Source organism: Pleurodeles waltl, chromosome 1_1 (assembly GCF_031143425.1).
Source record: "Pleurodeles waltl isolate 20211129_DDA chromosome 1_1, aPleWal1.hap1.20221129, whole genome shotgun sequence".
Classification (NCBI taxonomy): domain Eukaryota; kingdom Metazoa; phylum Chordata; class Amphibia; order Caudata; family Salamandridae; genus Pleurodeles; species Pleurodeles waltl.
Window position 1 is genome coordinate 496,312,437 of NC_090436.1, and position 72,089 is coordinate 496,384,525.

The 72,089-nt window shown below is 45.7% G+C and overlaps 2 non-coding genes across 2 annotated transcripts; both read right to left on the reverse strand.

The window, feature by feature from the left end:
- Positions 1 to 33,858: 33,858 nt before the first annotated feature.
- LOC138292300 (small nucleolar RNA SNORD65) lies at positions 33,859 to 33,925 on the reverse strand. The gene has a single exon (XR_011202642.1). It is a non-coding gene; the product is annotated as a small nucleolar RNA SNORD65 (small nucleolar RNA).
- Positions 33,926 to 38,614: 4,689 nt separating this feature from the next.
- LOC138292169 (small nucleolar RNA SNORA16B/SNORA16A family) lies at positions 38,615 to 38,755 on the reverse strand. Its single transcript, XR_011202604.1, has one exon. It is a non-coding gene; the product is annotated as a small nucleolar RNA SNORA16B/SNORA16A family (small nucleolar RNA).
- Positions 38,756 to 72,089: the final 33,334 nt, after the last annotated feature.

The window sequence follows — 72,089 nt, forward strand, 5'->3', positions numbered from 1 at the left end:
GGGGTATTAAGGTATGGTTATAGCTTCTGTGTGTGGCATTTCGTGTGATGGGTGGGTGTCCGTGTACCCAAGTGCAGGCATTCCCTTGTGGGGGCTTTTGTGAGGGTGGCTTGTGGGGGTGATGTGTGTGTGCAGTGGGCATGCTTTGGTGATGGGTGTCCATGATTTGTGGTCGCATGCAGGGCTTGGTGTTGGGATGGGTGGGTTGTGATGGTGAGCCTTTTGCAAGGAGTTGGTGTGATGGGGGTGGGGGTGAGGGTGGGGGTAATTGCTGGCATGCAGGTGGGGTGGGGGTGGGAAGTAGTAGTTAAGATTTGACTTACCAGAGTCCATTCCTCCAGATACTCCTGCGAGGCCCTCAGGATGCAGGATGTGCAAGACTTCCTCCTCCCATGCTGTAAATTCTGGGGGAGTAGGTGGGGGTCTGCCGCCAGTCTTCTGCACCGCAATGTTGTGCCTTGATACCATGGAACGCACCTTCTCCCGTAGGTCGTTCCATCGCTTCCTGATGTCATCCCGATTGCGTGGATGCTGTCGCACCGCGTTGACCCTGTCCACTATCCTTAGCCATAGCTCCATCTTCCTAGCTATTGTGGTGTGCTGCACCTGTGCCCCGAATAGCTGGGGCTCTACACGGACTATTTCCTCCACCATGACCCTGAGTTCTGCGTCAGAGTACCTGGGGTGTCTTTGGGGTGCCATGGGGTGGTGTGGATGAGGTGAAGGGTGGTGTATGTGTTGTGGGGTATAATGTGTGTGGTGGTGTATGGTGTTTTGTGCGTGGTAATTGTGTGGGTGATGTTGTGATTTGCCTCTGTGTGATGGTCTACTGTAAGAAGTGCTGTCTCTCTCTGTCCTTGATTCGCTATTGTTGTCGTAGGGGTTTGTGGGTGATGTAGGTGAGTGTTTTATTTTGTATTGGGAGTGTGGGAGTGGTATGTATATGTATCTCAGGTGTGTGTGTTTCAAATTGAAAAATGTGGGGATGTTTTGTAAAGGTGTGTGTATTTTGAGCGCGGCGGTGTGTACCGCCAATAGAATACCGCGGTTGAAAGACCGCCGCGTGGATTCGTGGGTCGTAATGGCATGGGCGTATTTCTGTTGGCGTGACAGTGGAGGTTTGGTCATCGCCATTTTTTCGCTGACCTTTGGTGTGGCGGACTTTTGTGGATGTCGGGTTTTTGGAGGTTTTCAAGTTGCGGGTCAGAATGACGTGGCGGTTTACCGCGGCCGCGGCGGTGTTATGGCGGTCTTCTGACCGGCGGTAAGCGCCTTTTACCGCCAAGGTCAGAATGACCCCCATAGGGCCTTTTTATGGGTTTGGCGGACAGAAAATTCCTCCTGCCAAACTCCCGATAGGGTGGCCGCCACCAATGCGGTGATCTCTCTGCCAGAGCTATTATGGGTTTCCTGCTAGGTCGGCTGGCCGCTGGCATTGCGGTAAACAGGCTACAGCATTATCTCCGGCTTATAATCGAGCCAGCGGTAGTGCTGTCACCTGCAGGCTGCAGCTGGTCAGAGGGGGCCCTGCACTGCCCATGCCAAGTGCATGGGCAGTGCAGGGGCCCCCCTCTGGCCCCTTGCACCTGTCCTCCACCAGCCTTTTCGTGGCTGTGTTACCCCCATGAAACGCTGGGGAAGAACAAGGTTGTTATCCCCAGGACAGCACTGCTTGAAGCACTTCCCTGGTGGATTAGGACCTCTGCCACCTCCAGACCACCAGGATCCAAGATCCTGGCAGAGCTGGCGGTCCGACTCAGAGAGCACTGACATGAACAGGTCCAGAGGCAGAACCTTACAGGGTCTACATGAGTTTTCACCAAGGGGCTGAATGATGAATCATGACAGAAACAATGCCAATAACAAAGGCCACGACGTGTTCAGTTCAGGGTCGTCATACCTTCCAATAAGTAGCTTCTAACCAGAAGAAGCAGGGCATAGTGAATGACCAAGACCTCAAACATTTGATGCATGACACCATTCAGCCATTACTGAGGAATATAGAGACTGATGTTTTGAAAGGATTGAGTCTTTAAATGACCCTTTGGGAAGGGGTTATGTGTATAAAGGTCTTTAAACCTTAAATTTAAAAACCTTTTCCCAACATTCTCATTACCTATTCCTAATTCCCTTCTGGTAGAAGTTAACAAGACCATAAAATGACATCTCAGAACGGAGGACTACATTTCCTAAATAGGAACCACATAATATTTGGCACATCAAGTGTCATACGTTTCTGAACTATTGGTTGCTACAGAAAATGGACTGATGTGGACCAGAATCGATATCAACCTGATATCAGATGAAGAAGAACTAGATTTAGTTTACTGGGGCACTTCTAAGACCTCAGGTGAATATAACCCCATTATGGAAAAAAAGGCCCGTGCACAGCAAAATACTTGCAGGTTCATAAAGATAGGCCCTTATGTATACCTAAATAATACACTTAGGGGGCAATGCAAAATTGTAATAAATGTATTAAGACAATGGAAGATGTAGTATATGAAGAACAATTGAAACCCTCTGCAGTGCTCAGGGCAGAATTTAATTTACAACATGCCCACATCTTGAGATATAATTAATTGAATCATTGCATCTGGGCAAAATGTGGGAGCCCTTTGTACAACGTTTCCACATCTCCAACCAAAAAACAACTTAAAGTTAGGAATCATTTTGAACAGGTGGTCCCAGAAATGTATGGTCCCCTAATAGAGTCGGGCATCTCAAAACCAACGGCCTGAACTTCTTTGAAATAAAAAGACAAAAGACTTTTGCACTATTTTTCAATAGGCCAAAATTCTGATGGCACAGGACAAAGGACTAAGAGAGGCAAAACTTAAATGTAGGGATTTTAAAATTCTGCACTAATGGAACTGGTTCTCAAAAAGGCTACCATTAGCACAATTGTTCCCAGAAATGCTGGTGATGCATCTTATGGAAGTGCTCTAATCTCTCACAGTACAGGGAATCAATATGGACAGAACTTTTTACACATGGCTCCTTTCACCATATTATATGATTTGTGATATAGGGCATAGGAACACAGTCAAGATGGTGACTGGCCACTACACTCTCAGTAGCTAAATTATGCCTTTTAAGGCTATAGAAATCCACGACGACACCCACACATGCTGACTGCTTTAAAGAGATGATAACCATGGCTGAATGTGAAAAAAAAGGATATATGCACTTAATGATCAGACAGCAGTCTTTAATTTGTTCTGCGGACATTTTCTGAAACAAAGTAAGACACAAAACCAACAGGGATATAATAGGTATATAGTCAACAGGGAAACCACAGACACTAAGATAAACTGCTTTTAAGAGAATGTGAAAACAGTGATAGAGACGAACTCCTGACCCCAAGACCAGAACACGCTCGCATTTACTTTATGCTAGTGGGCCCAATAGAGGAAAGCAGGGCTTCTTTAAACACAAAGCATCCTCAAACACACAGAGACAATGGATGGAAAACTAGATGGTGGTAGAGTTATGTGACCTCTTTCTAGTTATCCTAGTACTGATGTGTTGTGATATAGAATAGTAAACATGGGGTATTTTTGTCTTATTTGACTAAGATACTCTAGGAGTTCCATGATGATAGGTACAGGAAAACATTGTGTTGTACTATATTATGTGAAAACGATTTCAAAATTAATAAATTACAAATTATAATGCACAAAACACACACAAGAATACTTACTCATGAGTGTCAATACAATGTTATTGGCAAAGTAACTGGCAAAAGCAACTCTGGGCAGATGCACAACATTTTAATATTATTATTAATCACACCACAGATGTCCACTACAGCCTGTTCCCAATAAGTGATACCCTGCTGGTTTCACCCTCCAGCATCACATTATCATTGTACTCCGTATAAAGAGAACAAAGGTGTTTTTCCACAAAATTGCAGTGCTTAACCATCATTTATTAGATACAAATGTCCACTGCTCGGAACCACACTGTAAGATGTCACAGAAACCCCTGATTGAATGGTTAGTCTTTCCTGCATTCTGCACTAATACTCCATTCATCTTAACTACCAATCTGGACACTCACTGAAATACCCCGATAATATTAATTTTGTTACAATTTGTATAGCCACTTATAGTGTTCTGTATCCTCTCCTAGGCAAAGAGAAATATGAACTGCAAAATACAACTGGCCTACGTGTTATATGCTAAGTATTCAGCATTAGTAAATTAGATCGAGTCACTCATGAGGGATCCAGCAGGACAGGACAGAGGGAGCTCAAGTTGGAAAGTGGTCCCTCATGTAGTTCAGTGCAAGTATTCAAGATGAAGCTGAAGGATACACTCAAAATAGTTATCAGCAAAAGATGTGAGAAGAATACTCCAAAGGGCTGAGCCAAGGCATGACTGAAAGTTTCAAGACAATAGCCGAAAGAAGCTTGTCAAAAACAGTCAAAGGTTGTAAAAGGAGGCTCCAAAACCAGTGCTTAATTTGAGCAGGTGGCTGGAGGTGAGGCACACCGACATTTCTTTCTTGGCACCAGCACTTATATTTCCTCATTAGGCTTTGACCCAGAACAAGAGGGAGAAACACGCAAAAGGGGGCTAGAAGGAGGAAGAGAACGCTGGGAAAAGAGTGACAAAGGTGGAACACAAGGACAAACAGAAACATGCAGGAGTAAGGTTGGTGGTCAGGGAGTGTCTGGTCATGGATTAAAAATGCATGGGGTGTGAAAAATGGTATTGCTGGTTGACTGTGATGTGAGCCCTGGTAAAGCAGCAACTACAGTTCTTGTCTGGGTAAGTTGAAGGCACAAGCAAACCCCAAATTAATCTGTGCTCACAGTCTGGTAGCTTCGCACAGAACAGTCAGGCTTAACTTCAAGGCAATGTGTAAAGTATTTGTACAACACTTCAAACAGCAAAACAGTTTAAACACCACAGAAAAAGGATCCCACACCAGGAAAATCAATGTGAATTTAATAAAAAATACAAGAAGCAAATGAAAAACGATCCAATATGTAGAACTTGAGCTATGAGTTTAAAATATTTTAAAATAGCACTTATAAGGAAGAAGCACCAACTGGGGATATCCGGTCGTGCCATACCGGGCCAAAGTCAAAAGTTCAGGCCAACCTTGATGGAGAAAGACCTGGCTACAGGGGACCAAGTGGACCTGTTGAACCAAAGTACCTTAAATGCTGGTTGTGGAGCCTTGTGTCTGTTCTGAACCATGCTGTAGAGTTGATGCCTTAGTTTTCTCCATGTGTCAGTTCCAAGATGCAGCCAAGTTAGGATGCAAGTTTCTACTGCTCCGATGTTTAGGATGCAGGTACTGGGCAGTGCTTGCGATGCAAACACCGGTGTTGAGGATGCTTGTGCAAGTGATGAGTGGATTGAAATGAGTGCAAAGGCTGTGATGCAGAGTTTTGGCATCATCATTGAGGTTGCCATTGATGGGGATGCGAGGACCTTGCACCGGGAAAAGCATCACAGTGGCGGTTTTGAAGGTGGTTCTGTTGCACTCCACAGTAGTGATGTGTTGATTCTGCTCCCACAGCAGAGAATGTGTTGGTTCCGTTGGATCAAATACCTTAGGTTCACTTTCAAGGGTTCAGTAGTGGTGTGGGACCACTAACTTGGCAGGGCAGACTCACTTATGGCAGAGTCCAGGTGCAGTAGCAGGGTGGTTGGAAGTCTTTTATGTCCATGAGACTTCAGATAGAGAGGCTGGCCATCTAGCCTTGGAGTCACTTTGAGTTCTGGGTTGGAGAGATTCAAGTCCAGTTCTTCTCACTCCCAGGCAAGTGGGCAGCAAGCAGAGGTCGGCACAGAAAAGCAGAAGTCCACCAAACAGCAGTCCAGTGGACTGTCAGGCCTTCAGCAGCACAGAAGACCTTCCTGGAAGAGTATCCACAGGTCCAGAAGTGTACTGAAGTCGTGGTGTTAGAGTTCCAGTACGTATACCCAGTTAGGCATTTGAAGTGGAGGAGACTTTAAATACATGCCTTTGAAGTGCATAGAGTCCTTGACCTTCCTGCCGTGGCTCTAGACTCACTACAAGAGGACAGACAGCCCTCAGTGTGTTAGACAGGACACAGCATATTCAGGTGTAATTTAGGCTGTGCCCAACTCCCATATTCCATCCTGCCCAGCAAGGTTCATCAAGGCCCATCAGGTCACACCTAAGGTCATCCTCTGTATGTGCCCGTCTAGGAGGAATACACAAAGTTCAGTTGATCATCCCACCCCAGATATGTGATGAGAAGTAGGCAGTAGGCACCAAAAGGCTAAACTAAACAAGTGGCAAATTCCTAAAAGTGGCATTTTCAGAATTGCAATTTAAAATCTAACTTCACCATGAGTTAAGATTTTAAGTTGTGATCTAGGGAAACCAAACTTAAGACGGTTATCTCTTCCCATTTATAAATTACACGTTTAATGTGTAATAAGGTAACTCCAATGTTTTCCAATGGGAGAGATAGGACTTACAGTGGTGCATAATGAATTTAACATTTTTCACTTTCAGGACAGGTAAAACATAAAAGTGCGTGGACAATTAGTTAGATATTCTGCACCTTGCCTTTGGGGCTGTCTAGGGCTACCTTAGAGCTGACTTAGATGCATTAAAAAGGAAGGTTTGGACCTGGCAGAAGGTTGACTTTGCCAAGTTGCCATACCATCTAAGACTACATATACATGCACTGCAGTAGCAGGCTTGAGATATGTTTAACGGAATACTTAACTGGGTGGCACAATCAGTACTACAGGCCTGCTAGTGGCATGTAATTTACTTGCCCTGGGCACATGTAGTGCACTCTACTAGGGACTTTTATTTAACTTAAATATGTCAAATGGGGCTAAGCCAATGTTATCACGTTTGAGGAAAAGAACACAAGCACTTTACCACTTGTTAGAAATGGGGTCTTTGGTTGACAGTCAGGTTACCCCCTCTCCAAGCAAGAACACTCACTCTAGTCAGGGTAAAAGAGAATCACCCTCAGCTAACCCCCGCTCACCCCCTTGGTAGATTGGCACGAGCAGGCAGGCTTAACTTCAGAGTGCTAGGTGTAAAGTGTTTGTACCAACACACACAGTAACTTAATGAAAACACTACACAATGACAAAACATAGGTTTAGAAAAAGAGAATCTTTATCTAAACAAAACAAGACCAAAATGACAAAAATCCAACATACACAAGTCAAGTTATTAATTAAAAAGCAAAAAGAGTCTTCATGTCCTTTTAAACACAACGCTAACGCTGTTAGCGTGAAAACGTACCTGGGTCGCGTCAAAATAACCCGCATGGGCAAGTGTGCATAAAACAAGGTAAGCGATGCGTCGACTTCTCACCCGCAAGCGAGGGTGTGCGTCGTTATTCTTTCTCCGGTCTGAACGGCGTGCGTCGTTTCTTTCCCCACAGGAGAGAGATGTGTCGATCCGGACAAAGCACCTCGGGTCCGAGCAGGCTTGCGTTGTTTTTCCGTGCCCAGAGATGTTGCATTGTTGCAGCCTCCGTCAGCAATGCCGAGTGTCATTTCTCCAGCCACGTGCATCGATTTCACAGCCGCGCTGCAAGCGCTGCATCGATTTCGGCCACGGAGCTCGTGGCGCGTCATTTTTTTAGCCGCTCTTGGAGGTTGCGTAGGAAATTTCCCCGCACGGTGATCTGCGCGTGGATTTCCAACCTTGGTCCATCAACTTCACCTGTCAAGGCTCCAGGAACAGGAATCTCAGCAGAAGCTCCAGGTGCTGGCAGAGAGAAGTCTTAGCTGACCCTGAGACTTCAACAACAGGAGGCAAGCTCAATTTCAAGCTCTTGGAGAGTTCTTCACAAGCAGGAAGGCAAACGAAGTCCAGTCTTTGTCCTCTTGCACAGGCAGAAGCAGCAACTGCAGGATAGCTCCATAAAGCACAGTCACAGGTAGGGCAGCTCTTCTTCCTCAGCTCTTCAGCTCATCTCCAGGCAGAGGTTCCTCTTGGTTTCCAGAAGTGATCTAAAGTCTGTGGTTTTGGGTGCCCTTCTTATACCCATTTTGCCCTTTGAAGTAGGCTTACATCAAAGAAAAGTCTCTCTTGTTTGTGAAATCCTGCCATGCCCAGGCCAGGCCCCAGACACACACCAGGGGGTTGGAGTCTGCATTGTGTGAGAGCAGGCACAGCCCTTTCAGGTGTGAGTGACCACTCCTGCCCTCCCTCCTAGCACAGATGGCTCATCATGATATGCAGGCTACACCCCAGCTCCCTTTGTGTCACTGTCTAGAGAGGTGCAAACAGCCCAACTGTCAAACTGACCCAGACAGGGAATCCACAAACAGGCAGAGTCACAGAATGGTTTAAGTACGTAAATGCTCACTTTCTGAAAGTGGCATTTTCAAACACACAATCTCAAAATCAACTTTACTAAAAGATGTATTTTTAAATTGTGAGCTCAGAGACCCCAAACTCCACATGTCTATCAGCTCCCAAAGGGAATCTACACTTTAATCATATTTAAAGGCAGCCCCCATGTTAACCTATTAGAGGGATAGGCCTTGCAACAGTGAAAAACAAATTTGGCAGTATTTCACTGTCAGGACATATAAAACACATTAGTATATGTCCTACCTTAAATATACACTGCACCCTGCCCATGGGGCTAACTAGGGCCTGCCTTAGGGGTCTCTTACATGTAGGAAAATGGAAGGTTTAGGCATGGCAAATGGGTACACTCGCCAAGTCGAATTTGCAGTTTAGAACTGCACACACAGACACTGCAGTGGCAGGTCTGAACCATGTTTACATAGCTACTAATGTGGGTGGCACAACCAGTGCTGCAGGCCCACTAGTAGCATTTGATTTACAGGCCCTGGGCACCTCTAGTGCACTGTACTAGGGACTTACCAGTAAATCAAATATGTCAATCATGGATGAAGCAATTGCATACACATTTTGTATAGGAGCACTTGCACTTTAGCACTGGTTAGCAGGTTTAAAGTGCCCAGAGTAACAAAAAACCACAAAAACAGAGTCCAGCACACATCAAAAACCTGGGAAACAGAGGCAAAAATTTAGGGGAGACCATGCCAAGGATGAAAAGTCTAACACCACTGGATAGAAGTGTTGAAGTGTGCAAAATACTAAGGCCAGCAAAAACGATGTCAGCAAAAACAGGAGGTCTTACGGAAAACGACGCCGAGGATGCCAGGTCTAAAACAGGGCAATATAACAATTAAGCCTTGAAATATGGCACCACAACCTTCTGCAGCATGAGTGTCAACTTGTTTGGGCACCGGCAATTATTATTTTACAATTTAAGTACTACCCAAACCTACTTCATGCACTTAGAAATAAAGAAACAATGGCATTAAGCGAGCCATGTGTACACTACTGGGCTGAGCCAAAAGTTATTGAAAAAGTCTCAAGCCTAGGGCAAAAGAGACTGATCAAAGAAAGCTAGTGCTTTGAACTTGATGCACCCAAAGCCAACCCCCACTACCCAGGCCCAATTCATAAAGCTAAATATATATGTTTAAATTTACTATTGGGTACATCTAATCCTGCATAGCAGAACACCCGTCACAGTTTTTAGTCACAATTTCCGAGTTTAAAATTGCTCTTAGGTGCAGGCTTACATAGCTATACTCCCTAGTACACTATCCAAGAACAATATTTATGACTGTAAAGTTATTACTTGTAATTTTTCACAAAAAGGCAGGTTTCTGCACACCAGGTGGAGATCTCCCTGTAGTTAAGAATAGGAAGACCTTTTACACTTTATTCAACTTTAAAAAATATGCAAGAAATAGTTTATAAAATAATATTAAGAGTAAATGATAGTACATATATATTTTAAATCCAGAATTAATCAAATTAAGTGTGACATTACATTAACATAGATGAGAATTGAATAATTATTATTTTAAATAGTGTTTTTAGTATGTTTATTTAATTAACAATACCACTGAAGAATACATCTAAAAATCCAACATGCACCTGTACATTTTTTATTTTATTTATAATGTAATAATATTTATTAAAAATGTTTTCATTTTTTAAAATATTGCTAACTATTTTGTATAAACACATATATATGTGTGTGTGTGTATACTTTTTTTAAATTACCCAAAAAGGAATTTATTTTCAAGTTATAATGTTTTTATTCATGTAAGATATTTCTTGTGGGGGAGTTTTTTTTAAAACTTTCTGGCTCTATTGTTTTATATGGGTGTGTGTTGCAGAACCCTTGAGTGTTCATGTGTGGTGCTAGACTTAATCTAAAACTGGGTTGAAGCACATTTACAACTGTTTTGGTACCTTTATGGCTATGGTAACTTTAGAAGTGCAGTTTGAGAAAGGCAACTGACTTACTCTTGCATGAAAAGGTGTTTTGTTTTTCCATTTGCCTTCTTTAACCCCTTCCTACTACTTCTTAAACTGCTATATAGGTGTAAGTATTCGTCATTTTCCAGCCAATCCCTCTGTTCCATCCACATTTACTACTAAAACCTAGACCTTTTGTGTAGAGGTCTCTGCACTTGTGTTGGAGATTTCCATATACAATAAATTAGAATGGTTCAGCTCTCTGCAAGTAGGTTTGTGAATTGCATTGTGTAGAACTATGCTAGTTCTACAAAAAGTTCAACACTATGCGCTAGTTTGTGAATCATGCCCTGTGTATATTGTTAGCAATAAACAGCAAATAGCATTAAGTGATAGATGAATACTCCACTGGGCTGAGCCAAGACATGACTCAAGAAGTCTCAAACCAAATGACTGAGAGGCTTTTCTAAGAAAGCCATTAGGAGGAAAGGTGGACCCAAAGGACACTCGATATATATTGTCAGCAATAGGTCTGTTTGATAAGTGTTCTGTGAAAACCCATACCTAAAACACCTTAGAGACACATGATGTGTAACTTATTTTTACAAAGGTGAGGCTTAGCTGTATGTGTTCAGTGGGTGCACAACCTGTCCCAATGCAGGCCTCTTGGAAATTATGTCACAATCAAGAAGCAATAGCCAGGCCACTCTAAGGCAGAACAAAGGCCCACATTAAAACCCTGGCGGTAAATGCCGTCTACTGCCATGCTGACAGCCGCCAACATACCATGACCGCGGCGGTATTCAGCTACGGGTACTATGACCCACACTAAGAAATCCGCCACTATACAGACATCCACACAAGTCCGCCAGCCCAAAGGTCAGTGATAAACTGGCGATAGCAAAACCCACACAGTTATGCCAACAGGAATACGCCCACTGTATCAAGACCCACGAATCACCGCAGCGGTCTTTCAATCGTTGTAAACCATTGGCGGTACACACCGCCGCGCTCAAAATACACAAACACTTACAAGACACCACAACATTGGACAATTCAAACTAAACACACCTGACACACATACACACACCACACTCACACACCCAATCCAAAAGAAATGTAACACCAATCCATGGACCCCCATCACAGCCCTGCATGGACATCCATCACCAATGCATGCCCATTACAGAGAATCACCTAGCCCACAAAATCAACACGCACACAAGGCAAATCTGACAGGGCAATCACAACCATACAGGGAAACACACCCATGCACAAGATGGCACACACAGATACAGTAACACTGCATTTTCATCCCCACAAGACCTCTACTCAACGTCACCGGGAAGGAGTTGCCAGCTACATCCATCCCCCCCCCAAAGGAGGCCCACAGTGATGACAGCAGGTCTGCACGCTTGGATCACGATGACCAACCTGGCCCATTGGTTGGACAGTCGGTTACCCTGCCACAGCCACGTACCACCACAGAGCCTCCCCCCTCAGGAAACACTTGCACAGCACCCACCCAGCGGGCCCATGCCACTGTCCCCAGCAAGTCAATCAGCAGTGTGTCCACCACTACAGGGACCCCAGGCAACCCCACAAACCCAAGAAAATCAGGGACCTGGGGTCAGTGGCAGTGGGCACTCGGTTCAGGGGACAGAGGCACAACAACAGGGAAAGTGGGAGGACTACTGTGTGATCTGGGGAGGACAGACCCAGGGAACCCACTCTCCACGAGGCCCTCACCAACATCCTGGGAGCATACCACCATTCCCAGGAGACCATGGGCCAGATACTGGCCAAATTGCAGGAGACCCAGCGGCTGCAGGAGGGACAGTACCTGGGATCAGGGAGGACCTCAAAAACATCTACACCATCCTGGTCACCATTGCAGGGGTGCTGGCTGACATGGGCAAGACCATAAGGGAGGCAGTGGCACACCAACGGGCCCCTGACACTAGCCACCCCGATGAACAGCCCTCCACCTCTGCCGGCGCTAGTGGACAGGAGGCCCTGCCACAGGACCAACAGGCCACCAGCACCCCACCTCCTGCAGAAGGAGAACCCCCCCACAAACGGTCCCTGCGATCCAGGAAGAAGCCCGAGAACATTGCCAAGACCCCCGCCAGGAAATAGGACTCTCCTGAATGTCACCCTTGTGTCCCACTCTGTCACCCTGTCCACCTTGAACTGCCATTAATCCCCTTCCTATGCACCATTGGACAATGCACCTGTGATACCAAGAGACTGGACTCTACCCTGGACTTTCCTTCACCATCACCCCAGACCATTGCACATACCCTCTACTTATGAGCACTTAAATAAACACCCTTGGAACAAATACAAATCTGGAGTCTATCAAATGATTCAAATATGTATTAGTCCAACATTATCAAAGCATTGCAAGTCATATGTACAGTTAAATATACTTTGGAATTACCTTTGGTGGGCAGCAGTACACATAGCAGGAGGCACAGTGGGGCACAGATATCTGAAAATAGAGATGCCAAAGGGTACAGTAAGTGGCCATAGACATAGGGAAACAGGCTGCCATGTACAATGTCCAACAGAAGACTGAAAAGTTAAGTGAAGTTACAATGTCTTACCTGTAAGTACTGCTGAATTATATTACTTCTTTTGCCAACATCTTCTTCCTCTGCCTCCTCTTCCTCACTGTCCACAGGCTCCACCGCTGGCACAAGACTATCTCCAGGCTCATCTCCCTGCAGAAAAGGCACCTGGTGTTTCAAGACCAGATTGTGCAACATGTAACATGCAACGATGATCTGGCACACCTTTTGGGTTAGTAGTACACGGATCCACCTGTCAGATGGACGCACCGGAACCTGGCCTTCAGGAGGCCAAAGGTCCTTTCAATGATCCTCCTTGTATGCCCATGTGCCTCATTGTAACATTCCTTTGCCCTTGTCCTGGCATTCCTCACTGGGGTCAGTAGCCATGAGAGGTTGGGGTAACCAGGGTCACCTGCAAATATTGAGGGATACCTGTTAGACACACACTAACCCTTAGGGACAACCCCATACCCAGACACCTACTTATACTGGGTGGGGACCTTGGGCTCACCTATTAGCCACACCCAGTGCCTCTGGAGTTGGCCCATCACATATGAGATGCTGCTATTCCTCAAGAGAAAGGCATCATGCACAGAGCCAGGATATTTGGCATTCACGTGGCAGATGTACTGGTCCACCAAACACACCATCTGCACATTCATAGAGTGATATATTTTTCTTTTCCTGAAAACTCGTTCATTTCTCCGGGGGGGGGGGGACAAATGCCACATGTGTACCATCAAAGGCACCAATGATGTTGGGGATATATCCCAGGGCATAAAAGTCAGCTTTCACTATGGTGAAATCCTCCACCTGGGGGAATACGACGTAGCTTCACATGTGTTTCAGCAGGGCTGACAACACTCTGGTCAACACGTTGGAGAACATTGGCTGAGACATCCTTGATGCCATGGTCACTGTAGTTTGGAAGGAACCACTTGCCAGGAAATGGAGCACTGACAGGACCTGCATTAGAGGGGAGATACCTGTGGGCTGGTGGATAGCTGACATCAGGTCTGGCTCCAATTGGGCACACATTTCTTGGATAGTGGCCCGATCAAGTCTGTATGTAATGATAATATGTCTGTCTTCCATTGTCACAAGGTCCACCAGGGGACTGTACACCGGAGGATGTCGCCATCTCTTATTCAGCCTCAGCGATTGATGCCTATGGAAGAAAACTGTGAGCAGAGGGTCATATTCGCACATCTATTGCACTAATGATGATTTTGTTTCTTCACAGAACCAGTATGTGAATCCGACAGTCAGTTGCTGTGCCAGTGTCTGCTGTGACGCAGTTAGGTGCCATGCCTTGTGCCCCCCTGAAATGGCGGCTGACCTGTGAGGAGGGACAAGTGGAAATTAGGTAATTCCGCTGGCGTTGTGCGCCGTCGCGGTAGGTGGTTGAAGACCTCCGCGCAAGTTCGCGTTGGTTATAATTGGGCCCTATCAGTTCCAGGAGCTAATGGCGATGTACAACGGCGGTGATGGTAGGCACTGCCGCGGACGTAACCGCCATTTTATATCTCTTTACTCACTTGCTACCTGACCTTAACAGGAGAGGACCTACACTGCAAGTGCTGCTGTGACCTGTGTCTGGAAGCGACAATGGCTCATGTGTCTGGGGAAGGGGCCCTGCCTTCACTGCGGAGGAGTTGGAGAAACTGGTGGATGGGGTCCTACCCCAGTACACGTTACTCTACGGTCCTCCAGACAAACAAGTGAGTACACTGTGAGCATGATGCGTGGGCCATGAATGTATGGAGTGCTGTGTGCGTAAGCCACATGTAGGGAGGTCTGAGGGGTCCTGGGCAAAGTGCTGCATGAATTGTGGTCAATGCATGCTCGTAAGGGGATGGGAGGGATATGGTGGGCCATGAGTATGACAGTCCGGATGGTATGACTAATCCTTTTTTCTGCTGTCTTTTCCCTGCAGGTCAGCGCCCATCAGAAAAAGGGTATTTGGCGTGCGATCGCAAAGGAGGTGCGGACCCTGGGGGTCTTTGACAGGCGGAGCACCCACTGCCGCACAAGGTGGGAGGACCGGAGCCGCTGGGCAAAGAAGACAGCGGAGGCCCAGCTGGGGCTGGCCTCCCAACGAGGAAGAGGTGCCCATCACACCATGACCCCCCTGATGTTCTGCATCCTGGCGGTGGCCTATCCGGAGTTGGATGGGCGCTTGAAGGCATCACAGCAGCCAAAAGGGGGTGAGAACAGATTCCGAATCCTGACTTTGCGCACTTTAAGAGTCACCTGGGTGGGGGATGTGGGCTATGGGTACCCCTAGGCCAGGGCAAAGATGGCAGGATAGGTCCCTTGTTGGGCAGGCTCAGAATCACTCTGACCCTAATAGTGTTAGCGGGGATCTACTACTGGTCCTGTGGGTTTAAGGTGTGCAGCTAATGGCTGTAGGCATTCTACCCCATGGGCTGGTGACTATCTTAGTAACTGGAAGTGCATGGCCTAGTGCATAGGGCTGCTCCCTGTGTGTTGTGTACGCCAACGGTAGTTGTGTTGCTGGCATTGACCAAGTGTATCCTCTGTCTCTCCACCCCCTTTTTGTTTTGTCACCCTGTCCCTGTGTGTATTAGCATCATCTGGCAGAGGAGCAGAGGCACCGGCGATGGAGGGAGCTGCATTCCACATGGCCTGGAGGCCGAATCTACCGACGGTGAGGGCACTAGTGGGATGGAGGGCGAGGGAAGCACCACGATGGGTACAGGAGGGGAGACCACAGACCGAGACTCCTTCTCCGATGGAAGCTCCCTGGCGGTGACGGACACCTCTGTGCCCACCCAAAGAACAGGTACAGCTGCCACCCGCCCTACCAGCAACGCCCTCCCAGAAGCCCCTCAGCGTGTTTCCGTGCCTGCTCACCCAGGAGGGTGGCATCTCCTTCGCCCCAGGCACCACAGGCCCTGCCCCCGTCAGCCCTGCTGCCCTCAGTGAGGAGGCTATTGACCTCCTGAGATTCCTCACTGTTGGGCAGTCAACCATACTGAATACAATCCAGGGTGTTGCGAGGCATTTGCAACAAACAAATGGATACCTGAAGGGCATTCACTCTGGCGTGGCGGCCCAACAGAGGGCATTTAAGGCTCTGGCCAACTCCCTGATGGCAGCCCTTGTACCTGTCTCTAGCCTTCCCCCTCCAACTTCCTCTACGCAGATCCAATCCCCTCAACCCCAGCCTATCCCAAGCACACCTTCAGACCAGCATTCACCCAAATCAACACACAAAAGTGGCTCAGGAAAACACAGGCACCACACTTCATCACACAGGCACTCACACAAGCATCATCCCCATGCAGGCACACCAACATCTACTGCCTCCACTGTGTCCCCCTCCGCCTCCTCATCCACCTCTCTCCCAGTAGCGTCTCCATTCACACCTGCATGCACTGCATCATCATCCACTACCTCCATCACCAGCACGCCCATCACAACACGGGCAGTCACCACCCCCACATCCATGCACAGGTCCCCTGTGTCCTTTCCCCGTGTGTCTTTAACCCCTCCTCCCAAAGTACACAAATGCAAGAACCCACCCACCCAACAGCTAGCCACCTCACCACAGAATCCAGCCCATACACCTGCACCCAAAAACAGCAGACAGACACCTCCTGCAACCACTCCCTCTTCCTCCACTTCCAAACCCTCTCCCTCTTCCCGCCCCAGTGTGTCTAAAAAGCTTTTTCTGGCAAACATTGACCTCTTCCCTACCCCTCTCCCCCCATCCTTCCACTCGGGCCGGGGTGTCCAGAAGCCAGGCCTGCACATCAGCCACAAAGTCGATGACCGCTGTGGTACCTGCAACTCACAGATGCTCAAAGGGGGCACCTGTCATCCCAGCCAGTGTGCCACCAACCCCTGCAAAGGACAAAACCATTCCGCCACCTGCAAATGTGAAGAGGGGGACAGCATGCAAGGTGAAGAGGGGGACAGCATGCAGCAAGGACAAGGAGCTCGAACCACCCAGCAAGGCCTCTTCAAAAACTCCAGCTGCAAGAGCCAAGGTCACACCACCATCTGCCAAGGTGAGGAAGAGGCAGAAAACACCAGGCAAGGCACTTCAGCCGTCAGAGGATGCAGGTGAAGGCCTGGTGGCTACCAGCACAACCGCAGGCCTCGCCACCTGCACCACAGCCAGCACCACTACTGTCAGCAGCAGCAGCCCTAGTGGGCAGCCATCCGAGGCTGCAGGAGAAGGGCTGGAGCCTCCCTCCACCACTGGCAGCACCGCCACCTGCACCGCCACTAGTACCGCTGCAGGTCCCGTCGCAAGCACCGCCACCTGCACTGCTGACAGTAGGACCACTACCAGCAGCAGCAGCCCCAGTGGGCAGCCGTCCGACACTGCAGGAGAAGGGCTGGAGCCTCCAACCACCACTGGCAGCACCCCCACCAGCACTGGCACTACCAACAGTTTGCAGCCTTAGCTGCCGCAGGATGGAGTCTAGCCCTGCTTCCATGGACTATCATGCAACCTGTTCCCTGCAAATCTCATGCCTTAGACACCCAGGTAAGGGACTGTGAACTGCCACACCCCAAATGTTGCATCACTGGGCACAAGGCCCCCTCCAGAACCAGACGCCATCCACTCACCCCCTCCTTGGCAGGATGAAGCACACTGGGCACAAGGCCCCTTCCAGAACCAGTGGAGATATGCATCCACTCGCCCTATCCTTGGCAGAATGAAGCAGATTGGGCACAAGGCCCCCTCCAGAACCAGTGGAGAAATGCATCCACTCACCCTATTCTTGGCAGGATGAAGCAGACTGGGCACAAGGCCCCTTTTCAGAACCAGTGGAGATATGCATCCACTCACCCTATCCTTGGCAGGATGAAGCAGACTGGGCACAAAGCCCCCTCCAGAACAAGTGGAGATATACATCTACTTACCCTATCCTTGGCAGGATGAAGCACACTGGGCACAAAGCCCCCTCCAGTACCAGTGGAAGAAGCAATCCACTTGAGCGATTGTGACTTTGCACTCCCCAGGACCAAGCAGTGGGCAAACCACCCACTTGAGAGACTTGTGACACTGTGGATTTGCACTCCCCAGGACCAAGCAGTGGGCAAACCACCCACTTGAGAGACTTGTGAGACTGTGGCTTTGCACTCCCCAGGACAAAGCAGGTGGCAAACCACCCACTTGAGAGACTTGTGATACTGTGGCTTTGCTCTTCCCAGGAGCAAGCAGTGGGCAAACCACCCACTTGAGAGACTTGTGAGACTGTGGCCTTGCTCTCCCCAGGACCAAGCAATGGGGATGGAGCCCCCTCGAGGAGCAGTGGCGTTATTCCATCTTTTGGCTTTTGATGGTGCCGCCACGGAAAAGCTGGCGGATTGGCGGGTTGTGGTGGGGTGGGCGGTACATTGTCTTCCACCTGTTTGTTGGTGGTTACCACTGCGGTGTTTGTTGCTACCGCCGTGGCGGTCGGAGTGTTAAAGTGGCTGTCTGTGTTGGCAGTTTCCGCTGTGGTCCTGATCCCATTTTCTTTACCGCCGGCCTGTTGGCGGTATTACCGCCGCTTTAACGCCGACCGCCTGGGTTGTAATGAGGGCCAAAGTGTACTCTGCAATAATCAGATATCTTCACATTTGTGATGGGCAGACAGGTTGGTGTGCACATCATCCTTGCATAAATGAACATGTCACCTGGACACCCATAAACAATTTGACAAAAAAGGAGGCAAACATACCAAGACCTCTGCAGAAGTTTCTGTTGCATTTTGTAAATAAAAACTACATTATTCAGAAGACTTGCAGATATCACCTGCTGACTTCATGCCTGAGTCCCAAATTACTTTGATAAAAAATCAAATCTGCACCATCATAATTACTGTTAGCAGTGGTTTCTTCTTACCTGCTCTTCACTCCCCAAAGTGCAGGCAGGTACACAGGGATCCAGTGTGCATGTTGAACACTACATCATCTTCAACGATTTTGTTTTATTGATATGCCAGCTACACGGGTCCACTGTTCTGGGATGCCTCCCAACATATTATGGAGATTCAGTAAAGTGGATTTGGGGCAGAGACAGCTGCTCCAACTCCTCTAGCACAGCTATAAACTGTTACTCGTGGCTTCTGTTTCTCAAAGAGAAATGTCAGTGATAATCTGTCTGCTCTTTTTTTCTGGATGGTGTTCTTTCTTAACCCAGCAGTCCCACCTGGCTTGCTCCTTCCACTCTAAGCAGATAGCTTCTGACTGTTGAACGTTTCCCAGGAGCTTCGATCATCATGTGCCTGGCAGATGTTTCTTTCACTCTTCAGGGCTATCCGGCTGTCCAAATGTTTTGGCAGGGATATTGCTTCTGTTTAATATGATCTTTTCTGTTCTTAGTTCTTTGTACCATAAAAGCATCTTTCTTTCTTATCATCCTTACAAACTCATATAGGGATCAGTGCTGGCGATCTGCAGATACAAGATAGATCTCTATATTTAGTTGAGCGCATGTAGCAGCTCACAAGGTACATTTTGTGTACTAATAAACACCATATTAGGGATGTGGAATTCCTATCGCCCGACGCCCGGGACATCTTGTTTCGGGTCAAGGGCAACTTGTTTTCATGTTTATTTTGTCCTTGGAAAAAGTAGGCCTAAACCTCTGCAGCACAAACCCTTTGGCTGCCAGTTTACAGAGAGGGGAAATGTCTGCAGGTGAGGTAATGTGTGTCCATATGTTAATAATGTTCGAACTTGTATTTATGGTTCATTAATTCAAAGCCTTCATTATTAGGGTGAGTGTTGTAAATAAATGTTTTAAGGTCACACTGCATTACTGACAGTGATGCCAGTGGAAAAAAAGAAAAAACGTACACACGTTATGAAGCTAAGTATAATGCTCCAAGAATGCTCTCTTATTAGATGCAGATGTGTGCAGAAGCTTGTAAGCAAGAGTGAGGATTATTTGCCTTTGAAATAAAACATTCAGAAAAAAAATGCAACTAGGGAAAAATGGTTTCACTACTATGAAATTTTAGGTGCTATTTCTTTGAACGGTCATTTAGTAAAATGCGTTGATACATGCTAGCATTTTCAAAAAAAATATTCCTAATGAAAAATCAGTGTAACCATTTTCAACAAGATTATGGGAAGCATTAAAACAAACAAGCACAGGCAAAGCCAACCGATCCGACATTTTTTTGAGTCTTTTAGTTTCATTATTGCGTGTCTTGTTTTGACATGCCTTCTATAACACTTTTATATGGGAGCTGCCAGGCCCTCACCATTGTAACAAACACTGTAAAAAAAAAAAAATGTTTTTGGTCTCTAAAAGCACATGTTGCCACCAGTGGTATAACAAAGGTCCTGCAGCCCCGTTCAGGGGTCCCTTCAGCACAGCACCTGCCCTGAGTTAGTCTGGAGAGGGGGCCCCTCCATGTTCTTTGCAAAGGGGCCCCATCCAGTTTCATTACACCACTGATAGCCACTGTAGTTCCTGACACTGAAGAAAACTACTTTGTTTGCCAATATGCTCCTTGTGGAAGAGCAGAATGCGATCACTCACAGTAAAGCCAGCAGATAGAGAGAAATAGAAGTTCAATAAAAACAAAATTTCTTTGTTAACACCAGACCTAATTAGGGACCCAATTCTTAAAGAAAGTCACAGAAGTGCACCCAAGGTATATGTCTTTGAGTTAGTGGCGTTCATGAATTCACAAGAAGTATACCAGGAAATTGTACCCCTATAAAATATTTGTGAACTGTATTTTAGCATGGGAAGATATGCATGGGTAGATTTGCTCATGTGAAAATCTATTGAAAGTTTACAAGTTGACTTTACCTCCAATGACTTTTTTTCCCCAACCCTGGAAGAAGTTCTACTTCTGTCATTGTCAGGAGTACATTTCCAACCTTTCTTATTATGTGAAAAGATTGGAGAAAAGATGGTGAAAATCCTTAAAACATGCAAGTTAGTAGGTTTGCAGACTCAAAGGCATTCCAGCCCTTGAACTATTGCTTACTGCTTCCTCCAGCCCCATTATGTAGATCTGCGGAAAGGTGGCAAAATAAGGAAATTGCTACAGTAGGGATTGAAATTGCAAGTAATTAAGCCCTACTATGGTAATAGCCCTGGCGTAATCAGAGAGGCTATTATCAGAGCTCTTACATAATGAGATTGCTGCCATAATTTGTAGCCGTACTACATTGCACCAAAGGGACAAATAGATATTTTTACAGGACAAGTAGATTTAAGAAGCAGCCTGTCCCATGTACAAGTAGATATTTTAATAAATTCCACACCCCTGCCATATGAACGTCCTCCCATGGTCACATTTTAATCCCATCTCATCTCTGATTTCATTAACTCCCTTCACAAGGACACTTTCAGCCCTAGAAAAATCCTTCAGCATTCCTTTCCTGAATTTCATCACTGGACAAGAAAGCACAGACTAACTGACCATATGCAGCACACCCATATATCAAACCTCCTTCCTGCCAATGTGACTCCACATCCAGACATAACAATACAGCCGGCCTCAAGGTACCTGCTATTTCTTTTAATTTCCAGGAGACACAGATGGTCAGATACTCTTTATCAGTCTGTGCCTATAGCTATGAAACTCATTACCTATCAGTGTAAAGAGACATGCCATGTATCTATATTTTCCCAGTTAATAAAAAGATACACTTCCTCTGCATGGATTCATAAACAGCAACAATTCAAGTACTGGACCAGTAGGTCTGCTGTTGACAGTTATACTCAACAAATACAACAAAATCACTAATACAGTAAACTAGAGGCCAATGAGGACATAATAAGTTGTACAGTTGAATTAATGGTATGAATACAATCTAAACTTGACGGAACACCAGGTTAGCCTGATGTACAGAAGAGTTTCTTGTCAATCAATGAAAGTCTTTCCTTAATGGAGTTAACATGCATGTGATCCTGTTGCATCTGTAGAGAAAAGAATAGGAACATGAGATCCCCCCTCACTTCCATCACACAGTGCCTGGAGAAAAACGATTTGGTTGAGAGAGAAAACATGTAGTTGATTCTGACAAATGAGCAGCACAGAGACTGCAGGAAAGTGCTGTGGAAGTTCTCTTTTCTGTTATTCAATCCTAGACTTTTAGCTACTATATTGAGGAGAGTGAAAGTGGTGGCATCCTTCATTTGAACAGCAAAAGGGCAGCACTAATAGGGAAGCAGGTAAAATGCCTTGCCTAGGGGTCACTGAGTGCAACAATAGCTCTCAATCCTCTTCTGTGGTGCTGTGCTTTTTGTTTCAGAGAAGAATCCTCAAGATGGTTCTGCAGAACCGTGGTTCCACACACAGAACATAGGACTCAACTGTGTCACTAATACGGAGCACATTCCAGAACATCAGTTTAGCACAGTAGTGAAACAAGTATCTGGAACCACTCAATAATTGAGTTGTAGATCTGGTAAATGTTAAGGAGTTTTATTACAGAAATCTGAAAATCAAATTATACAGAATAAATGTCATAACGACTCAAATACAGAGTTATACAGAAAAGTCAAAATTAAGAAATTATTTTGAGTCTCAAATGAGCAGCAAAAATAGAAAAGGGCCAGACAGCATCCCTATTAGCATCAAGGAAAGCTCAAAAATCTTGTGGCTTACCTTCAAAACAAAAGGGTTCTTATAGGAAGTACCAAGCATCTTTCATGCGTCATCCAGAGATGTCAGAACAAAATATGAAACGCATCCACAATATCATTTCACACAAATAAATAGGACCCATCTATGCAGTGGAACTACAGCACAAGGACCTTGGAGGTTGAAAATGTTGCAACATGTCTGGAAAATGTTATTGAAAGCTGTATATTCATAACTGTGGGAATTACATGAGCTGTCTTCAGCTTGTGCAGTGGGACATGATGGCAGGGGGAATGAATGACAGAAACTGCATTCTTTTTATCCAAAATTGAGTTTTTACATTAATCACTAACTTTTTTAGGTCCGGCATTTTTTGTTAAATACAAACACTTAGGAGATTTCAGTAATTCCTCTTGATCCACTGGCCCATTCAAGTGTCATTCTTTTTTTGGTTCCACCCGCCGCAGCATTCAGCGTGCGGCATTGGGTCAGGCAACTTCAACCACTGAGTTTCTTTTGCTCCTTCACTTGTGCGCATCCACCCTAAAAGTAGGCCACTTCAGCTCCAGGAGTTTGTGTGCAATTGTCTTTAAAGTAATTCAGATCGGGTGGGCCCATAAACGTAATTAATTAAATAAATGCTCTATTCATTCTCCTTTTCAATTTGGCGCTGACATGTTCATGTTTACCGCTCTGTCATGTCATTCCCATGTTTTCTGAACTGAAGATCAGAAGCATCTCAGGCTCAATCCCATTGTGCACCTACATCTCGTTTGCAGGATGTAAAGCCTTTCTTTTTTGTTCAGCTTCTGTATTAGGTTTCTCTTTTCAGGAGCCATTCATCTCTCTCGCTATACTGTTGCTGCTTGCAGTCTCTTTCCTCCTCACTTGGGCTGAGAAAGGGCCTGCAGAGGTTCCTTTCCCACTCTTCTTTGCATGAGGGTTCCTGTAGGAACCGCACTCGGCGATGTTCGTGTCCCACTGCATCTAGTCAGTAACACCAAGTTATTATGCCAGGTCAGCTCCCAAATGCATGCCTGCAAATATCTCCACTGCAAAGTTTTAAAATAACAAACACTTGCAAAGCAATGGGTCTTGCATTTGCTTGAGTTAGAGCTGTTGGTGTTGTAAATTCATAACTAGATTTTTCTTGCCACATTATTTGGTCAACCCTGCCTCATAATTTGGTATTTTCCTGCCACATAATGGCAGTGGCCCTGAAAATAACTAAATCACTCCCATTTAACTTTTAATCTGCAGCCAAAATTGAAAATGTTGCCATTATCATCCTAATTTAAATCTGCCATGCTAATGCCAATAGAATACCACTTTTACCACCCACCATCAGATTTGCTGGCTGGCTAACACAGCTCCCAAAAAAAGACACAAGGCAACCAAAGAGAAGTAACAAGGGTAATAAACTAGAAGGGTCACCCAGACATATCAAGAGTGTTCAAACAGTCATAGTGTAATAAGGAGGTTATGTTGGCTTGAATCATGGTCTAACTGCAATAAGGAGAGATTAATAAAATATACAATAATCATATATACCCAATAAAAACCTTTTTCAGAAATACACTTTTGTCATTGTACTGTAATGCTCAGAACAGCCCTTAGAGTACACCACAGAGAAAATATGAAAATAGCATCTGCAAGAAACATTGGTGGGCATTACAACCCTGGCGGACGGTGTTAAAGATGCGGTAATACCGCAAACAGTCAGACAGACAAAAAAAGGGAATTATGACCCTGGCGGAAACCGCCAACAAAGACAGCCACTTTAACACTTCGCCCGCCACGGCGGTACAGACAAGCAGCGCAGCGGACACCGCCAACAGAAAGGCGGGAGACAATGTACCGCCCACAGTATCACAACAGACCAATCCGCCACCTTTTCCGGGGCGGATTCACCGTGGATAAAAACACGGCGGAAAAAACTCTCACCTTAACATATCCCACGAGGAACGATGACTCCATGGACCCCGAACTTCATATACTACCTGCCCTTGTCTATCTGCTCCTTCACGACCAACAGCGACGTAGGCGCAGAAGATACCAGTGAGTACAGCACCTACGACACGGGGAGGGGGAGGCAAAAGTTAGGGGGACACCAACCAAACACCCCCACCCCCACCCTCGCATATTACAACATACACACCAATGCAGTCACAAACATCACAGTAACAACCCACAATTCCCCCGGAAGAATGCAAAGACAATGCGAATTTCGGTCAAACTTTGTAATGTGCCAATATACATGTCATACAAAAATATACAAATATATGTATACTAAAATCACTCTTATTTACATATATACAATCCGAGAAGTAGTGCAGATATGTACACAACAATGTCCGTGCACAAACAGTCCAAAAAATGCATGGGCGAGGCCCACAATAGATACCTGACCAAAATCGGAGAGAACACTGCAGGGGCATCAGATAGAAACGCTACAGGCACCTCAGGGGGAAGGGAAGGGGGGGCACCTCAGCCACAGAAACGCAAAGCCAGATCCACGACGGGGCTCCATGCCCATTGATGTATCCTGGGGAGTGCAAAGCCACAGTCTCTCAAGTCTATACAGTGGGTGGGTTGCCCACTGTTACATCCTGGGGAGTGCAAAGCCACAGTCTCTCAAGTCCATACAGTGGGTGGTTTGCCCACTGTTACATCCTGGGGAGTGCAAAGCCACAGTCTCTCAAGTTGATGCAGATCCATACTGATACTGGGGGGTGACTGGTGCCTAGACTGGATGAGTCTCCCCGTGAATGGTAGTGTGCTGTCACTGTCCCAGCTGCACATGGGATAAGGATGCCTGATGTGGTGGGCCATTCATTCCTACCCGGTGCATTGCCCTCTTCAGCGGTGCTTTGACATGGCGGTCTTTGCCCTCTTCAGCGGTGCTATGACATGGCGGTCTTTGCCCTCTTCAGCGGTGCTTTGACATGGCGGTCTTTGCCCTCTTCAGCGGTGCTATGACATGGCGTTTCAGGACTGTTCAGCGGTGCTTTGACATGGTGGTCTTTGCCCTCTTCAGCGGTGCTTTGACATGGCGGTCTTTGCCCTCTTCAGCGGTGCTATGACATGGCGGTCTTTGCCCTCTTCAGCGGTGCTATGACATGGCGTTTCAGGACTGTTCAGCGGTGCCTTGACATGGCGGTCTTTGCCCTCTTCAGCGGTGCTTTGACATGGCGGTCTTTGCCCTCTTCAGCGGTGCTATGACATGGCGTTTCAGGACTGTTCAGCGGTGCTTTGACATGGCGGTCTTTGCCCTCTTCAGCGGTGCTTTGACATGGCGGTCCTTGCCCTCTTTAGCGATGCTATGACATGGCGTTTCAGGACTGTTCAGCGGTGCTTTGACATGGCGGTCTTTGCCCTCTTCAGCGGTGCTTTGACATGGCGGTCTTTGCCCTCTTCAGCGGTGCTCTGACATGGCGTTTCAGGACTGTTCAGCGGTGCTTTGACATGGCGGTCTTTGCCCTCTTCAGCGGTGCTTTGACATGACGGTCTTTGCCCTCTTCAGCGGTGCTATGACATGGCGGTTCTGATACGGACATTGGTGTGTGGCATGACGATTTCCACACTGGACATTGGTGTGTGGCATGACGATTTCCACAATGGACATTGGTGTGTGGCATGATGTTCCATCATTGCCCAGCGGGGCTGTGGCATCCTGGCCCCGCCTGGGCTGTGACTCCGGCGGTGGTCTCTGGACCAGTGTCGATACTTGAGCCCTCCTGGGCTGTGACTCCGGCGGTGGTCTCTGGACCAGTGTCGATACTTGAGCCCTCCTGGGCTGTGACTCCGGCGGTGGTCTCTGGACCAGTGTCGATACTTGAGCCCTCCTGGGCTGTGTCTCCGGCGGTGTTCTCTGGACCAGTGACGATACTTGAGCCCTCCTGGGCTGTGACTCCGGCGGTGGTCTCTGGACCAGTTACGATACTTGAGCCCTCCTGGGCTGTGACTCCGACGGTGGTCTCTGGACCAGTGTCGATACTTGAGCCCTCCTGGGCTGTGACTCCGGCGGTGGTCTCTGGACCGGTTACGATACTTGAGCCCTCCTGGGCTGTGACTCCGGCGGTGGTCTCTGGACCAGTTACGATACTTGAGGACTCCTGGGCTGTGACTCCGGCAGTGGTCTCTGGACCAGTTACGATACTTGAGCCCTCCTGGGCTGTGACTCTGGCGGTGGTCTCTGGACCAGTGACGACGGTGCTGGCGGTTGTGTCTGGACCGCCGGAAATGATGGCGCACTTCTCCGCCGTGACACTCACAACAGGCTGGGCAGACTTCCTCTGGACCTTCCCCACCTTTTTTGGAGTTACAGCTGACTCACCAATCGCCTTCGATCCCATTTCACTAGTTGTCCCACCAGGAGTCTTGCCACGGTCCCTTCGTCCACTCTCCAATTTCGGAGCCTTTACAGGGGGTGGGATGCCTGTGCCTTGGCTCCGGGTCCTACTGCCTGCCCTGGTGGACGGTGCACTGCAAAAACCGTGAACAGGCACCACTGGTCCTGGATGCTTTTTGGCTGAGGCGCTACGACGGGACTGATGAATTGGAGGGGGATGGGGGTGGGGGAAAAAAGGTCAATTTGACAGAGGGACAGTTTCTGACGAACACTGGGATGGGTAGCTGGAGGGGGTCTGGGAGTGGAGGAAGAGAAGGTGGTTGTAGGAGGTGTCACTTTAGCTGTTTTGGGTGCAGGTACTGGAGGCTGTTGTGAGGTGGATGGATGTTGGGTGAGTGATTGCCGGCGTTTGGGTACTTTGGGAGGTGGTGTCACAGACACACTGGGAGAGGACACAGGGGACGTGTAAATGGCAGTGGAGGTGGTGAGTGCAGGTGAGCGGCGTGTGGTGCTGGGTGTCCTGGTGCGAGTCCTAGTGCCTGTAGATGTGGGGCATGCAGGTGTGTGTGTAGACGAGACTGGGAGGGAGGACGGAGAAGAGGAGGAGGGGGACACAATGGAGACAGTGGATGTTGCAGTGTCTGTATGGGTGTGATGCTTGTGTGAGTGCTTGTGGTGTGTGTGGTGCCTATGTTTGCTTGAGCTACTTGGGTGTGTGTTGACTTGTCTGCATGCTTGTCTGTAGGTGTGCTTGGGATGGGCTGGGGTACAGGGCATTGGGTCTGAGTGGAGGAAGTTGGAGGGGGGAGGCTGGACACAGGGACAATTGCTGCCATTAGTGCTGAGGCCAGAGATTGCAGGGTTCGCCGAAGGGCAGCCTGACCAGAATGAATGCCCTCCAGGAATGCAATACCGTGTTGCAACTCCCTTTCTACACCCTAGATGGCATTCACAATGGTAGACTGCCCAACAGTGAGTGACCTTAGGAGGTCAATGGCCTCCTCACTGAGGGCAGCAGGGGTGACTGGGGCAGGGCCTGAGGTGCCAGAGGCGAAGGTGATGCCCACCCTCCTGGGTGAGCGGGCACGGGGCGAACGCTGAGGGGCTGCTGGGAGGGCGGTGCTGGTAGGGGGGGTGGCGGCTGTACCTGTAGAAGTGGGGCGCACAGATGGTGCCGCCACCACAGGGGACCTCACATCGGCGGACGAGTCTGTGTTGCTGGTTGGTGATCTGGTGTCCGACGTGAAGCTCCCCTCACCCTCCGTCCCACTGGTGTATATTCAGAGTCTGTGGTGTGGCCCTCCATGGCCATGTGGGATGCAGCTCCCTCGTGCTCCCGTGCCACTGTACCTCCGCCTGTTGATGCTGATGTACAAACGGACAGGGAGAGCAGGAAAAGGGGGGGAGACAGAAGAAAGAGAGTTTTAGTACATGGCATACCGCTACCGTTGGCGGACAAGACAGACGCAGCAGCCCCATGCACAACCAACGCTTCTGCCCTCTGCACATGCAATTTCATGGATATGGGCTACATGGCAATGCTGGAAATCTGCACACATGGATGCCACAGGGGCAACTATACCTCAACTTGCTAGTTTTCTGAGGTGGGGTAGAGTGTCACATGGCCTACATTACGGAGGGGCCTTGCCTAACTAACTCGCCCTGGATAATGGACACCCACAGCCCACCTCCCCCACCCACACACCGTCACTGCACGCAAAGTCAGCAGAATGAGTTTGTACTCACCCCCTTGTGTCTGCTGTGATGACCTTAAGCGCCCATCCAACTCCGGGTAGGCCACCGCCAGGATCCGGAACATCAGGGGGGTCATGTTACGACGGGCACCCCTCCCAAGTTGGGAGGCCATCCCCAGCTGAGCCTCCAATGTCTTCTTGCTGCAGCGGCAAATGTCCTCCCATCTCTTCCGGCAGTGGGTGCCCCGTCTCTGGTGGGCCCCCAGGGTCCGGACGTCCTTGGCGATGGTATGCCAAATGTCCCTCTTCTGGTGGGCGCTGACCTACATGACATGCACAAGGGAAGAGGAACAGTCATTACCAATTGCACCATCAATGTGTGTGGCCCCCTCCATACTCTGACCATGTGGCCCATTTATTCCCATGCTTTACTGTAGTATGACTTCTACCCCCTTCCCTCTTCCACCCAGCCCTCTCCACCCAGGCCTAGCCCCTACAACGTGCTCCCTGTGTACTAACCTGTTGGTCTGGAGGACCGTAGAGTAGCGTGTACTGGGGGAGGACCTCATCCACAAGTTTCTCCAACTCCTCCGATGTGAAGGCAGGGGCCCTTTCCCCAGACACAGCAGCCATCGTCGCTTCCAGACCAAGGTCACAGCAGCACTAGCAGTGTAGGTCCTCTCCTGTCGAAGGTCAGGTACCTAGTGATTGAAGAGATAGAAAATGGCGGTGACGACCGCGGCGGTGACGTCCGCGGCGGGGCGCATCATCACCGCCGGCGCACCTGTTCATTGGCTCCTGGGACCGATAGGGTCCATTGTTAACCAATGCAGCATTGCGCCGCGCTCTACGACCACCTACTGCGACGGTGTGCAACGCCAGCGCTGTTACCCCACAATCCCATTGTCCCAGTTTAGAGGTCAGGCAGCCGCCATTTCAGGGGCCCACATTGATTCATTTTCAAATGCGTCACACATACTGAGGCCTACACTCAACACACATACAGGAAGGGTTTATTGTCTGGGGTAATCTTGTGTGTGACTGTGGGTACATACCTGGAAGAATAGTGACTGTTTCTTCGCTGTTGTCCTTCGTAGGCACCGTCAGCTGGGACATATGAGAAGATAGCGGAATCCGCTGGTGTACCGACCGCTGGAGGACCTGTTGACAATGGAGAAGCGACATTTAATCGGGACCTACAGGTTTGACCGTGCCACAATCCAGGAACTGTGTACCCAGTTGGAGCCAGAGCTGATGTCACCAATCCGCCATCCGACTGGAATCCCCGCTGACGTGCAGGTGCTGTCAGTGCTCCATTTCCTTGCAAGTGGGTCATTTCAAACAACAGTGGCCATGGCATCAGGGATGTCCCAGCCTATGTTTTCAAACGTGCTATCCAGAGTGTTGTCTGCCCTGCTGAAACACGTAAGGAGATATATCATTTTCCCTGAGGTGGAGGATTTGGCTACAGTTAAAGGTGACTTCTATGTCCTTGGACATATCCCGAACGTCATAGGTGCCATTGATGGGACCCATGTAGCTCTGGTCCCCCCCGCAGGAGTGAACAGGTGTACAGGAACAGGAAGAGTTATCATTCGATGAATGTCCAGATGGTCTGTTTGGCAGACCAGTACATCTCGCAAGTAAATGCTATGTTCCCTGGCTCTGTGCATGACGCCTACATCCTGCGCAATAGCAGCATCCCTGATATGATGGGTCAACTCCAGAGGCACCGTGTATGGCTATTCGGGGACTCTGGTTACCCCAACCTGTCATGGCTCTTGACCCCAGTGAGGAATCCCAGGACCAGGGCAGAGGAACGCTACAATGAGGCCCATGGGCAGACTAGGAGGGTTATCGAGCGCACCTTCGGCCTTCTTAAGGCCAGGTTCAGGTGCCTCCATATGACAGGTGGATCCCTATTCTACTCACCGAAGAAGGTGTGCGACATCATCATCGCCTGCTCCATGCTCCATAACTTGGCATTGCGACGCCAGGTGCCTTTTCTGCAGGAGGATGATCCAGATGACGGTGTTGTAGCAGCTGTGGAGCCTGTGGACAGTGATGAGGATGAAGCTGAGGAAGACGAAAACGACAACAGGGAGTCAGTCATACAGCAATATTTCCAGTGACACACAGGTGAGAACTTTTTATTTTTTACCATTACATTGACTTTCACACATCTACCTCGATCCTGTACCTCCATTTCACTCACTATTTGTTAACTGAGTTGTCCCCTTCCATTTCAGTTTCACAAATGTGGTAACCTATGTGTCAACTGTTTGCATCATTGAAGGACTTGTGATGTGTGACATAGGTATGTTAGCCTTCCAATGGGTAACCCATTATGAAACTGTAATTGATAATACAGATTTACAAATCATAGACTGACTCCATTTTTTTGGGGTGTTTCAAGGGTGTTTATTTAAGTGCAAAAAAATGAAGGGGGGTTGTAAAATGGTGATGGGTGATGGTGGAGGAATGTCCATGGCAGAGTCCAGTCTGTTAGTCTCACAGGTACATTGCACATCCGGGCATTGGAAGTGGAGCTGGGGTAGTTCCGATTTGGGCAGGGTAACAAAGTGGGACAGTGGGAGGACAATCAGGGTGGTCTTATTTCCTGGCGGGGGTCTTGCCATCTTACTCTGTCCTGTTCCTGGATCTCAGGGCCCGCTTGCGTGGTGGTTGTCCGTCTGCAGGGGGCTGGTGTGGTGGTCCTGTGGTGGGGCGTCCTGCCCACTAGCGCCAGCAGAGGTGGTGGGCAGTTCGTCATCCTGGCTAGTGTCAGGGGCCCCTTGGAGTGCCACTGTGTCCCTCAAGGTCTTTTAAATGTCCGTCAGCACCCCTACGATGGTGCCCAGGGCGGAGCCGATGGTCCTGAGCTCCTCCCTGTAAACCAAATATTGTTCTTCCTGCAGATGCAGGGTCTCCTGCAACTTGTCCAGGACCGTGGCCATCGTCTCCTGGGAGTGGTGGTATGCTCCCATGATGGAGGAGAGGGCCTCGTTGAGAGTGGGTTCCCTTGGCCTGTCCTCCCTCTGTCGCACAGTAGCCCTCCCAGTTCCCCTATGTTCCTGGGCCTCCGTCCCCTGGACCGTGTGCCCACTACCACTGCCCCCAAGTCCCTGTTGTTGTTGGGGTGGTGGGTTAGCCTGGGTGCCCTGTAGTGGTGGACACACCGCTGATTAACCTGTCCTGGGTAGGGATGTTTGGGCCTGCTGGGTGGGTGCTGTGCTGGTGTTACCAGAGGGTGGAAGCTCAGTGTTGGGCTGTGGCTGGGCAAGGGGAACCGACTGTCCCGAGGCCCATGATGGTCCGGGCTGGTCATCAAGATCCAGTGGGGCAGAGCTGCTGTCGTCACTGTGGGCCTCTTCTAGGGGTGGAGTGGTGTTGTCTGGACCCTCTGGTGTGGTGACGTTCCTTCGGGTTCCTGCGGGGGTATAAGTACATGATTATTGCATGTGTGTGTTTCATGGTGTGCAATGGTTGGGTGTGCGTGAACCACAGTGCTGGCATTCCTGTGGGAGGGCTTGTGTGGTCATGGTTGGGGGGTGTTCTGGGTCTGTGCAGTGGGCATGTTTTGGTGATGGGTGTCCATGCTTAGTTATGTCATGCAGGGCTTGGGGTTGGAATGGGTGGTTGGTGTAATGGGTAGATAGGTGAGGATTTGGGGTGATAGGGGAGGGTGTGATGGTGGGGGTGTGTGATATCATGCAGGTAGGGTGGGGGTTATGATAGTTAAGATTTGACTTACCAGTGTCCGTCCCTACAACGACTCCTCCGAGGCCCTCAGGATGCAAGATGGACAAGACTTGCTCCTCCCATGTTGTTAGTTGAGGGGGAGGAGGTGGTGGTCCGCCGCCAGTCCGCTGTACCGCGATGTGGTGCCTGGATACCGTTGAACGCACCTTCCCCCGTAGGTCGTTCCACCTCTTCCTGATGTCCTCCCTATTTCTTGGGTGCTGTCCCACAGCGTTGACCCTGTCCACTATTCTTTGCCATAGCTCCATCTTCCTGGCTATTGATGTGTGCTGTACCTGTGAGCCAAATAGCTGTGGCTCTACCCGGATGATTTCCTCCACCATGACCCTGAGCTCCTCCTCGGAGAAGCGGGGGTGTCTTTGGCGTGACATGGGGTGGTGTGTGTGATGTGTGGGGTGGTGTATGTGTTGATGAGTGTGGTGAGTGTAGTGGTATGTAGTGTTTTGTGTGTGGATGTTGTGTGGGTGATGGTGTGGTGTACCTCTGTGTGGTGGGGTTGTCTATTGCTGTGCTCTCTCTGTCGCCTTCAACTCAAAATTGTGGTTGTAGGGGTTTGTGGGTGATGTGGGTGTGCGTTTTATATTTTGTTGGGTGTGTTGGAGGGTTGTTTGTATGTGTATCAGATGTGTGTATTTTGAATTGTCCAATGTGGCGGTGTTTTGGAGATGTGTGTGTATTTTGAGCGCGGCGGTGTGTACCACCAATGGAATACCGTGGTTGATAGACCGCCGCGTGGATTCGTGGGTCATAATAGCATGGGCGTGTTTCTGTTGGCGTGCAGGTGAAGGATTTGTTTCCGCATGTTTATCGCTGACCTTTGGTGTGGCGGTATTGTGTGGGTGTCTGAATTTCGGCGGATTCCGTGATGTGTGTCATAATAGCTGTGGCGGTCTGCCACGGCGGTGTATTGGCGGTCTTCTGCACTGCGGTAAGCACCTTATACCGCCAGGGTCGTAATGACCCCCATTGTCATTTAAGCATATAGTTATCTCCTTGAGTTGAAGCCCACAAGTAGAGACACCAGGTTGCTAAGCAACAGCACAAGCTCTGTCTAGGCTGGACCTAAAAATAATACTAATGAAAGTGCAGTTCTACAGCAGTGGCTCTTAAGCCCTGGTCCAGAGGCCATTTAGCCTAATCAGGAGTTCTGCTACAGCAGAATAGTGTTTATAAAACAAAAGTGAAATTTCTGGGATGTTTTGCAAGTGAAGGCATTCAAAATAGAAGGCTACAAATTAAGCTTGTATGATTTGTGGAAGGAGTCCAAGTGCATCAAATAGAATATAGCATGTGTTTGTATTAGGACAATTTCACAGTGCATTTTTTCTGAATGTTTCTATATTGTTTTGCAGAAGAAAAAAAAAATCAATGAAAATGCTTAGACCGGTCTCTGGCTTTCAATGATTCATGTGGGGCCCATTTGTTTCAGTACCGATTAAACGGGGTCCACAGAACTCAGGCATTAAGAACCACTGTTTTAGAGTTACTTTTAAGGACCGCCCGCCTAAAGCAGTGCAATCCAACTGCTCATTAACAAATACTTACCAATTATTGCAACGTTTTGTTCAGAATCACTGCGCCTCCTGTAGGGCTACAGACAATTTAATGTGCTCAACAGAGTTCAGAAAAATCAGTATCACCACAATCTGCCAGTAACTTCAGCTGTCTTTAGTTGTATGGTCATTAACACCAATATCAAATTGAAATAGTCATCTAATCAATGTGCCCTTCCTGGACTAGCAGACCAACGCAGGTGCAGACCTACTTTTCTCCTAAAAAAAAACAATTCAAATCAAACTAGTCTGGTTGACCTGCCAATAACCTCCCGTTGCAGTGCACCTATGACCTAAACTTACGGTTCACGGGCACCACAAGTCAGTAACCCATTGTCTATAACTGTCCATTAGCAGCACACTACAGCAAGACAAAGCAGGAAAAGTAAAACTCACCCACACGAACGATTGATGGAAGCGTTGTGCCTTTAGAGTTTCATAATCAACACAACAGATTCTGTGTGGTGCAGCAACTTGACATCACAAGACACCAAACCCTATGACAGGATGCAATGCAGTGTCCCGCAGAACATTTGAGCTGCTAGTCTGCCACTGTAGCAGGGGCTGGATTGAGTGATTTACAGGCCCAACAATGCTAACCTCGCTATACAGAAAGCATTCTAAGAAAATATGTGGTGCACTGACATCTTTGAAGTGCTGATGGCACTGTAAACCTTCATGCATCAGCCACGAGGCATAGCAGGGCCTCTCTCATAACGTGGTGCTCAATACCTAGCAATAGTTGCCCAAGTATTATTGTAAATAATATCCGATTTAAAGACTTATGTTCTGTATATGAATCCACACTCACTGTATGTAATTTCCTAGACAAATTGTATACCTTGCATATTAACAGTGCGGTATGTGTAAGAGGCTGGCCTGGCTTGTAGTCGGTACCAATGGTACTTACACCTTATGCCAGGTCCAGTTATCCCTTATTAGTAGAGTGTAGTAGTGTTCTAGCAGCTTAGGCTGATAGAGGTAGCTATAGCAGAGCAGCCAAGGCTGAACTAGGAGACATGCAAAGCTCATGCAATACCACTTATATCATATTGGTACTGTATCACAAGAATGACAATACTCATAGTTACTAAAAATAAAGGTACTTTATTTTAGTGACAATGTGCCAAAAATATCTCAGAGGATATACTCCCTTAGGAGGTAAGTAACATACACAAAATATACACAACTAACCAAATCAGGTAAGTAAAACAGTCAGAAAGTAGTGCAAACACTGTAGAACACAATAGGATTCAATAGGCCTAGGGGCACCACAAACCATATACTAAGAAAGTGGAATGCGAACCAAAAATGGCCCCCTAGGCTAGTGTAGTGTGTAGAGGGTCGCTGGGAGTGTAAGAAAACACTAAGGGTGTAAAGGAGACCCCACCCCAAGACCCTGGAAAGTAGGAGTAAAGTACTACTATTTCCCCAAAAACACACTAAAGTCGTGAAAAAGGATTGTGCAAGGACCACAACAGACTGCAAAGCACTGAAGACAGATTCCTGGACCTGAAGACCTGCAAAGGAAGGAGACAAAGTCCAAGAGTCGCTAAATTGTCCAGGGGGGGCAGGAGCCCACTAAACCCGGATGAAGGTACAAAATGGCTGCCTCTGGTTGGAAGAAGCTGCAGGTTTTGCAACAATGAAAGGAGGTAGAAAGCTCTTCTTTGTGCAGAAGGTGTCCCACGGCGTGCTGGAGAATGCAGAATTGTTTCCTTGGCAAAATACCACAAACAAGTCTTGCTAGCAGCAAGAATCGCAGTTGGAGAAAAAGGGTGCTGCCCAGGCCCAGGAAGGACCAGGAAGTCGCAACTTGGGAGAGGAGACAGAGGGGGCCCTCAGCAACGTAGAAAGCCCTCGGACAGGAAGGAAGCACCAGCAGAAGTCCTTGAACATGGGTTCAAGAAGTCTGAACATGGCAGTCATCTCAACACTACAAAGAGAGGTCCCACGACACAGGAGATCAACTCAGGGAGCTGAGCATCGCAGGACGAAGTGCTGGGGACCTAGTCTCGGCTGTGCATGCAGGATTTCTTGAAATGTGCACAGAAGACCTTGTACCTGCAGATCGCACGTTGCACAGGATTACTGTCTGGGGAGGGGAGGCAAGGACTTACCTCCTCCAAATTTGGACAGTTGGACCACTGGACAGTCTGGGTCACTTAGGTCCACCACCTGTGTTTCAGGGGCCACGCTCGTCAGGATGAGGGGACCCAGAGTACCAGTGAAGCTGAAGTTTGGTGCCTGCTGGAGCAGAGGGAAGATTCCGCCGACCCACTGGAGATTTCTTTGTGGCTTCCAGTGCAGGGTGAAGGCAGGCAGCTCCCAGAGCATGCACCACCAGGAAACAGTCAAGAAAGCTGGCAGGATTAGGTGCTACAATGTCACTGGTAGTCTTCTGGCTACTTTGTTGCAGTTTTGTAGGTGTACTGGAGCAGTCAGCGGTCGATCCTTGGCGGAAGTCGAAGAGAGAAGTGCAGAGCAACCCTGATGAATTCTTGCAAGTCGTAATCTGAGGAAAAGCCCACTGGAGAGACCATAAATAGCCCTCAGAGAAGGATTGGCTACCTAGTCAGGTATGCACCTATCAGGAGGGGTCCTTGATGTCACCTGCTGGCACTGGCCACTCAGAGGCCTCCAGAGTGCCCCCACACCCCTGGAAACAAGATGGCAGAGGTCTGAGACACACTGGAGGAGCTCTGGGCAGGGGAGTGGTCACTCCCCTTTCCTTTGTCCAGTTTCGCACCAGAGCAGGGACTGGGGGTTTCCTAAACCGGTGTAGACTGGCTTATGCATGGAGGGCACCATCTGTGCCCTTTAAAGCATTTCCAGAGGCTACCCCTCCCCAGCCTTTAACACCTATTTCTAAAGAGAGAGGGTGTAAGACTCTGCTCTCAGAGGAAATGCTTTGTTATGCCATCCTGGGACTGGGCTGCCCAGAACCCAGGAGGGCAGAACCCTGTCTGTGGGGTGTCAGCAACTGTAGCTGCAGAGAAAATCCCAGAGAGCTGGTTTGGCAGTACTGGGGGTCCATAGTGCATCCCCCAGGATGCATGGAATTGACTCCCCAATACCAGATTTGGATTGAGGGGCCAATTCCATGATCTTAGGCATGTTACATGGCCATATTTGGAGTTATCATTGTGAAGCTACATATAGGTATTGACCTATATGTAGTGCACGCATGTAATGGTGTTCCCTCACTCACAAACTCCGGGGAAATGGCCCTGAACTATGTGGGGGCACCTTTGCTAGTGACTTTGCACCTAACCTTCAGCAAGTGAAGGTTAGACATATAGGTGACTTATAAGTTAATTAAGTGCAGTGAAAATGGCTGTGAAATAACGTGTTTGTTATTTCCCTCAGGTTGCAATGGCAGTCCTGTGTAAAGTTTTGTCTGAGCTCCCTATGGGTGGCAAAATAAATGCTGCAGCCCATATGGATCTCCTGAAACCCCAAAACCCTGGGTACCTAGGTACCATATAACAGGGAATTATAAAGGTGTTTCATTGTGCCAATTGAAATTGGTAAATGTAGTCACTAGCCTATAGTGACACATTTAAAGGCAGAGAGAGCAGGAGCACTGAGGTTCTGATTAGCAAAGCCTCAGTGACACAGTTAGGCACTACACAGGCATACACATTTAGGCCACAAACTATGAGCATTGGGGTCCTGGCTAGCAGGGTCCCAGTGAGACAGGAAAAACACACTGCAAATAGGGTTTTCACTATGACCACTGGGGTCCTGGCTAGCAGGTCCCAGTGAGACAGTAAAAACACACTGACATATACTCACAAACAGGCCAAAAGTGGGGGTAACAATTCTAGAAAGAGGCTGCCTTCGCACAGTATGTGTAAGAGGTACAAATGCTCCAACCAAGGTAAACAAAAGGCCTTAATAGTAGAAGACAGGAAGGTTTTTGCAACGCATCTCGATGTGAAGACTGGACTATTAGTTATTTATTTCAGTTGTAGGAGGGTAGAGTGACTGCTTCAAATACAGAGATGAGCTGCCAATGAGCTGCCAAAGACCATCCACCTTACTCTTGCATGATGTCGGAAGTGCTTCAGCTACCCTAAAGCTAAATTCTTCGGTTATCATGCAGGTCAGCACCAACAGCGCTACTTGCTTAAAATGTAGGAGTAGGGACATAAATCCAATTTAAAGCCATATGCAGTGCCACTGGAATTATGCGTCACGTGAGGGCCAAATTATGCAGGAAGGTTGAGTAAAATATGTGGCAAGAAAGGCAAGTTATGCGATGACATAAAAGGCAAATTATACGATCTAATGCAACACATTGTGATAGTATTACTTAGATATGCTGGCATTTTACACATTTAAACACTGTACATTGGTTGCCCCTCATTAGTACCAGTTTAAAACCCATATAAGCAACAGAGGCGACCAGTCAGTCTCTACAACTTGCCTTCAACTGCAGGACAACACATTGCATTGCTTTTAGCAACCTTTAAACTACGAGTTAGGGACATTTTGTTATAATCTGTAGATGATGGATTATTTGGCAAATTAAGCTAAAACATCGTTTTCGTACAATTCCAGTGACTCTGGCAATAGGTTCTCACTCAATTGAAAAATGTTATTCAGCACTTAAATTTCCTTTTCAGTACACAATTCAAGCCTTACCAAAGTTATTTGAGTAGATTGTTTTCTCCTCCTTTTTGGCATTCCATTCAGGCATGTGCCTACAAAAACCACGTACAGCATTAAACTAGCAATCCTAAACATCATCTAGCTCCACCCCGGGTACCACAAGCACTAGTTTAAGTCAGTTATGTACTTTTCTGAAATGTTGCTCCCCAGTTTCCCTGCAATGTTGCCAGTCAACTACACAGCAAATGGAAACTAGTGACAGTCGAAAGAAACATTTGCTCTTGGCGCCTGTTTGACCACACCAGCCAGACAATTTACTGCTAGCATGGCTTCGAGCTGGGCCTTGATCAAAACCACAGACAAACGTGATAAGTCAACACATTAACTAAACTCACGGCAGCATACAAGGTAAAGGAGTGTTAAATAGCCTGTAACTTCTAGTTATGTCCCAAAACTAATGGATAGTGAAACGATGCAAAGCCTGTTCTTAAAAAAATAAAAAAAAGCGAGAAAACATTTTTTTAATTTCGAAAAAGGGTTTTGTTTTACAGCAGTCACAATTTCCACTAGAAACAACCAACTGAGTAGATGGAAGAGTTAGTGGATCATGGCCCCTTCGGAAGTATACATATCATAGAATTAAGTACGCCCAGAAAGAGTCCCGAAGTGTACAAGGTCCACAGACAAGAAATTTACATTTAGAGATATGAGGGTTAAACAGCTCTATCTGCGACAAGTATCAACACACTCTCCAAGAACATGCACAAGTCGCCACTTTTGCCAAAAAACGTGGTTCCTGGTCAAAACGTAAGGCTCGCACGAAAGGACTCAATGTGCACCATGGCGCACCAAGGGCCATATTTATACTTTTTGACGCAAAGCTGCGCCGTCGCAGTTTTGCGTCCAAAAAATTACCGCCGGCTAACGCCATTTCGATGCGCCGTGCGGGCGTCAAATTTATACTTTGACGCACGGCGGCGCAACCAACAGGTGGGAGTCATTATTTCGTGACGCACACAGCGGCGTCAAGTCGTAAAGGAAACCAACGTTAACGCGACGCAAGTGACTGTGGGTCGATTTACGACAGCGCAACCCGGAAAGCGCCGTTTTTTTTTACGCAATAGCGCAAATTTACCCGCGAACACTGCCCTTTCAGCAGAGGAGAGCCAAAATGGATCCCAGATGCCACAACAGACCCCAGGAAGATGACAGCAGACCAGGAACCAGCAAGGATGATCCATACAGGAACCAAGACATATATAGAAAAAAAAGAAAGTGTCGCTTCAGTGCAGAGGAGCAGGAAATCCTGGTTAAAGAGGTGACGGAACACCAGCACCAACTGTTCATCACCTGTAAGTTGCCAATCAGCAGGAGAGAGGCCATATGGCAACAAATTGTGGACAAGATCAACAGTGTGGCTGAAGAACGCAGAACAGTCACTGAGTGTAAGAAACGCTGGCATGACTGCAAACGTAGGACAAAGGAAAAAATGGCCAGGAACAGGAAGGCAGCACTGCAGACTGGAGGTGGGAGTCCAGCACACCAGGAGGCCCTGGACCACATGGAGGAGATGGTCGCAGCCGTCATCCCTGAGGAGATCGTCACAGGGATTCAAGGACAGGACAGCGCAGGCTACCACGAGACAACGCACATGCAGGGTAAGTCGCATGGGGAATTATAATGCAATAATGATAACTGCAACCGGGGTGGGGAATACCTACTACACAATGCATGTAAGTCAGCATATATATGAAGTGGCATGGGTAAAGGGGCACGGCAGGGGGGCATGCCCAGCACAGACAGAAGCTGGTGCATGACAAAACACAGCACCAACAACAGTCCCATGGGGGCATCCTGTCATGACAACAATGGAGCTAAGGGAAAGCCGCGACAGGTTGGAAGGCCACTACGTCAAACTTACATCCAGGCACTCGTCAGTCAAAATGTATCCTACATCAACTAGGTCCCTATCAGTAATCCAGTAGCCAAAACAACAACTGCAATGTAACTGCGACAACAGTTGACACTAACACCTCTGATCTCTGTGCAGCTATAGTAGCTAATGGCAGGAACCTCCCCATGGAACATACATACTTAAATTAGGGGGTGAGGATGACATCTTCAACTATTTCCATGAAATAAGACAAAGGCACCAGTACACTCAAATGTCAATGCCCATAGTTGACACATACATCAGCCAAAGTAAACAGCAATAGGAGCCACACAGCACTAAGGACACACACATGCTGCATACGTCAGGGTCCCTCACGTGCCTAGCTAACAAGGCAACATCACTAATGTCATACTGCTCAGACAACAACATTGAGGAGGGGACACATGCAACTGGTCACTGAAACACACCTGCACAGTCTGAGAACCAAATAGGACATTGATACGATAAACAGGGCAATCCAATTAAACACACATTACCCAACATCAGCTGGAAACATCAACAATGTCTACATCCATATCACATCGTAACATTGCCATGCATAGGATATGCCACATAACAATTACAATTAGGTCAATGTGAATACAAATATTTTGGGTCAGGTCCTGAGAGGCAAGTGTGCTGCCAGGGCAATCACAACACCCAAAGCCAGTGAAAGGTCTCACCATAAGAATAGATATACACGGAGGGACGAGTACGACAAAAAGATGGCTATTCCCTAATTGGTACAAAGCAACACCTAGAGGCGATTAGGCAGACAAGTCTGATAACTCTATATCATACATGTGACACACAGGTGGGCCATAGGACTATAACAATGCCCATATGAAGGACAGCAGATACCAATAGCAAACCAGAGCACAAAGTAAAGTCATCAAAAGGCTTGCATGTTACGGCAAAATTGTCACAACACAGACACACTAATTGTACCCTGTTTCATTGCAGAGGAACATGGATCTCCTGCCGATATGCCTGTCCCTGATTTCCCTGATGACATGGATGACGAGCCCATAAACATTTCCCAGGAGACCATCCAAGATGTCCTTGGAACCCTCCATACCCCACCTTCAGTCACAAGGAGGAGCACAGAACAAGCAGCCATCACAGAAGACCCACCCACCACCCCAATTGCAAGACCTGCCAGCTCCAACACAGCTGAGGACTCTGACGACACTGGCACCAGCTTTGAAAGAACTGTAGTTGGTGTACTGCGGGAGCTGGCCAAGGAGATGCGGGTGGGGATGCAAAATATGGCAGCCAGCCTTGAGGGGGTGCGTTCGTGCATGACGTAATTTGCAGATCAGGCAGTTGCTATGCAAGCCCTAACATCTATCTTGCAGGAACTTGCGAAAACACAGAAGGAAATCAGCACAGCTGTAATACAGTTGACACAACACCTACAACTGCAATCCAGTCAACGCGTGCACGAATGCAACATTGAACCCCTCAGGGCCGACCTGGCTGCCTACCATCGTGATGTGGCTGCTATTCTCAAAAACCAGCAGGCCCTCCTTGCAGCAGTACTGCCCTTAAGAACTTCACAGGGAGCAGCCCCCGGGATGTCTGACTCCACGTCTTCTAACACTGAGGTGTATGTTGCCCCTTCACAACCAACAACAACAAGGACAAACCAGGCAACACACACATCAGAAGAAGAAGACATGGAACAGATCACATTCTCACGGAAGAGTACCCGGAAACACTAGTCCCTGCACCATGGCCTACTTTGACCAAGGTCCTACGTTTTGTCAAATGACAGTCTCACTACAACTACACTCAATGACTGTTCTGCTAACCACTGTATGACTTGTCACCATTGCCAGTGAATGTCTCTCTCCTACTATTCGGCAAATCCTGTCCCTCTGCACTGTCTGTGACATCACCCCAGCATGTCAGGAGCATCATCCACACCCCTTCTGTAGGATCACCATGTAAGAATGCACCAGAACGGACTCAGCAAACATGGACAATGGACATTTTGCACTACAGCACCTATCAATAAATAGCACTTGCACACCTAATATGTCTCTGTGTTATTTGACACATCAACTGTGCAGTAGATAACTCTAAAGTGCCTGTGTGACAACCATGTAGCTTGTCAATACAACTGTCCTGACATCATGTAGTCTGATACATCTGTGCAGTGGCCAGGATTGCATCATAGCCTTACCATCCTGAGGAGAATAACTGATGAAGGGACAAACCACACACAATCATGCTGTGTTGGACAGAATAATGCTCCATCTATAGCAATTCAAGTCAACTAATGGTGGCTGATAAATGTAGGCACCATGCAATACTAAAACATGAAATTATGCAGCATAATCTAAGCAAACACAAATAAACACTGCATCAATCACCCTTTCTGAGTATACTTCCATGAAGGGAAGTCATGCTGAATTATTACACACATGATCTATGTCAGCAATGAAGGCAACAAGACAAGAGTGTTAACAACACCTCATCTACAAAGATCTCCCTGAACATCACACTGCAGTCCGACCTAATAAATTACCCACAATACCAAGTCTGGAAGCACACTTTGTGATTTAGAATACCTACTCATCAACACAAATCCTTGGTGATCGATGTAAACTACCAATGGTGGGTCTCCCAAATGGTGGATACTTACCAAGTTAGCACAGGGGTAGCTGCCATGTTAAACCTCCATTTTCTGTGGTGGGTAGCATAGGACACAAATGTCATGGAAAAACATTCACCTACACTGATGTCAAGGCCATGATAAAGTAGCAGTTAACGCATAATGCAAAGGGTTAACTATATGTTTATTCCTATGTATTCACACCAGAGGCAACTAAGGGAAAAGTCATACCTACACTAATCTAACCTGACTACTCCTAACCCACAACTGTCCCTAACTAACCTAAGCTAAACTTGCTCTACACATATAACGAATCGATCTAAACATCAACCCCCCACCCACCATTATGAGACAGGACACATGCAGGACAACACATACTAACCTACACACATACTATACTATCCTAAACAATCATATATATATATATATATATTTTTTTTTAATTTTTGTTTTTTTTAATAACAAACAGGAATCCCAACATTGACCCTCACCCACCCACACAAAAAAGAAAAATAGAAAGAATAAGGACCCCCCACCCTCCTCCCTAACACTAACTAAGCTAACAACCTACACTAACCTAGCACTAATCCCCAAAACCCAACTATCAGTACAAAAAGGAAAGAGGAGAGAGGGGAGGGGTAAATGTAAAACATGCAAAAAGTCCTAGAGGTTGGCCCTCCGTAGGGTCCGCCTGATGGACCGAACCCTTTTCTTAATATATGCCACATCCTGGCTTAGCTTGTCCACCTTTGAAATAACTTTGTCCATTTTACGGCTTAATGCCAGGAATGCCGCTGGGTCTACAGGAGGGGCTGCTGCAGTCTGTGTGCTGGCCGAGGTGGACGGTGTGGCAGTAGTTGTATGCCCACTGGACTGTCCTGCGTGTTGGAAATGGCTGGGTCCAGGTCGTGCTGACGAGGCAGGGTCAACTGTCCCTGCCGTTACTGGGGCCACTTGGGGAGACCTGGTGGATGTGGTGGTGGTGGCTGTTGTGGGCAATGTAGGGCCACCCTGTGGTGAGGCCCACCATGCCCCGGGGGCCCGATCGGCTTGGTATTTGCGGGCCATCCTCCTGAACCCCGACTGCACCTGCAGGATGTGCCGGTATCGCATTGCACGCCGTTCAAACTGGTGTCTCTCTGCGGCACTCATGTTTGCAGCTGTGAAGAGATATGGCAACTATTTACCATAGGAAATGCATTGGGTGGAATAGCACAATGGGTCAATTGCACATTACTTGTACTGTATTTGTTACAGCGATTGTCACAACATAGTTCATTGAAAGTCTCAGAGGAAGTACACGTGAAGCCTGCATACAAAAGGCCATCTCACACCTAGCATATCCACGTCTCTACATGATGGGTGACATCTGCCTAAACTTCTCATCCAAATAATGGCTAATGCAGCTGACATTATGGCTGAACCTCTTCCGCATACTGACTTCACTACATATGTCACTCTATGTGATAACTATCACAACCCTCACTCAATGCCATTTGTAAATTGTTGTTTGCAAATATTGAACTCATGTGCCATAACCGAATGTGTACACTAGGTTCTAAACAAAGTTGCAAATGGTCACAAGTATGTGTAACATACTGGTTGCTACAGTCCTAGGTACCCTATTCCCAATCACATGGCAGTCTTTGAGGGTGGGGTGGGAAGAACAACCAACAATCCCAGATTCAATGCACACCCAGGAGTGTATAGAAAGGTCATCAAGTATTTGCCTCCACACACAACACCAATGAAGGGCTAGCAACAATTTGGAGTCAGCCAAAACATTGTCCTATCCAAGGTCCACACATGTCAAAATGCACTGACTTAGGCCAACATCACATACTACCAGTGAGGCATATTTAAACACACACACAGAGGAACAAGAACACCCATGATCATGAGTAGAATGAACACCTAGGCCATTGCACTCTAGTCCCACACACTTCTAGTTCAACTTGTGGAAGTACATGCCCCCGGAAGATCCAACCTACAGTGTACTCTGTCCATCCTCAACTAGGAAGCTGCATATTTAAGACAAGCCTTTTGCAGAAGCTATCTGGGAGAATGTCTGAAATGCAGACTCAGTCCAAGCCAAGTCCCAGAGCAACTCTTACATTAACCAGTGTATTCCACATGACTCATCCCACTCCCCATAGCGGGGCCGACTCGAATGACCTACAGCCCCTAAATCTGAGAGATGGATAAGCATTGGTCTACAGAAACTGAAGTGATATTTGAAATCCCACTAATGCAACAATACCAATGAACGGGCAGCGCATCAAACCTTGAATTCTGTTGAACACACAGTAGTCCATCATGCATCACTAGCAAACAATAAAAATAGCACTCATGCCACACTCACTGTAGGTGTCGAGGTCCTCAAAACGAGCCACCTCTCCCACGGTGTACGGTGCAGGTCCACCTGTAAAGCATGGAAGGAAGAATATACTCAGACTCCGTGCACTGACAAACAATTGCTGTTACAATGACAATGTGAGAATATGACATGCATAATGAAACACTTTGACACATGCTCATACTGCATGGAAGATTTCTTAATCAACATTTACATTGGATGAGTCTCCTGCTACAGTTACACACCATACTACACACATGCCGTGGCCAGGACAGTCATGTGGTGTCAAAAATACACCTCCATTAGTATGCCCCAACAATATCGGGGTGCATTCATCTCATCATGTGCATCCCAGAGAGACATCCAAAAGCTGGTTACTTGAGGACTGCATGACCCCTCAAACTCAAACAGGCTATGTGGTCATTTTCAACACACACCAACCAGACACACATGTGACATATGTGTGGACAACATAGCTAACTTCAATTGACGTGAAGGCACCACTCATTTATAGCATCATAATGGTTTTACAAATTTCTGTCTAGCTATGGCGTCTACATATGTAGGTATGATGTTTCAACATCCCTTTTTCACTGGCAATTATGACCTGTAGAGTTCAAATAGAGGCATTAATGTGTCGCTTGTCTGACACAAAGGCAACACTTCATTACATATAGCTACAGGCATCCAGTATGTGTTGAAAACATGAGCTATCTGACTGCTAGCATTTGTCTTCCTACACATTGTGCAACAATTACCCAATAGGTTTCCCTAGCATTACACACAGTCAGCTACTTATCTAGCAGATTGGGTAACAATCATCACATGTCCCCACACAGCTTTCAATTATTCACATGTAATTGATTTGTACTCACCAACATGGCCACCAATCCTGATTCCCAGGTGGTCCAGCAGATCCTGCTCCCTGGATATCAGATCAGCCCAGCGGTGCTTGAGTTGATGGTCATTCCTCATGCTACCGTACACCCGGACCAAGTGATGCCGCACCTTCCCCCACCGGACTTTACGTGCCTCAGTGTGATACCCCTGTATCACACGGCCCCCAGCCTCCAGCATGAGTGGGAGGAAATGGCAAACAAGCCAAATAAATCCCCCCAATTCCTCCTCACCCATCCTGGCAAGCCGTGGCCTACCTGACATCTTTACAATTACAAAGGTGAAAAATGTTGAACAAAAAGGAAAAGGGGAAATGGGGAAAGGTAGAGTAGTGAAGGAAAAAGAAAACTTAAGAAAAATAGCCCAACTAACCCCAAATTTAAACTACCCAGAACAGACTCCCACAGACAAAAAAAAGAAACACTGGATTTGACAAAAGTATACAAAACAGACTCAGACAATATTAGACAACAAGACAATGATCACAAAAGCACAATAGAGAAGGTACACTGGACACAAAAGCACTAAAACACAGGACAACACTTTTCACACAGCCAAACAGTCTAGAATAATCTGAGACTGCAAAGTGAAAGTGAAAGTACACTCACAGTACAGATTCTGTAAACAGGATATCCTATTACATCACATCCTGCATAAAATGGCCGCCGTTTTTATTTTTCTGTTATGTGTCATATTTTCACGCATACAGATTGTGCGTCATATTTTTTGACGCATAACAGTGCACATAATGGAGAGTCAAAAATAATTTCTACATTGTTCCCTTACATTTGTGAGAGGCTGAGTTTACAGTTCTAGAGTTGAAATGTAATTCGCTGGCAAATATGAGAACCAAATATGAAAATTATTTTTGACTCTGCATTCTGTGCACTCCTGTACGTCAAAAAATTACGACGCCCATGCTGTATGCGTGGAAATATGACGCATCATAGAAAATATGGTGGCCATGTAATGCAGCTTATTAATCCATTATTTTTTATATGATATTTTTTGACTCTGCATTCTGTGCACTCCTGTACGTCAAAAAATTATGACACCCATGCTGTATGCGTGGAAATATGACACATCATAGAAAATATGGTGGCCATGTGTACTGCCATTTGATGGAGTTTGTTTGACCAATGACTTTGTGTTTCACCACTGCGCATATTAGTTGCTCAATGTTCACCAGTAGCACATGGTATGTTTTGTTCAGTTGAGCCGCCTATTGGCTTTGACATGGCATTAGCCATTACTTTCAGTCTAGCCGCCTATTGGCTTTGACATTGCATTCCTATTGGCTTTGACATGATGTATTCAATTTAGCTGCCTATTGACTTTGACATGCTATTAGATATTCTGCCTATTGGCTTTGACATGATATCATATATTACATTTTGTATTCAGCTTAACTGCCTATTGGCTTTGACATGATCTTATACATTGCATTTTATATTCAGCTCAGCTGCCTATGGGCTTTGACATGATATTATACATTGCATTTTATATTCAGCTCAGCTGCCTATGGGCTTTGACATGATATTATACATTGCATTTTGTATTCAACTTAGATGCTTATTGGCTTTGACATGACACTAGACATTGCATTTGATATTTAGGTTAGCTGCCCATTGCCTTTAACGTGGAGTTAGACATTGCAGTTGAGAATCCAAGCTGTATTTTTCCAAGCTGTGTTTTTGCACCAGAGAACCAAGATGTTTTTCTCACAGTAGACTAGACCTGATAAGAGAGGGTACATGGTGTTGTTCTCTCTGCTTGAGCTTGGGAACAGGAGTAGTCTTGGAGACCTGGCCAGTCTCCAAAAGGCTTGCTCAGTTTCCCAGGTCTGAGAGGAGGGGGCACACCTTTGTAACGAATGTAACAGGCTGCAGAGGGTCAGATTCGAATCTGCCGGACCTCGTGCTGGAGCTTGGCGCCAGCTGCCAGCAATCCCGTGTGGGTAGATGAATCTCTTTCTCGCGGCTGACAGGGGTCATCAGCTTGCAGACCTTAGAAAGATGAAGCTGTAGATAGTTCCCACACGGTGAAGTATTTGTTTTGCTTTGCATTCAATATCTTATAAATATAACCTGCTGTGTATATTGCAAACTGATATATTTTGTTTGATTAACGCGGACTTGAAAGCTACTAATTCGTCATACATAAAAATTGTGGTGCCTACCCTGCATATCATTAACGCAGGGCGGATTGCTGCATCCAGAAAATGACGCACATTGCGGATTTTTATCGTCCGCGGGCTCGGGCGTCAGGGTTTAAATATGGGGCAACGTTTGCGCTGATTGTGCGTCAAAAATTTTGACGCACATTCGGCGCAAACGGAGTATAAATATGCCCCCAAATGTATGTTCGAAAACGCTGCTGCAAATTAAATCAGTTGTGAGGACAGACTACATACTAATTTTTAAAAAGCAGTAGCAACTATCCATTGGATGCAACGATAGCTGAAGTACACGTTTAATGACAAATAAAACATAAAATATTCTACTAATCACTCGTCGCTCACTAAGCATTTGTGATCGAATGACGGTCTACAAACAGAGATGAAAACGTTAAAAAAAAAATAATACAAAACAATTAACGGCCACCAGTTTGAAGTGCTCAATAGCAACACGTCCCAAGCAGTGAAGAAACAACAGACACGAAGTGGCCATTCAAAAGAAAAAAAAAAAAATAGTACGCCAGACGAAGATATGTGGCCGATCATAAAATCATCCATGTAACAGGGTCAGTTTCAGGGCAGTAGCAAAGCAGTCTGAAGGCAGGACAAACGTGAAGCATTTACCAACCAAAATGTGTGCTTTTTGAAAGGCAGGCCAAGGAACAAATAAAAGTGACAGGCTTGAGACGGGCGTGCTTGAGGCCTAGATACAAGCATGTTGGAAAAGCAGAGCTTACTCCCTGCTATGCTCTACTTAAAGACAATTCTGGACAAGAGGATTGTTCAGTAAGGTAAATTTTGCAGCGTAAGTGAGGTGTAAAAATTGAAATTGTGCAAAATGATTGTGCAACTTTGATGAAGTCGAAAGTAATCTCTTTTTAAGGATCTGGCTACACCTCTAATGTTTTAAGATAATAACTAGGAAGCTGAAGTGAATGCATCACCGGCCAAAAGAACCCCCCCCACACACAGGTTGTCTAAAGCCAGGCATGATTAGAGGTGTGTGCAATAGCCCACTTCCTGTCTTTTTTCAGCCTCCAGCGTGCTTCACAACCCCACTCTCCCAGAAGGTAGACAACGACTTAAGGTGGGCATGCAGCACTGTTTGCTTTACACGCTGTGGTTCTGCCCAATAAGCTTCCTTGTCGTCCCTCACCAACAATGACAATAAAAAAAAATTCTAGCATTCGCGTTAAGAATTTTTCAATTCTATTAATGACACAGAGGTGAAGATTATGCTTCTCTTTCTCACCTTAATTGTATCAGTAGCCAATCAGAAAGTTTACACAGAAAAAACTACAAATCCCAAGTGTATACACAACACGTGATAACCATAGAGGCAGCCCCCTATGTAACACAGACAACCATGAAACAACTCCTCTTTCTTTGCTCGAACACACAGGAAAAGTCTATTCAAGTCCATAATACACAAGCTGAAAGAACATCATACGACCTGCAGAGAGGAAACCATGAAGACCAACTCAAAAAATGAAGAGGTACGAAATCCTACATCCATCTGAATCCTCAGAATAATACACTGGAAACACCCAAGAATCATTTGTCCTCAGTATCTGCAAGGAGATGAAAAAAACGAGCCATAAAACTGAACCAGGACAAAATAATCCTATAGTAAGTAACAGGGAGGGAAAAGTACTGCAAAGACAGTAATCGTTGCAATGGAACAGTAATCACAATAATCCAACAAATACTTCAACAGTGCGGGTGGGATAATCCTCGCCTCCATGTTCTTAAAAGAACTGAAAAATTCTTAGCGCGAACACTCGGAATTTTTTTATTCTGTATTAGGACTGGGTTCTCCAATTATGCTTGTTTAAAGCTGACCCACAACCACCGATGCAATATCCATAATAGGTTTATAATAAAACGATTTGACCGTTGATTTAGAAGTCCAATCTGCAGCTCTTAAAATGTCTTCTGACTGGGAACCCAAGGCAAAAGATTTTGAGTCCAGGGCCCCTATAGTGAAATGGGTGTCAAATTTAGAAATATCAATGCCCGCTTCACCCAAGAGCCAACGAAGCCATCTGGCCAGAGTGTCAGACAAAATAGGGTGAAAAGGATTAACCAATGAAATTAATAACTGTCCCCCCATATCAGAATGAAATTCTTCTGTACTTACCTCATAAGCTCTCAGACATTGTACTACACACAAGTTGGGATTGTCTACAAAATTAGGATAGGAAACCAATTTCAAATTACATTTAGTATGATGGGAAATAGAAAAGGTTACTCCCTCAGGAGAAAAAACTCTACCTGCCAGATCTAAAGCCCTAACATCAGAAATACATTTTCAGGAGATAAACATAATAACATAGTGAGTTTAGCCGAAAGCTGTTTCTTGGAAAGGAATCTATTAGCCGGCCACGACTCTAAAAATCTGAAGTCCATATTCGCATCCCAAAAGGTAGAATAACGTGGACGAGGGGGATTAGACACCCTTATGCCTTTCAAAATCTTACAAACAATGGGAAATTACCCCACAGGTCTACCATCCACTAGCAAATGACCCGCCAAAATGGCCGACCGATAATTATTAACCGATCTGCAAGACAAGCCGGATGAAGCTAGAGAGGACAAAAAATTCAGGACCAGACTGCAATCCGCTGAAGACAGATCAACGTTCGGTGCACTGTACCAAGGACACCATTGTTTCCAAGCAGAAGCATATCTCTTGTGGGTACTGGAAGACCAGGATCCTGCAATGAAAGCGGAAAACTCCTACGAAAGTCCCGGGATACTCCATCTTTCCCTGAATGATGCCAAGCCACTAGGGCCAGCTGCCCCGAGAGAATTAGAGGATGAGGAAGGCGAATGGCTCGGGATGAAATTAATATTGGGAGGTCGCAAGTCAACTCCAGAGCTACCGGAAACCAAGCCTTGCACCTCCAGAGAGGAGTCACTAGAATGAGATGCGCTTGCTGACGACCTATCTGAGCCAAAACCCTAGGAATCATCAAGGAGGGAGGTAATACATAACCCAGACCCAGAGACCAGTCCTGGAGGAAAGCATCTGTTGCTAGTGCTTCCGGATCTGGCCTCCAGCTGAAAAATCTCTTCATCTGCCGATTGGGGTGAGATGCAAACAGATCTATCAAGAAGGGACCCCACTGGGAGAGGAGAACTTGAAAGACTTTGGCATGAAGCCTCCAGTCGCTAAAATCCCGAAGGTGACCAGAGTTCAAATCTGTCACTGAGTAGCTGCTCCCCAGCAGGTATTCCACCACTACCGAAATCCGGTGTTGTAGACAGAAATGCCAAAAGTCCTTGGCAATCTCCGCTAGAATGCAAGACTCGGTCCCGCCAATTTGTTGACATATCTTATTGCTGAGATATTGCCCATACAAAGAAGGATACAACAATTTGTCTTGATAGGAGACAGGCTATTGATTGCAAACAAGCCCGCTAGGAGCTCCAGACAATTGATATAGAGGTCCGGCTCCACTTTGGACCAATGACCCCCGTGGCAACCGAGCCGCAACCAGCCCTCCCATTCCCAAAAACTGGCGTTGGACTCTATCAAAATCTCCGGGGCAGAACCAAAGATGGCCCTGCCATTCCAAGCCTCCATGTGGTCCAACCACCAATGCATGTCTCAGCGAGCCTCCTCCAAAAGGGGAATCTGGTCAACATATTTGAGACTTCTCTGAAGATTAAACATTTTCAATTTCTGCAGAGCCCTATAGTGTAGAGGACACAGAAAGATCGCTTGAATGGAGGAAGAGAGCAGGCCCACCATGCGGGCAATCACCCTCAATGATACAGTCTGTCTGGACAACAGTAACCTCAATTCTCCTTTGATCAGATGAATCTTCTGAGGGGAAAGGATCAACTGAGCCAGAGTAGAGTGTACCCGAAAGCCCAGAAAATCCAATCTCTGAGACGGAACTGAGACTGACTTCAGGGCGTTGATAAGGAATACCAGACTCTGGAGAAGAGAAATGGGCCATTCCAGATGGTCGAGGACTAGACGTGGACATTGAGCCATAATGAGAACATGATCAAGGTAACTTATAAGACAGACCCCCCAAGCACGGAGGAACTCCACCACCGGCCTCATCACCTTCGTGAGGCACCAAGGGACCAATGAGAGGCCGAATGTAAGGACCCTGTATTTGTAACAAAGGCCTTCCCACAGAAACTGGAGGAATCGACTGTGGGGAGGAAAAATAGGAATGGTCAAGTAAGCATCCTTTAAATCTGAACAAACCATCCAGTCTCGTTCCTGAACAATATCCCTCATTAAATGGATGTTCACCATCTTGAAATGCTGATAAACCAAACACCTGTTGAACTCTTTAAGGTTCAACACAAGGCGGGAGCCACCTCCCTTTTTGTCCACTAAAAATACTGAGCTAAGAAACCCCATTGGATAAGTGGAAGTCTGGACAATAGCACCTTTTTTCCAAAGCAATGCAATTTCTCTGGAAATGAAATTGCGATCTTGAAGGGAAAAATACATCGGACGGGGAAGAGATACCTGAGAGGGGGACTCGTCGCAAGCAATCTTGTGCCATGCTTGCAGAAAACATCTTGTCCTGCCCCCTTAAACAACCTCTAAGCTTAAAATTAGGCTCACCTGTAGATCCTGCTTTCTGCAAGTAGGATTGTGTGCCTCTAGATCTCCCTCTGTGGAATCTGGAGCGACCTGCTCTCGGGCAGGAAGGGTAGAAGGTGGACACGGAGGAATCGTAGTCTTGGAAACCACCTCTCCCTGATGATAGTATCCCCGCTTAGGACCTTGTTGGCTGAATCGGCCAAAGGCTCGCCCTCTGTAGTGTCCGACTCCACAGGAAAGTAGGTGAAAAACCTTCTTGATAGACCCTTGGACCTTGTCAAAATTGGTATAAGTTGCCGCAAATTCAGAAAGCTCCTTGAGGAAAGGAGAAACGAAAAGCAAACCTTGAGCCAAAGGACCTGACTCAGATGAAGCAAGGTCTGCCAACTTTGGATCCATTTTTTTCAAAACAGAGTGACAACGTTCATTGGAAATCGCACAATTAGCGTTCCCTAGAAAGCATAGGGCACTTTGTGCCCAACCAACCAGAACATCGGGGTCAATAGAATTACCGGAATCCTGAAACGCCATCTCCAAAATCTTGGTCAATGTACCAGTCACGTCTAGAAGTTTGTCCTGGCAACCACACCAGGCACAACGATCCCCTTCTTTGGATCCTTTGAAAACCTTTTCAAATATGTGACAAGAGTAGGATCCAGTTCAGGTGTCTCTCTGTCACCTTAGAGGGAAAATCTGGTCTTGGGCATTCTGAACGTAATCTGAGCGAACTTCCTTCTCAAACCCATGCCTAATGTGGGATTCCACATAGTCACCTACATCTGCAGGAGGCAACCATAGAGTAGAGCGGGGATGAACAATGTCCTCTGGTTCAAAAGTAAGAACTTTTGAGGTAGTGGTAGGGTCACCCTGGTGGTGCGTCTTCTTTTTGCATTTTCGAGGGGGATCATCCCCCTGGTCTGAGGATGCCAAATCCTTCTTGGACTTAGACTTCGAGGTGGTAGAAGCATTATAGTCATGATCCCTGACCAGGAATCTGATAAGACTGTCAAAGTCTGCAGGGTGTGGATTCTTACCCGGCTTGAGGGCCAGTAAGCTGCCTGACACTGACAGGGAGGGATCTTCGACCATCTGAGACCCAGAAGGGGCCACCCATCCCTGCTGCTTGGTGAAACCAATGAAATGGTGTTTAATAGGCCTGATAGTGTGGGCCAAGGCTTGATTGACTGTATGCAGCAAAACAGCATCCAGGCCATAGACATAGATCTTGCTCAAAAGATCCCGCAGGATCATCCACGTAATATTCATCACCTCCTTTATCCTCATAGGCAGCCATACTGACAGGATAGAAATATAAAACTCCAAAGGAGCAGAAATCCAGGTGATGCAGATCAAACTGGGCAGAATACTAGCCCTGAAAGCAGGTTAAGTCACAAATAGGATGTGGAGGGAGCTCTTCCCAAATATAAACAGGTCCAACTGTGGTAAAATTGTTTCAACCGCAAGGAGAGTACACATGGGGCGTATAGGCGGGAGAAAACACAGCCAAAAGCTTTAACAAGACAAAGACACACGTCTCAACGTGTTTGATATAATTATAGGGCTCCGCGCATGTGTGGTAAAGAAAGCAGTGTGAAATAGAAAGAGGACTGCGCGGCATCGCAGCGCGTCCTCACTCCCCTGCTACCGCTTCACCAAAAGCAGGACACAAGCCAGCGGCCACCTCTGGGAGATGCAACGATGCTCCCAAGCACCAGAAATAATATTATAAAGAACTCACACACCGCGCGATCACAAAGTGCCAATAAAAAACAAGTCACGATCAGCAATATGCGCCGTGTTCAAAAACAAATCGAAAAGCACTTAACTGGCTGCGAAGCAGCAAAGAAAGAGGAGTTGTTTCATTCTTGTCAGTGTTATATAGGGGGACTGCCTCTATGGTTATCAGTGTTTTGTATACACTTGGGATTTGTAGCTTTTTCTGTGTAAACTTTCTGATTGGCTGCTGATAAAATTAAAGTGAAGAAAGAGAAGCATAATCGGAGCCTCCGGTCCTGACATAGAATCCTTTCCATTTCTTTGTTTAAGACTTTTGCTTCGTTAAGTGACTTTTGAAATTAATCAATGCTTTTATAATTTTCTGTATTTTTAAAATTTTGTTCGATTTCGAGTTTAGATGAAAATCGATATAACTTGAAGCCAAAGTACACATTAAAGATTATGGGCAGCCTGAAATGGCCAACTATCCTTCTGCTTGCTCTGTTCTGCGACCTAACTCAGCGTGAAATAAACGTGTTGTTTTCACAGTCCTCTAAAAACCAAAGATTAATATTTCCCATCTGATTTCTTATTGACTTAGTGCACACAAATATTTTTGAAGCAAAAATGTAAGTGTATTAAATTGAATAAAATTAAAATCTATACTTTATCCTTATGCTCGTACTGATGAATTACAAATAAGCATAGTGAGTAAGTTGTTAAATCAAATACACTGATGCACTGTATTCTTCCGTTGTTGTTCTGGAATTTGCGAGGGGGGCCGAATTAATTATCACTGAAACTTTATCTAGCTGTAGCTGGCTTCTCACACACGCCTTCTCTCACTCACGTAATATTCCGCAATGGCTCCTTCATTCATCTGTTCAACAGCAGTTTATTGTTCCACTTGAATTTAAGATAGCACATACCCTTTATGGCACATATTTACTTCTGCATCCATTCAATGGCATTATATCTGTCGTGTTTCTATTTCTTATTCTGTTTGGATGTCTCAGCCACTTATTTTTATGTAGGCATCGCCAGGAACTTCTCAAGGCCTCTGCAGTATTTACATAAGTGATTGCCAACACCTTTATAGTACATATTACTGACCTTTAAGCTACTAAAGGCTGGATCACCCCTTCTCATCTTCATAAAGTAAAGTTTGTCTTTTAATGTATAAAATATGAGTGAAGAGCTATTGTGAACCTCGACTGAAATTATTTATTAATATCCAGAAGTTCTGTAACTGTATGGTAGACTTTATTTTAAAACTTTGCCATGCTTTAGTGCCCTGCGGAACCTACTAAAATTGCATCCTGGGACTCTGAGGAACGTTGATGGTAATGCAGATCATTAAGATAGAATGGAATGTGTACAGTGATAGGATGCAAAAGTTTCAAAGTCATCCACTGATGCTGCCAGCAGCACTTTCATACCCTCATAAAATAGGAGTCACTTTTTGAAAGGGCTCTCACAGATTAAAAGTCTTTCACTATAAACAATACTTGTGCCGCTCAGTCATACATTACTGACAGCACTTTCAGATACCACACATGCTAGAAATCTCACACTACCAACACATGTTCACACCCCTCACAGAGTTTCAGTCACACACTACCAGAAGCATGCTTACACCCTCTAAGTAAAAATCAGCAATTACACACATCCTTGAGTTGCAGCCTCACACCACCAACAAAAATAATGCTTCTCAGAAAGCAGCATTCACATACTACTGATACCACTTAACCTTTTAGAGAGTAAAAGCCCCACACTACCGACAGCATTCCCAGACCTCTCGCATAGTACTAGTCACACACTAGCAGAAGCACTATAGGGAACATTCTTACACTCCTCACAGACTAATACTCACGCACTACTGAAAGCAGTCTCCCCACCCCATGCATTCTAGCAGTCACTAACTACGAATGGCACTCTCACTTTCCTCACAAAATAGCAGTCTCTCAATAGTGACGGCATTCTGAAACACTACTGATGGCACTCTCACTCTCTGACCCTTTTACGGATGAGCAGCAAGCTCAAAAGGTATGGCTTATATGAAATTGACTGTTCATCAAACGGTGAGTGTATTTGTGGCATTGTGGATGAGCAAGTATGATTTATCGATGTTTCAGTGAAAGGATGAATCACTGAGTGCATGGCTGATGAATGACTCAATGCATAGAACTTTGGTTGAGGGACTAACTACATGGAAGAATACACTTTCAGTTATTCGCCAGACCAATTGTTTTTGCCAATTATTTTTGTTTCTTAGGACCTGCTACTTAATGACCTTCAAGCTGTGAAGTGCAGGTGTTTCACATCTTTTAAGAACATTCATTGTCACTTTAGGAGACTCCAGGTATGTAGGCATTGATTTGTAAGCATCCAGAGCCAAACTAAATTGCGTTACAAGAAAGCCCCTTAATAAAGACGTCCCGATATTCTGTGTTTAAGGTTTCCACATTTTTCAATTGCCACATGTCAAACCACATGTGGGATAATATACCCACCTCAAACAAGAGCAACTGCCAATTTATCCCTTCCAAATCAGAGCAATCACCAAAATGCACAGCAAGATAAAATGTGCACCAAAGAAACATATTATTCAAAAGCATATACGTGCACTTTATTGTGACTTTAACATTGAGGTTTATACAATATTTTGCAAGAATGTTTTGATGGCCTCCACTTCTCATGTCTGGATTGTTTGATCAAAACTTTCTATTCACAGATATGTGCCCCACATCTGTGGTCTGATGGATATTGATTAACTCTCTTAACAAATACTGATAAAACAAACATGTCCATGGTAGGTAATATCAATATCCCTCATATTTGGTTGTCAAAGCGGTGGCCTACAGGCGTCGCTGCTGCCCCCTTCCAGGACCTCGGTCAGAATCCTGTGCTTTCTTTTTAATAATTCTTTCGCTCTCCTCTCGGATCAAGCAACTTCCTTCCTGTTTTTAACAAATTACTTGCTTTGTAAAACCACTCCGTTACTGATTATCTTAGCTCAATAGATGATATTCCAGGTGACTATTTCTTCCCACCTAGACTAATGTACCTCTCCCTATGTTGCCCTAACTTCCTCACTTGCTAGAGACCTCCATATTCAAAAGGCTATGGTCGGTGTCATTTTCCAACCCTCCTCCCGTACTCATCCTTCCTCTTAGTTTGCATATCTGCATTGATTTGTAGTCACTTCTCATATAAAACATAAAAGCCCTCTTTCTCGTTCACAGTGCTTTCCACCATTCAGGTCCCTCACATCTGCAGCAAAGGATCACTCACTATTGTGGTTGTCCCCCTTTACAACATCTTCTCACCAAATTCGTGTGGTTCCAAAGTTCACTGCACATATTCAGGTGGTCGCACTTTTTCTTTTTTTGGCCAGGGCATGGAATGATCTCCCTCTCATTACATGTTCTCTTTTTCATTTCTTGTGTACTGACTTAAATCAATAACTACTTACATTTATTTTCTTTCTTACTTAGAAATGCTGGCTCAATAAAATATGCTAAATAAATATTATGTGTTTCTCTAAAATGTTTAATCTAATTGTAGTCTGAAATGTTGGTTGCAAGTATTATTGTAAATGTTTATAAATAGTAATAATCATTGTAAGGTAAGGGGACCATGGTCCTCCTAAGTCATAGATAATGTTCTCTTCTCTCTCAGATTGGGAATTGATTCCCTGCTCAACTCGATGGCACCAGGCCCGTATATCACAATGGCACCAGGCCTGGTTATGTATATTTGTTTGTCTGTAAGTGTGGCAATGTGGAATCTGTCTGAAGATCATAAAAGAAGTGGGAGAAGCCATGGAAGTCATAGAGATAGTCACTGACAAAAAGGACTGTTATTTTCTCTGCCGTACATCTTGGAGAGAGCAGATTAAGAAACTATAAAATAAACTGTTTTTAAGCCAGCAGTCACAGGGAATAGATCACATCACTTTCTTTAATTAAAAGGTGATGTAAATCATTTTGGCAAAAGAAAGAGATTGGTTTAGAGGATTTGCCTGAAAGGATCATAGTTTAACCCTTCAAAGTGCCTTGCCATATCTTGTCATCTTAGTAGGAGCATTGAAAAAATAAGGTTAGGTGATTCTTCTGCTGTAAAATGCTAAAAGATATGCAATTAGTTGTGCTTCAAACTAAGCTCTACTAAAACTTGCATCTTGATTTCAAATCAATGCCCAGGGGAAATACTGAGTTTACAATTGTTTGGAGCTTAACCCTTCAAATGCGACCATTGTAGCTGTGAAGTTTTGAATCAGAAAGGAATATAATCTGAACCTTTTTCATCCACTGCACGGTCTGATCTGGTCTCCCAGAAGGTTGCCAAAGTGGGCAGGATAGTTTGATCCAGTCCTGAACACTTCTTGAAAATCACCTAGGTAATACTGATTCTACCATCCAAAAAATATTTACTGGTCAATGGTTAATCGAGGCCTGAGTTGACACAGTGGAACCTACTAACAAAAGACAAAATATATCTGGATTGAAAATCTGTCTTGTTCATCTCAGGAAAAAAAGGCAAGCATGAGCTCCAGATACACTGCAGGAACAAACTCACTAACCAAAGGCTCAAATAATGTCCACTGACCTTGTATTAAACTTAACATGCTAAAAGCTGTAAAGGTCTGATCAAGAAAAGACTGTAGCCTTTATCTCCTAGGTAGATGTGTGCTTCTTTCTAAAGAGTAAGGAAGTAATTACACCTATAGCAAGGCACTCACCAAGCTGCTGATAACTGCCATCGTTAGAGTTCTCTAACATGGAGCCAGGGTATTGCTCCAAAAGTGATTTCATAATTTCGGTGAACATGCAATGCTAGCTTGGTCACTATGCCATGGCAGGCCAATCGGCCTTTTTTGTTTTATATAAAAAAAAACCTCAAAGTGTGTGTTTTATCTGTAAAATAATTAACAAAAAACAATTCATGGCACACTGGAAGTTTCCTTTCAGTGCATTGGGAAATTGTGTTGCTTTTCTGTTCATGATTGCCTATGTCTATTATGCCTGCCATTCAGAGAAACACGCACTGACATAGTCAATAGGTAAACTTTATAAGGAAAAGTAAATCATCTACCCTTTGACTTATTTAGGAAATTGTCTCTATTTGCATGATCATATACATTTTTTGTGGACTGATGCTAATTGTTTTGTGACTCTGTGCAGTGAAACTCTGCTAACCAGGCCCCAGTGCATGTGCTTTGATCCATAAAATATGTAGAAATTAGTGTTGCTCCTAATTAGCATACGTAATTTGCTGATAGGTCCCTAGTATATGGTGCAAATTGGATCCAGAGCCTGCACATTGAATGTCACTAATGGAATGTAGGAATCATTGTGCCGCCCACTACACTGATGTTGTCAATATGACTTCAGACCTGCATTTGGAGCAAGGGGCATGGTATTTAAATGTAGGACATGTAGAAATGTAACTTTTCAAGTATCCTTACAGTGAAAAAGCATCAACACTTCTTTACTCTGCAGCAAGGCTGGCTGTTACTTGTGAAAGAACTAGATTACATGTAAACCTTAATATTGCTAATTTAAAATAGGAAACATTTAGAAATGCACTTGAAAAACTCTTTCTAATAGTTATTTCAAATCTAGTTAAATGGTACAATTGTTGATATCCATTAAAGAAAAGTCATTTTTAGAAAGGTATCTTTTTCTGTCTAAAACCTCTAGAGGCCAACTGTCAACTGAAAGCTGAATAACCCCCTTGAAGAGGTGAGAAAACCGCTCCCAGAGCAGGTCAAATTCCTTGGATGTGGGCAGGTGCATCTTTTTGTCTGGTAGGATAACCATCGGGGCTGTGCTTAGGAACTTGATTAACTTCAAAGAAATCTACCATGTTGCAGGCAAATATTAGCAGACATATGGACTGGGCCTTTCTCTGGTTCCCCCAGTTACACAGGCTTCAATCCCAGTTGGAAAGGAGCTGCCAATAGAACTGATTAGAACTGAAGAGAGAGGAGGAGTTGCTCATTTCCCTGGCCACACCTCTGGAGTGAGCACACAAGATCTGCACAGAGGTAGAGGGGTTCTGCCATGTTGTATTTAGGTAGAGAGGTGCATTGTGTGATTCTGTACTGTAAGGAAAACAGAAATCTCTGCCAAGGTGAGCAGGTGTAATATTGGGCACTTTCCTCAAATTGGTCAGGTAGGGGCCAGAAGTCTCTCCGACCCACAATCTAGTGCCAGGCATATATGTGGCACTATTGGGTGCCTTTTTCAGAACACTACTTGATCTTCGACAGACAGAGGAAGGACTGCAACAAGACTTGAAAGGATAACCTGCTCAGACTTGTAACCAGGAAAAAGATGTGGACTCCAAGCGTTAGTTGGTTGTTAAGCTTTGGACTACAAAAAGCTGCATGAAGCTCCTTTCCTGAAGAGTACATCTGACCACTTCCAGTTAGACCTGTCTTAGACCCTGCTATCTTGACCCCCTGTGTGTCCCTCAGGACCTGATACCCTTGGCTATGTTGATGGGTACTCCACCTAACATCCTGAAAAGCCTAGAACTTAGAAACATTTTGGCGCTCAAGACCTCTATAGGACTGGGATTGGGACAAAATAATTGGTATTAAGCTGTTGAAGGTATTATAATCGCAGAGGTAATATAAAAAATATATAACAGTTGTTTAATAAAACAATTAAATTAGTTAAGTCAGAAAGAATACTCTTCATCAGTGGGGTCTCCACATGGAATTTTTTTAAACTATTTTTTGCTTTAAAAACATTGCCTCTAGGCTTTGGGCTCACTCCTGGGAACCAAGGTGAGGGGGAGATGGGTAGGGACTAAAAGAAATAATTCTCATTGGTACCTTACGTAATATCACTTCAGTCAGTTTTTTTTAGTGTCCTGGCATTTGGTGTCTTGCGAATTAATGTCAAGGTGCAGAACACAGGGCTCAGATATCACTATAATAAACTATCTTTTTATTTTTCAAGAAAAAGATACTGGCCACTTGAAATGGAAATATAAATGTGAATGTACTCAATAACCTAAAGTACCTGTTAGGTACTGAAAAGTGCAATTTCTTTCCCATTGAAAGTATTGACCACTTCAGAGAAGTCCAAGTACTAGATTTAAAGAAGTGAAGGTACTCTGTACTGGATAGCACCATTTAAAGGACTGGCCTGTAATTTTCTGACATAAAAAGTAAAACATATCCAGATAGTGGATGAGTCACCAAAGGCCTAACTCAGCAGAGCACCGTAAAAACGCTGGATGAATTCAAAGAGCCTGCATCTATTGTTAAATGAAGAGTATTAAAAATGTGTGTTTATTAATAGGAGATGGCAAGAGGCAGGTCCAGCAGTGCCTTTCAACCACACTGTTAACTATTGTTGCTAGGAGGAGCGGAGACAGGGTAATAAAGGTGTTTATCCAATTAAGTAATGTGTGAAGCTTACCATTTAAATCTGTATAGGCCTCTCGACCAAACAATACTGAAATTAGACCACATCTTTAGGCTACACTTCTCCAGTGGACACAGTTACTGGATTAAAAATGCCTCACAATTAATGTAAAGAACACCCCAGACAACTCCAAATCATCATGAAAGCAGTTTTTAAGGTCACCAAATGTAAACCAAACTCTCTTTCATCCTACACATTTTCTAGCTAATAAAATCAAAACTTGCCTGAAACCAAAGACTCCTTCCTGCTGACTCAGGCCATAACCAAACCCTGGCAACACTGGCTAGCTGGTGCCACTATCACTGTTTCACAGAGCAGCACATGTTTCTACATACAGCAGAGAGAAGTTGGAAACTGGCCGTGGACGTTCATTAGCAGTGACTGGCGGCAGCCTAAGTCAGTGTGGAGAAGCTTAGTGGTGCAATTGCAGGTTCAAGAGAGCGCCTTCTGTGCATGACAACTTCCACCCCATAGGAACAAATGGGACGAGTAGATTTGATGACTTAAACTTGAGATATTACTTAAGAATAAGCCAGGCCCTGACGGTACTAGATAAACAGAAGAGTCCTCATCTCCCTAAACTCCTGCGTTCACAGCTGTGTACACCCAGGTGTGCTCTCCATCCCACAGGCTCTCACTGACCAACATTTTGAGTAAATGTAATCCTCAGATTGCCAAGTGTTCTGTTGTCGTGCTTCTAACCATCAGCCAGTTCTGGTAATGTAGCCCAGGAGAATGTTGTATTATGGGACATGTATTTTTTTTTCATTAAAGTTGTGCGCTGAAAACCCCTGGCAAAAAGCTGCTGTCAAATGAAATGTGCTGACTGGCTGAGGGTGTCAGGCATGGCACTTTGGGCCCAAGTGCCTGTTTTTTTTTTATACATTTGCTAAACAGTGCCATCAATGACCAAACAGCATTCATACCCACCATTAAACGAATTCTTGGTTAAACTGCTAATCTTGATTTCCTACCAGTGACAGAGGCTAAGGCTAAAAGCAGTATTGGTGGAAGGAAGGTTAGTTCACAATTGTCACGAATACAAGTAATGTGTCACCCAGTGATCTCAATTCTCTGTACTTACTCATGTGCAGCCCAGTCTCCACTGAAACAATGAAAACTATTAGTGGTCACTACAACTCTTGCGAAAATGTAGTTTCCTCAGATAAGGGGGCATCAGAGGCGGGCACTCCCAGGGGTGTGAAAACATTATAATTTCCGTTTACAAACTAAATTATTTACCTTGCACTGAAGTGAACCAGGTTGTTTCTGTTTTGAACCATATCATTTGCGTTTCTGGCACCCACTGATGCATCCGTTGTTTGTGATCTTGTTCACAGCGTCATCTGGTGGAGAAATCACTGCATTTAACATTATTAAGTTGTTTAAGAAACCTGATGGTGTAACCTATTTATAAGGCCAACACGATTCCTGTAAACTTAGAGGAATTAACCTTAGTTAAACGCTAAATGCACGTGTTAAGCACGTCCCTTTCGGATTCCATTCGTCTTGCACAGAATCATTTCTGCTGGCATCAAGCGAGCTGCTGTACAGTCCAAGTGGTTCTGAAACTGTATGCTTGGTGTGCATCTCTTCACGACACCCCTGGATAGTTTTGTTGGTGCACCCGGGTGCCGCGGCGCACAGATTGGGAACCTATGGTTTACAGTCTTGCCTTTCCTGAGGAATCTGTGCTCTAAAAAAGTTACTATGTCTGAACATAGAAATCATCAATAAGCGAAGGTTCCACAAGTACCCAGCTAGAAAGGGATGTTTCTTGGGTGCTAATTTTAAATTTCCCTTGCTCTGAGCTTTCTTGCCAAAAGTCAATGCCTTCACCAAGACCTCATCCAACAGCTTTCAGGCCTCATGGAGCCCTTCTTGGCCACAACTTGCTTTCATGCTCCACTGAGGATTTTGTTACTCCTAATTCAGATACTAATGGCTTGATTTAGATATTTCAGACAGGTTACTCTGTCACAACGGTGAAGGATATCCTGTTAGCCAAAATCAAAATCCGATAGGACATAATGGGATTTAGACTGAGTGTACTGAAGAGCTGGTCTGAGGGTCCATTATTTATACTTGGTACCCAGTTTGAAGTTGGAAAATACTCTGCCGTTTTGCACCCCAGAGATAGTTATGGAATTTCTTTTTTTACCTGTCCTAGACCCAGAATGACTTCAGTGGCAAAAGGCTAGGGTGACGTTATTTGTGAGTGCAGGAGGCGACCCCTGTTGAGGTGGCAATGTGGGAGGTAACAGCTCCACCCCACCTATCATATGAGACACTTTCTGGTGGGAATATTCAAAGGATAACTGACACCTACATCTAGTCTTGTTACACAGGACACAGGCTGCAGGCATGAAATGGTTAGGACCAGAAATTGATAACTTTCTAGAAGTAGTATTTTCAGAATTGTGGCTTAAAATTCAGCTTTACCATTAAAATGATTAAAAAGTACAATTCTGTATAGACCAACATGACATTTCTACCTGTTTCCAAGCACAGGTTATCAGCAAGGCTGGACTAGCTGTACCAGGCATCAAACGCTCCCCCAGGAGGCTGGAAGGATGGGGGGCACTTTTATTACTGGGGGGCTGGTTTTGTAGCAGTGCAGCTGTTTTAAAAACACTGCAGAGTCTCTTGAATATTCAACAGTTTTCATGCAACAATAAAAGTGCCAAGATAATTCTGGTCACTAATGTACCTGCTGGAGAGAAATCAAAGGTTTGTCTAGTGGCAGTTTTATCTCATCTAAGGTAGCGCAGAGGGTTAGTATGCCTGCTGCAAAGAACGTATACTATGCAGATCACAGAACAGTATTTTATGTGCACTGCTCGGTAGGATACTGCTTTTATGACAGCGATCTTTAAGTTTCAGAAGTTACAATCATAATCAAGCATAGTAAGCTATGATTTTTCTCAGTCTTTGATTATCTAATATTGCTAAAAAAGGGTTTGGTTGGGTAGAAATAAATTGTTATTAGTAAAGTTAACCCATACTGCTGTGTTACATTCTTAACCCACAGTTTATGCTTATCCAGCCCAATCTCTCTTCATAAATACCTACCAGAATTGATGACATGTGAATTCTACACCTTTTAGTCCCCTCTGTCTTATGTAACATTTTCTAAACACTGATTTACACACGTATGATTCATTGTCTTTGCATGTGTGTGTGATGTAAAGTATTCCAACAATCTACGCTTGTAAGAGAGGTGCTATAAAACAAATAAAATATATGTGAGACAGGGGCTATGGAGACAAGAGAGGCACTGTTAGAGTGTGATGGTGAGGGATTCTTTGAAGCGCCTCAGTAAAGTCTGCTGTATCCTAGTACACTGTATGGTGATCACTTAATATGCTTTCAAAATTAATACAATTGAATATTTAATGAAAAATGTGTCGTAGAATGCACCATTTTTACCCTAATCTTCTTGGGGGGAGAATTCCCCCACTCCCAAGCCCCACTGTAGTGGTTAGGCTTGCTTGTTATGTACATTATGGGGACTGGTCTGACAAAATTTGCCAGGGCTGCTTTAGGTTCCCAGACTGACCCGCGTTATCAGGTATTGATTGTAATAGGGTAATACAATGTTATCCTTTAAGAGAAGTTGGGTTTGCTGTAGTGAAAAAGGAATGTAAGAGTTTTTCACTACCAGTACATATAAAACTTAATAGTATATGTCCAACCTTTAATTTGGAATGCACTCTACCCTGTAGGCTGTTTAGAGTCTACCCTAGTGTTGACATATATGTAATAAAGGAAGCTGTTCTCCTCGCAAGAGGTTTATTTTACCAGGACAAATAGACAGTTTAAATATTCACACAGTCTGCAATAGCAGTCCTGAGACATTTTTAACAAGGCTACTTAAGCGGTTGGCACAATGAGTGCTGCAGGCCCACCAGTAGCTTTTAATTTGCAGGCCCTTGGTACAAGAAGTATCGCTTTACTAGGGACATTTAAGTAAATTAAATGTGCCAACTGGATGTAAGCCACTTTTTTCATGTCTAAAGGAGAGAACATGAACACACTTTAACAGTGCACAGTGTCATAAAAGTCAACAAAAAAATGGGTTAAGAAAATAGGAGAAACAGGAGGGGTGAAGGAAAAAAGTTTGGGGTGGTTCTGGAGAAAGGGCCAGGTCCAAAACCTCCACTGGTGCTGAATGGCGCCATTTGGTGCTATTTTTCTTGAAAACTTGAAAAAATCATATTTCTGGTTAATTGCACTATAATCTTGTTGTTTTAGGGTCATTCTGTTCAGTAAATTATTCTCTATTTTTAGAAATGTATTTTTGTTGTGTTGTGTTTTTGGCTTTTTAACTTCTTTGCTACTTCTAAATGTTCTACACATTTCCTTAAGTTAATTCTGTCTGCTCTGTGCCATAGCCACCCGGGGCTGAGCTTGGGTTTAAAATACTAAAACCTTTACTGGACTGAACAAGAATAGTGACATTATTGCTTGAAATGGACAACCATCTACCCCAACTAATAATCCATTTTCTCCCTCACCTGCCAATAATGCCACATTTACAAACTCATTAGTCAATAAAGTCACTTTCAGTTCTAAGCCATATTACGTGATTTGAGACTACATGCTTGTTAATGTGTGAAATTATATACTTTTATACACATTGATCTGAAAAATAGTCACCTCTGATATGAAATAGGAGTTCCCCTGAATGAACCTTTCTTAGATTTTGTGGGAAAGTGTACACTTTAACACACATTGAAGTAGTAATCAGTATCAATTTGATGCATATCTAATGTCCGTGGAACTATAACATTTAACTCAAAATCTCTCAACCAAATCATTACCTTAAGCTTCTTAAATTAATAAACATGATCGCTAAACTTCCAAGAGAAATAAATAAGCCCAGTTTTTCTTGAGAGAATTTAGCTAGTTTTACATCTCCGTTCTATCCTTGACAGCTGTATGCTGATGGTATAATCCTAAATCGTGAAGGCAGCCTACCTGTAACTCCCCATTATATGACATGGCATGTAGGTTTAGAGACCCGTGGGACCCTAATGCACTTATGTGTGCACTACTGTGGTGACTGATGTCATGTTAAACCAGGCCTTCCCAAACATCAGCCCAAGGAAGGTGTTCGCAGACCCAATCCACTTACAAGGGGAAAGGGAATCAGGGAAGAGATTTTTACCCTACAAAAGCTGGAGTGTGTTATGACTACTTGCAGCAGGACACAAAAAGGGAGATGAAGTCTGTCCAAAGAAGCCCCCCACTGTGGGGCAGTGTAGGTTTGGGAGGGAAAGCTTGCCCAGAGATGGGCAAGAGGGATGCAAAAGTGACCCTAGTTTCTGTGGGTGGGGTGGAAGTTGAAGGCAATCCTCCAAGAGCAAGAGAAAGGGCAAAGGGTCTTGAAGCCAGCCCAAACATTTTAATGGGGTCTATGGAGAATCAAACTCCACCTCTGCAAGATCTGTCGGACTTGGCAGAATTGCAGTGTGCAGGTAGACCCCCCAGAAAGTAACTGTGCCAGGGACAAAGGGATTTTCCCACTTCCCTGGGTCGGGAGCAGACTGCTTCTAGGGAAGGGAAGGGTGCTGTCAGTAGTTTCACAGGGTCTATTGGGAGGATTTAGGGCCAGATGTATCAAGGCATTTTGCATTCACAAACAGTGTGAATTGCAAGATGCCACCATTTATGAATGCAAAATAGCCTTTCACGATTTATGAAAGGCATTTGCAGTGCACTTCTAAGGAATCGCTAAAGTAGCTATTCCCCAGAATTGCAACTCAAATTTGCAAATCACAAGTTCTGATATCCTAAATAGGAAATCGTAAATAGGGAATACCTATTTGCGGTTACCTATATACATGTATCATGCTTTTCCTAAATGCGAACTGGGCATTTAGGAAATGCAATTACCACCAACTCCAAATTGGTGGTAACCATGTGCAAGTTTAAAAATTACATTGAAAATGCATTTTTAAGAGTGCCATGTAGAGCACACATGCCCCTAGGGTATGTGTGGGCTTTACATGTGCACATGTTTTTTGGGGGGGTGCATCAAAGGAGGCCGTAGGCCGCCAGCACCCTTGAATTTGCATTAACTAAGTTGTGAATTCCTAAAAGAAATTTGCAAATCAGGAAATACTAAACCATTCGCACCTATGGGCTTTCAGGCCCAAAGGAATTAATGGAATCCCATTCCCTAATAGCGATTCCCTAACAGCGATTATGAATTTTAAGAAATCACTATTTGGGATTCGCTATTTTCTTACATACCATTTTGGATTCCTCAAATAGCGATTTCTTAAAATTTGCTATTTAGGAAATGCAAAATGGTGATTTGATACATCTGGCCCTCAGTTCTCTATACTGAGGCAAGGGGCACACAAACTAGGAGCAAGAAGGAGAGTGGTTGTCCCCCAGAAGTAAAGAAAGCTCCTCCTGACATGGGCTCATGACATTCCCTTAGTCTGGCATCTGGGACAGACCAGGACCTGGAAAAGGCTGATCACCATTAATATTGGCTCCTGATGTATGCCAATATAAATGAGTTTTGCAACTACCATGTCATCTGTCAAACCAGTGGCAAGACAGGTGGCAAGCCAAGGGCTCCCTTGATACCTCTGCCAGTGGTTGGGACTCCATTTGATAGGGTGGGGATTGACTTTGTTGGTCCCCTAGACACGGCAACTACCTCAGAAGACAGTTTTATTTTGGTGGTAATGGACCAGCCACCCGATACCCTGAAGCAATACCCCTCAGGATGGTCACTGCTTCCACGATGGGCATAGCCCTACTTGGCATCTTGAATAGAGAGGACTTTTGCAAGGTGGTGGTCTCAGACAGGGGGACTAACCTTATGTCTCCCTATTCGAAGGTGATATATGATGAATGTGGTGTTACCTATAAGTTCAACAACCCATATCATTCCCAGACCAATGGCCTGGTGAAAAGTTTCAGAAGACCGTGAAGGGCATGCTCATGGATTTGTTTGACAAGCTCAGGCGAAGATGGAATGTTCTCCTCCCATGTTTGCTGTTTGCTTACAGAGAGATTTTCAAGAAGGGAGTTGATTTAAGCCCCTTTGAGTGACTGTTTAGCCATCCTGTAAGAGGGCTTCTGAGTTTGTTTAGAAAATGTTGTGATGAGCTTCTCAATGAGCCAAAACAAGATGTGCTGGACTATTTGCTAGGCCTGCAATCCCACATATTCAAGTATATAAAGAAGGCAAACAGCAACCTGGAGGCCAGCCAAGAGCTTATTAAGCTCTGATATAACCAAAAGGCAACTGTGCTGGAGTACCATCCAAAACACTTGGTGTGGGTGTTGAAGCCTTCGACTCCCATGGCCCCCCAGGACAAAAGGACTGGGCCCAACCCTATTCTGGAGAAGAAGGGTGAGATTACCTAGATGGTAGACCTTGGCAGACCCAGGAGTCTCCTCAGGGTACTTTATGTCATCAAGACAGAACTGACATCACCATGATGATGGTCACAGATGAAGGGGCGGAGGAGGAGAGCTAGTCTCTGTCAGACACCTTCTCCATCAATACCAAAGATGAGTCAGTGGAGGGAGCAGTACTTTCCCCCCAGGTTGACAGGCCAGTGGCAGAAAGACTGCAGTCCAGTGTTAGAGCAGTTTACTGGGATGTTTTGCCTGACCCCTTAACTAATCAAGTAGTGTTTCCATGATGTTGGCACTGGTCACAGCCTACCTGTCAAAAACAAGCTGTACAAGTAGTCTGACCAGGTGATGGCAAACATTAAGGCTGAGTTAACCAAGATGCCTAGGTTGGGGGTAATTGTGCCCTCTAACAGTCTGTGGGCCAGCCCAGTGTTATTGATGTCAAAGCCTAACCCCCAAGTGGAAAGAAAGAATTGAGGTTTGTGTGGACTACACGTGTTTGAATGCAATCACCAAGACTGCCGCTTACCTGATCCCTAGAGCTGATGAGCTCATTGACAGGTTGGGAGTTGCAGAGTGCATGAATTACCGGCACATTGCCCTAAGACCAGGAGAAAGGGAGAGGTCAGCATTTGCCACCCCATAGGGCCACTTTCAGTTTAAATTGATGCCCTTTGGCTTGAAGAATGCCCCTGTCACCTTTCAAATGTTGGTTAACAGAGTCCTGTCTGTGGTGGAAACTTTCAGTGCAGCTTGTCTGGATAACATAGCTGCATTTAGTTGAACCTGGGAGAAGCACCTTGAACACCTGAAGTAAGTGCTTTAGGCCGTGCAGCACGTGGGCCCGACTATCAAGGCAAGCAAGCCCCAAAACAGCAAGGTTCAGTGATGTACCTAGGCCAACTTGCAGGTGGAGGCCTTGGACAACCTCTCCAGCTCAAGATCCAGCCCATCTTGGATTGGAAGGTGTCTAAGGCCCAGACACAGGTCAGGGCCTTTCATGGCTTGACTGGACACTACAAACTATTTGTGAGGTACTATGGGACCATTGTAGCTCCCCTGACAGAGTTTACCTCAAAGGAACAGCATAAAAAGGTCATTTGGACCCCACAGTTTAAGGAGGCCTCTGACACCCTGAAGGAAGCTATGTGGTAAGCACCAGTCCTACTGGCCCCTGACTACAGAAAGGAGTTTAGGGTACAGGCAGTCACTTTATAGCAAACGATTGGGGCAGAACTGGCACAAGTAAATTTAAAGGGCCAACATCAACCATTTGCCTTCATTAGCAGATGACTACTCCCCAGAGAAGAAAGATGGAGTGCCATTGAGAAGGAAGCCTTTGCTTTGATATGGTCACAGAAGGAGCTGACATGATACCTCTTTGGTACCCATTTCCATGTTCTAACCACCCACAGACCTCTCCAATGGCTCATACAGATAAGAGAGGGGAAACCAAAATTGCTGAGGTGTTCCATTTTCCTACAGGGGATGGTCTTCACAGTGGAACCCACACCTGGGACTGCTGATGCCAATGTAGATGGACATTCCAGGTTCTTCCACTTAGAATATGAGGACTACCAGGAAGAAGGATGGTTGCCTATCACCTTTCATCTGGTGGGTAGGGGATGTGTAGGAAAGTCATCTTTTTTGCCCAGATCACATCCCATTTTTGAACTGATGCTGGTGGTTACTGCCTCTGAAAGTGTCCTAGACCCTGCTAACCAGGCCCAGGGCTTGTGCTCTATCTTCTAACGGTATTTGCTGATTGGTAAGGACAACTTACCTGTTAGTCACTATAATATGGTAGGGCATGTAGGTTTAGAGACCTCAGTGACCTTACGGCAGTTATGTGTGCAATGCCTCTGTGTCTGGTGCCAGGCCTCCCTTGCAGGCCAGCTTTAAAATAAAACCATGGTCAAATCCAGCTTTGTAATTAACAGCACTTCCGAAGCCCACAGCTACCTTGCCTTTATTCACAACTCACCCTAAGGTCCTCCCTAGGAGCCACAAGAGTAGTGTTCATTTTTATAAAAAGCAGAGACCATATAGAAACTGTTTTATATGTCCTAATAGGGAAACAGTGAAATGTGTTTTCCCTATTGTAGTGAGGCTAGCACCATGGGCTAACATAGGGAGGACTTCAATAAATGTAATATAGTCTAAATTTGGATTTTAGCTAGCTAGCCATATAAATCAACACATCAAAATAATAGTTACATTAACTCCAAGAACTTGCCGTGGTTATATTTATGATAACTATTACAGGAAAGCAGTGTTAGAACTTACTATCCTGAAGTTAATTAAAGCTACCCTGGAGCAGCCTCTTCTGATTGGTCAACCTTTGACAGCCTGAGCCAAGCTGCTCCCTGGGTAGAAGAAACCTGAGGCTTCAGCAATACATCCATAAGGTGGGAGGAGAGCTCCTTCCTGCAGAAGGCCAGGGAGAGGAAGGGGGCTGAGTAGATAAGCTGGAGATCAAAGTCAGTAGCCTTTAATAGAAAAAAAGATGTCACAGGACACACACCACCCCCATTTCCTTACCCAGATGGATGCCTCCGCATATTGGATTAGGAGA